Source organism: Jaculus jaculus, chromosome 12, assembly GCF_020740685.1.
Source record: "Jaculus jaculus isolate mJacJac1 chromosome 12, mJacJac1.mat.Y.cur, whole genome shotgun sequence".
Lineage (NCBI taxonomy): Eukaryota > Metazoa > Chordata > Mammalia > Rodentia > Dipodidae > Jaculus > Jaculus jaculus.
The window spans coordinates 21,595,811-21,667,560 of record NC_059113.1 but is presented as its reverse complement, the minus strand read 5'-3'; the positions used below and the strand labels follow the sequence as shown (position 1 = coordinate 21,667,560).

At 45.0% G+C, this 71,750-nt stretch overlaps 3 protein-coding genes, 1 non-coding gene and 1 pseudogene across 5 annotated transcripts in view; 2 read left to right on the top strand and 3 right to left on the bottom strand.

Annotated features, from left to right (window-relative positions):
* The window catches only part of LOC123453712 (cell surface glycoprotein 1-like), a 21,631-nt gene extending 17,756 nt beyond the window's left edge, over positions 1-3,875 (bottom strand). For both annotated transcript variants that reach the window (XM_045131397.1, XM_045131398.1), the window contains exon 1: positions 3,166-3,875. In XM_045131397.1, coding sequence (XP_044987332.1) covers positions 3,166-3,779 — 614 coding nt within the window. In that variant the 5' untranslated portion in view covers positions 3,780-3,875. The remainder of the gene's footprint in view (positions 1-3,165) is intronic.
* A 2,117-nt stretch (positions 3,876-5,992) lies between these two features.
* On the bottom strand, positions 5,993-24,224 carry LOC123453538 (dentin sialophosphoprotein-like). Its single transcript, XM_045130552.1, has 15 exons — positions 24,199-24,224; positions 23,850-23,964; positions 23,417-23,590; positions 20,105-20,211; positions 18,675-18,730; positions 15,650-15,686; positions 14,832-14,901; positions 13,227-13,548; positions 11,873-12,914; positions 11,294-11,439; positions 10,721-10,775; positions 9,069-9,245; positions 6,754-7,473; positions 6,098-6,321; positions 5,993-5,997 (listed from the first exon to the last, which is right to left on the bottom strand). Exons 1-15 carry the CDS (start codon positions 24,222-24,224, stop codon positions 5,993-5,995), a joined length of 3,276 nt encoding a protein of 1,091 aa, XP_044986487.1.
* A 10,319-nt stretch (positions 24,225-34,543) lies between these two features.
* On the top strand, positions 34,544-42,532 carry LOC123453537 (annotated as a pseudogene).
* A 4,788-nt stretch (positions 42,533-47,320) lies between these two features.
* On the bottom strand, positions 47,321-47,423 carry LOC123453862. The gene has a single exon (XR_006633039.1). It is a non-coding gene; the product is annotated as a U6 spliceosomal RNA (small nuclear RNA).
* Positions 47,424-47,716: 293 nt separating this feature from the next.
* Positions 47,717-51,687, top strand: LOC101605007 (beta-defensin 43-like). Its single transcript, XM_045130551.1, has 2 exons — positions 47,717-47,774; positions 51,515-51,687. The coding sequence occupies exons 1-2, from the start codon at positions 47,717-47,719 to the stop codon at positions 51,685-51,687; spliced, it is 231 nt and encodes a 76-aa protein (XP_044986486.1).
* The last annotated feature ends 20,063 nt before the right edge of the window (positions 51,688-71,750 follow it).

Below are 71,750 nucleotides of genomic sequence, written 5' to 3'. Positions count from 1 at the left end.
AGTAGACGGGAAGAAATAATAAAGATTAGGGCAGAAATTAATGAGATAGAAACAAAAAGAACAATCCAAAGAATTAATGAAACAAAGAGTTGGTTCTTTGAAAGGATAAACAAGATTGATAAACCCTTAGCAAATCTGACCAAAAGAAAGAGAGAAGAGACACAAATTAGTAAAATCAGAGATGAACAAGGTAACATCACAACAGATTCCAGAGAAATTCAAAAAATCATAGGGACATACTATAAAAGCATATACTCCACAAAGTATGAAAATCTGAAAGAAATGGATGATTTCCTTGATCTATATGACCTACCTAAATTAAATCAAAATGAGATTAATCACTTAAATAGACCTATAACAAACATGGAGATCCGAACATTTATCAATAATCTCCCAACTAAAAAAAGCCCAGGCCCGGATGGATTCACTGCTGAATTTTACCAGACTTTTAAGGAAGAGCTAACACCATTGCTTCTTAAGCTTTTCCAGGACATAGAAAAAGAAGGAATTCTACCAAACTCCTTCTATGAGGCCAGCATCACCCTGATACCAAAACCAGGCAAAGATAGAACAAAAAAAGAAAATTACAGACCAATCTCCCTCATGAACATACATGCAAAAATTCTCAACAAAATATTGGCAAACAGAATACAAGAGTATATCAAAAAGATCATTCACCCTGACCAAGTAGGCTTTATCCCAGAGATGCAGGGATGGTTCAACATACGCAAATCTATAAATGTAATACATTACATAAACGGGTTGAAGGACAAAAATCACATGATCATCTCATTAGACGCAGAGAAAGCATTTGACAAAATCCAACATCCCTTCATGATAAAAGTCCTACAGAGACTGGGAATAGAAGGAACATATCTCAATATAATAAAGGCTATTTATGACAAGCCTACAGCCAACATATTACTAAATGGGGAAAAACTGGAAGCTTTTCCACTAAAATCAGGAACAAGACAAGGGTGTCCACTGTCCCCACTTCTATTTAATATACTTTTGGAAGTCTTGGCTATAGCAATAAGGCAAGAGACACACATAAAAGGGATACAAATTGGAAAGGAAGAAATCAAGTTATCATTATTTGCAGATGACATGATTCTATACATAAAGGACCCTAAAGAGTCTACTAGCAAGCTGTTAGAGCTGATCAAAACCTACAGCAATGTAGCAGGATACAAAATAAATACACAGAAATCAGTAGCCTTCATATATGCTAACAACAAACACACAGAGGATGAAATCAGAGAATCACTCCCATTCACAATTGCATCAAAAAAAATAAAATACCTTGGAATAAACCTAACCAAGGAAGTAAAGAATCTATACAATGAGAACTTTAAAACACTCAAGCGAGAAATTGCAGAAGACACTAGAAAGTGGAGAAACAACCCTTGTTCCTGGATTGGAAGAATCAATATCGTGAAAATGGCAATCTTACCTAAAGCAATCTACACATTTAATGCAATCCCCATCAAAATTCCAAAGGCTTTCTTCATGGAAATAGAAAAAACAATCCAAAACTTCATTTGGAATCACAAAAAACCTCGAATATCTAAAATAATACTGAGCAACAAAAAAGAGGCTGGTGGTATCACCATACCTGATTTTAACCTATACTACAGAGCCATAGTAACAAAAACAGCATGGTACTGGCACAAAAACAGACATGTAGATCAGTGGAACAGAATAGAGGACCCAGATGTAAGCCCAAGTAGCTATAGCCACCTGATATTCGATAAAAATGCCAAAAATACTCATTGGAGAAGAGACAGCCTCTTCAGCAAATGGTGTTTTGAAAACTGGATAAATATCTGCAGAAGGATGAAAATCGATTCTTCTCTCTCGCCATGCACAAGAATTAAGTCCAAATGGATTAAAGACCTTAACATCAGACCGGAAACTTTGAAACTGCTAGAGGAAAAAGTAGGGGAAACCCTTCAACATATTGGTCTTGGCAAAGACTTTCTGAATACAACCCCAATTGCTCAGGCAATAAAACCACAGATTAACCACTGGGACCTAATGAAATTACAAAGATTTTGCACCGCAAAGGACACAGTGAAAAAAGCAAAGAGGCAACCTACAGAATGGGAAAAAATCTTCGCCAGCTATATATCTGATAGAGGATTAATATCTAGGATATACAAAGAACTCAAAAAGTTAAATAATAAGGAATCAAACAAGCCAATCAAAAAATGGGCTATGGAGCTAAATAGAGAGTTCTCAAAGGAAGAAATACGAATGGCATATAAGCATCTTAAAAAATGTTCTACGTCACTAGTCATCAGGGAAATGCAGATTAAAACTACATTGAGATTCCATCTCACTCCTGTCAGAATGGCCACCATCATGAAAACAAATGATCATAAATGTTGGCGGGGATGTGGAAAAAAAGGAACCCTTCTGCACTGCTGGTGGGAATGCAATCTGGTCCAGCCATTGTGGAAAACAGTGTGGAGGTTCCTAAAGCAGCTAGAGATTGATCTACCATATGACCCAGCTATAGCGCTCCTAGGCATATATCCAAAGGACTCATCTCATTTCCTTAGAAGTACATGCTCAACCATGTTTATTGCTGCTCAATTTATAATAGCTGGGAAATGGAACCAGCCTAGATGTCCCTCAACAGATGAGTGGATAATGAAGATGTGGTACATTTATACAGTGGAGTTCTACTCAGCGGTAAAGAAAAATGAAGTTATGAAATTTGCAGAAAAATGGATGGACCTGGAAAGTATTATACTAAGTCAGGTAACCCAGGCCCAGAAAGCCAAGCGCCACATGTTCTCTCTCATATGTGGATCCTAGCTACAGATGACTGGGCTTCTGCGTGAAAATGAAAATACTTAGTAGCAGAGGCCAGTAAGTTGAAAAGGAGACATAAAGGGTGGAGAAAGGAAGGGAGGAGGCTACTTAATAGGTTGATATTGTATATATGTAATTACAATGATTGTAATGGGGAGGTAATATGATGGAGAATGGAATTTCAAACGGGAAAGTGTGGGGGTGGGGAGGGAGGGAATTACCATGGGATATATTTTATAATCATGGAAAATGTTAATAAAAATTAAAAAAAAATGAGCCCAAATTAGACGGAAACTTTCTTGGCAAAGAATAATTATCTAGCCTAAATTATTGCGATCATCTTACTTATCATTTTTCTCCTTAGCGGGAACGACTTTAGCAACTTGTAGAGCATGTTCTTCATCATCATAGTCAGCAGCATTAGGAGATGGGGGACCATCAGCAGGAACAGAAAGAGGGGCAGGAACCTCAGCTTCCTCAGAAATAGCACGATCCAGAAGGGCAGCAAGAGGAGCAGGAGATTCAGGACCATCCTGAGCATTGGGACCATGAGAAACACGGGGACTCTCAGAAGTACTGCAACCATCAGAAGTTATGGGACCAACAGGAGTACTGGGCCCCTCAGAAGTATCAGGAACATCAGAGGGATCAGGATCATCAGAAGTGCCCAGACTGTAAGGAGTGTCTGGACCATCGGGAGTGTCCGGATCATGAGGATTATCTGAACCAACAGGAATATCCGCACCATCAGGAGTGTCTGGACCATCAGGAATGTCTGGACCATCAGGATTATGTGGACCATCAGAAGTGTCTGTACCATCAGGGCTGTCCGGACTATCAGCATTATCTGAAACAGTGGTCGTATCTGGACCATCACAAGTGTCCAGACCATCATGGGTGTCCAGACCCTCAAGAGGATCTGGACCACCAGAAGAGTCAGGACCGTAAGGAGAGTCCATTTCTGAAGTGGATGTCTCACGTGTTGGTATTCTCACCAATTCTCTCAATTGACTTTTTGTAATTGCACTTTTATTTTCTTTCTCCAAAGGATAGGCTCTTTCATTTCTGCAAGTAAATCATAGAAAACAATGTTTTGTAATAAGTCTACTCATCAAGGTTGCAAAACAATTAGGGAAAATTACACACATTTACCCTGTTTATACATTTTTCAAATTTAACACTTTCATTATTATTTATTGGTGGGGGAGGGGTCAGATAAGAAGACCACTAGACAGAGAACAGACAATCTCAGCCGCTGGGAACCAATACCAGATGCACCCTTGGTCTTGTGGGCATGCGCAACAGTGCATGCTTAACTCACTGCATCTGCATGTGAGACCCGGAGGGGAACAGGTTTTCTTAGGCTTCAAAGGCAAACACTTGACCGCTAAGCCATGTCTTCATTTAAAGTTATTGCTACTCATAACAAAAAGCACAAAGAATTACACATTTGTCTCTAGTGTTGTCTGAATGTTGTTAATTAAATAATTGAAGGCTAAACCTCCATTCCTGATACTTTCATGTCAGCACATCATTTGCATGTTGAATTCCATTAAGATACTGCTTTTGCATACTACTCCAGAATGCTCAGTCACCTGCAATTCCAGTCCGAATTAACTGACTAAACATGATCAGATACAGGGAGATGAATTAGATTTCAATGTGTTTTGCAAACTAGGTATGTTTTTGTTATATCAACCCTCTGTTCAACCCCATACTCATTTGTACCATTGTTTCTTTCCTCACCATGGCCTGCTTTCTATTTTCATGGATTTTTTATTTTGTTTTCTTTTGTTTGGCAAGGTTGGATCTCGCTCTCAGCTCTGGTTGACCTGTGATTCACTACGTACACTCTGGTTGTTCTCAAACTCACAGAGATCCTCCTAGGTCCCACTCCCATTTGCAGGAATCAAAGGCGTCCTGCACAACACCTAGGTAGCCAAATGGATTCTGTTGAGAACTTTTATCAACACCTCCAGATTCCATCTCATGGTCTTCAATCCACTCTGATAAAAACTAAAGGGTAATATCTCCTGAGACTCTATCTACTGATGATAGGAAAAAAATATGGTATAGGCACACACACACACACACAGAAAAGGTTGGATTTGTGGCATACTCCTTTAATCCCAGCAGTTTGGAGGTAGAGCTAGGAGGATGACTGTGAGTTTCAGGCCACCCTGAGACACCACATGGTGCATTCCAAGTCAGCCTCGGCTATAGAGAAACCTTACTTTGAAAAGCCACAACCAAACAGAAACAAACAAAAAATAACATGAACTCAGTACAGGGAGTGTACCCTTTCATTTCTGCAGTAAGAACAAGTAGGCATTTAAAAGTAGGAGAATTTGAGGTGCACAGATGGCTTAGCAGTTAAGCACTTGCATGCAAAGCCAAGGAATCCACAGGTTCAATTCCTCAGGACCCATGTAAGTCTGATTCACAAGGGGGACGCATGCATGTGGAAATCGTTGGCAGAGGCTGGAGGCCCTAGATCCCCCAATCTCAACATCTCTATGCACGTGTCTCTCTCTCTCTTTCTTTCTCTCCCTCTCTCCCTCTATATACATATATATACATATATATATATGACTCTTTCAATCTGTTTCAAACAAATAAACCAATCAATGAATAGAAAACGGTAGGATACTGTAATTATACCTTTTAATTATTCCTAGTTGTGGATTTATTTGTAACAAAATTTTAGGTTTCGCCACTTCTAGAATTACGTTCGTAGCTACATCATTCTGATTAATTTTAACTTACCTCTGGCATTTGTATGAAAAAGCTTGATCATTACGTTCCAATCTGACAGTGGACTCTGTATCATGGAGAAAAGGAGAAGTCAATAATATATGAGTCATTTTTATGTGTGTGTAATATGCATTTTTAGCTTCCCTCATTCATATTCTGAGGAAATGTCTACTGATGATGTTTGTATAATGTGTAACATACATATACAGATAATTTGATTTTTACGTAGGGTCTCACTCTAGCCCAGGATAACCTGCAATTCACTGTTTTCTCAGGGTGGCCTTGAACTCAAAATGATCCTCCTACCTCTGCATGCCAAGTGTGGGGACTAAAGGTGTGCAGCATGGTGCCTAGCTGTGTGTAATGCATTTTTAAAGCTCAGATAATTGAATAGATCACATCTTGGCTCTCATTGATCTTAGTCTAACAGAGAATGTTAGGCAGAAAATGGTTATAAATTCAGGTAGATGCAGTAAGAAACAGATCGTTACAGATTTGGGAGGTGTTTCAGAAGCTAAAGTACCTTGTTCACAAAGCGTGCCATCTTGGCTTGATTCCCTAGCTCCATCATTAAGCCTGCTCCCTGTGTGCTGGACTTCACCTGACAAGCGATGAACATTCACTTCCATCAATGTGTCCATTTCTGCAGTAGATGTCTTAGGTGTTGATGTTCTCACCAATTCGTTCAATGGACTTTTTGTAATATCATGTTTGTTTACTTTCTCTAAAGGACAGGCACTTTCATTTCTGCAAGGTAGTCATACAGAATAATGTTGTCTATTAATTCTACACCTCAAGCTTACAAAACAATATGACAAAATTCCAAAAATGCCCCTTTTCACATTTCTTAAAATTTTAACAGTTTTGCAATTTATAATTTGACAGAGATGGAGAAAGGGACAGACAGAGAGAATAGGCAGACCAGTTTCTTGAGCCACTGTGACCATGTATCAAATGCCTGTGCCCCCTTGTGTGCATGTGTGATATTGCATGTTTGCACCATTGCTCCTGGCAACATGGGATGTCAAGATCTGAGCAGGATTTCTGATGCTTCACAGGCAAGTGCCTTAACCGCAAAGCCATCTACATGGTTATTAATTAGTCATCATAAAAATGAGCCCATATTAGAATGAATTTTCTTGGCAAAGTATAATTATTAAATTATTGCCATCATCTTACTTATCATTTTTCTCCTTAGTGAGAACGACTTCTACAACTTGTAGAGCATGTTCTTCATCATCATAGTCAGCAGCATTAGGAGATGCGGGAACATCAGCAGGAACAGAAAGAGGGGCAGGAACCTCAGCTTCCTCAGAAATAGCACGATCCAGAAGGGCAGCAAGAGGAGCAGGAGATTCTGGACCATCCTGAGCATTGGGACCATGAGAAACTCGGGGATTCTCAGAAGTACTGCAACCATCAGAATTTATGGGACCAACAGGAGTAATGGGACCCTCAGAGGTATCAGGAACATCAGAGGTGTCAGTATCATCAGAAGTGCCCAGACTGAAAGGAATGTCTGGACCATCGGGAGTGTCCGGATCATGAGGATTATCTGAACCAACAGGAATATCCGCACCATCAGGAGTGTCCGGACCCTCAGGAATGTCTGGACCATCAGGATTATGTGGACCATAAGAAGTGTCTGTACCATCAGAGGTGTACGGACCATCAGGATGATCTGAAAGAGTGGTAGTATCTGGACCATCACAAGTGTCCAGACCATTGTGGGTGTCCGGACCATCAAGAGTATCTGGGACACCAGAAGTGTCAGGACTGTAAGGAGAGTCCATTTCTGAAGTGGATGTCTCACGTGTTGGTATTCTCACCAATTCTCTCAATTGACTTTTTGTAATTGCACTTTTATTTCCTTTCTCCAAAGGATAGGCTCTTTCATTTCTGCAAGTTAATCGTAGAAAACAATGTTTTGTAATAAGTCTACTCATCAAGGTTGCAAAACAATTAGGGAAAATTACACACATGTACCCTGTATATATATTTTTCAAATTCAACACTTTCATTATTATTTATTTTTGGGGGGGTCAGATAAAAAGACCACTATACAGAAAACAGACAATCCAGGGCTCTCAGCCCCTGGGAACCAATGCCAGATGCACCCTTCACCTTGTGTGCATGCGCAACAGTGTATGCTTGACTCACTGCATCTGCATGTGAGGCCTGGAGGTGAACAGGTTTTCTTAGGTATCAAAGGCAAACACTTAACATCTAAGCCATGTCTTCATTTAAAGTTATTGCTACTCATTACAAAAAGCACAATAAATGACACATTTGTCTCTAGTGTCTGAATGTTAATTACATAATTTATTCCTGATACTTTCATGTCAACACATCAATTGCATGTTGAATTCCATTAAGATCCTGCTTTTGTAAACTACTCCACAATTATCAGTGACCTGCAATTTCAGTCGGAATTGACTGACTAAACATGATCAGATACAGTGAAATGTAGATTTTGATGTGTTTTTCGAACTAGATATGTTTTTGTTACCTCCACCCTCTGTTCAACCCCACACTCATTTCCACGAATGTGTCTTTGCTCCACCATGGCCTGCTTTCTACTTTCATGGATGTTATGTTTTGTTTTGCAAGGTTGCGTCTTGCTGTGAGCCCAGGTTGACCTGTGATTCACTATGTACTCTGTGGCTGTACTCAAAATCACAGCGATCCTCCTAACTCCCACTCCCCTGACGGCGTGCTCTACAACACCCAGCTAGGCAAAAGGATTCTTTGGAGAACGTTTATCAACACCTCCAGATTCCATCTTATGGTCTCCAATCTACTTGAACAAAGACTAAAGGGTAAAATCTCCTTAGACATCCATCTACTGATGATAGGACAGAAATTGAGTATACACACACATATGGAATTTTATCCAACTCTAAAGACAATGAAATTATTAATTATATAGGAAATGGGTGGATAGAAGTGGAAAATATTATACTAACGGAGTACCCCAGGGTCACAAAAAGAAAACTGCATGATTTTCCTAACATGTTGATCCTGCCTTTCATGTGTGTACAGATACAGTAAGGAATTATGTCCATAGGCATGCACATGAAACTGGCTGGATCTAGATTTCTAACACTTGGAAATAAAATGTCAGTTCAATTAGAACACAAATTTCTTTCTCTACTGCATCATGTCCAAAGATTGCAATCATTTCTCAAAAGGATGATGTAAAAAGAAATCTCTCCGTTGTCCAGTGCCCTTCACTTCTAAGTAGTTCTTGAATCCGTTGATGGGGAAACATTGTCAAAGGTGTTAGGTGTCAATATCCACTACAGCCAAACTTCCATCATCACCAATCCTGCTCGTCAGTGTGCCTGGGGTCCATCTTCCTGCACCGCTCAGCAATGGGATGGAGCTGAGCACCCTCCTACTTTGAATGAAGAGGACATGAATCTGCACAATTTCCAGAGAAACTGAGCAGTTTACAATTCCTGTTGAGGGAAAGGAATAATCGGTGGTCTTACCTTCTCCCAGTTCGGTGTAGATCACCGGACACGTGACTACCGTCAACTTGCGGTTCGGGCACAGTCCCCATTTCAAAAGGAGACCCCGCGCTGGTTGATGCAGACACGGATTCGCTTGTAGTGAATTTGCTATTTTCACTTTTCTTTTCTTCTGCCAGAGGGCAGGGGGCTCCATTCCTTTAAGAGATTCATGAAAGTCAATGTTTTCTACTGTTTCTTCTAAGAAGATTACAAAACAATAGGGGAAAATTCCACTCCTCCACTGATTGTTTTTTCAACCGTTTTCATTTGTTCTAGAGAGACAGAGCATGTGGCAGGTATGAGAGACGGGGTGAGGCGCGCACTCCAACCACTGCGAATGACCTCCAGATGCAAATGCCACCTTCTGCCGCAGGCTCACATGGCTCCTGGGAATTGTGCCTGTGCCATTTGGATTTGAAGGCAAGCGCCTTATTGGCTTAGTCATCTCTCCTAGACCTACTTATCTTTAAATGAATTTTTAACATGAGAATTACCAGGAAATGGCAAGGAAAAATATATTCTCTGATCATAAAATGGACACAGGTACAATTGATACTATGTGGTACACGAGGCTTATGCGAGAAGTTGTAACTGAGCTCAAGGACGTCTTTACATGGACAACAATGTAAACAAGGGGATGAACAATGAGGGGCATCAACCATGGAGATAAGAGACACCAGACACATGGTGCCTATGATGTCTAGATACTTCAATGGAAAAGAAAACAGATGAATGCAAACAGAGACGATGTCATATTACTTGTGAATGCTACCCTCACAGGATCGACCTCACTGAATATAACAAATGACGCAGTGACGGGAGTGATGCATTAGCGATTTACACCATATTTTGGTTTTCTTTTCAAATGTAACAATGTTCAATATAAATGATGTGAAATGTAGCATGGAGTTGGGTTTTGTGGCACACTCCTTTAATCCCAGCAGTTGGGAGGCAGAGATAGGATAATTACTGTGAGTTTCAGGGCACCCTGAGACCTCAAATGATGCATTCCAGGTCAGCCTGGGCTATCGAGAAACCTTACTTTGAAAAGCCAAAACCAACCAGAAACAAACGAAAAAACACCATCAACTCAGACTGGGAGTGTACCCTTTCATTTCTGCAGTAAGAACAACTTAGGGATTTAAAAGTAGTATAACGCGAAGTGCACAGATGGCTGAGCAGTTAAGGCACCTGCATGCAAAGCCAAACAATCCACAGGTTCTATTCCTCAGGACCCATGTAAGGCTGATTCACAAGGGGACATATGCATCTGGAAATCAGCTTCAGTGGCTGGAGGCCCTAGCACCCCTAATCATACTTTCTCTCTGTCCCTCTCTCTGTGTATGTACATATACATATGTACATATGTACATATGTGTGTGTGTGTGTGTGTGTGTATATATAAATATATATATATATATATATATATATATATATATATATATATATAATCTGACTCTTTCACTCTTGTTCAAATAAATAAAACAAATCAAGAAATAAATAACAGTAGGATACTGTAATTATACCTTTTAATTATTCCTACTTTTGGATTTCTTTGTAACAATACTTTAGGTTTTGCCATTTCTAGAATTACTTTTGTAACTACATCATTGTCCTTAATTTTAACTTACATTAGGCATTTGTATGAAAATGCTTGATTATTACGTTCCATTCTGATGGTGGAATCTGCATCATGGAGAAAAGGAGAAGGAAATAATATATGAGTCATTTTTATGTGTGTGTAATATGCATTTTTAGCTTCCCTCATTCATATTCTGAGGAAATGTCTACTGATGATGTTTGTATAATGTGTAATATATGCAGGTTTTTTTTTTGAAGTAGGGTCTCACTCTAGCCCAGGCTGACCTGAATTCACTATATTCTCAGGGAGGCCTTGACCTCAAAGTGATCCTCCTACATCTGCCTCCCAAGTTCAGGGACTAAAGGTGTGCAGCATGGTTCCCGGCTGTGTGTAACATATTTTTAAAGCAATCCTAAGTGAATAGATGACACCATTTATCTTACTTTAACAGAGAATCCTAGGTAAATAATGATTATAAAATCAGGTAGATACAGTAAGAAACAGATTGCGACAGGTTTGGGAGATGTGACAGAAGCTAAAGAAGCTTGCTCAGAAAGCCTACCCTCCTGGCTGGATTCCCTAGCTCCCTCGTTAAGCCTGCTCCCTGTGTGCTGGACTTCACCTGACACGAGATGACCGCTCACTCCCTTCGGTGTGTCCATTTCTGCACTAGATGTCTTAGGTGTTGGTATTCTCACCAATTCTTTCAATGGACTTTTTGTAATTTCATGTTTGTTTCCTTTCTCCAAAGGACAAGCACTTTCATTTCTGCAAGGTAGTCAAACAGAATAATGTTGTCTATTAATTCTACACCTCAAGCTTACAAAACAGTTTGACAAAATTCCAAAAATTCCCCTTTTCACATTTCTTAAAATTTTAACAGTTTTGTAATTTATAATTTGAGAGAGATTGAGAAAGGGACAGACAGAGAGAACGGGCAGACCAGTTTCTTGAGCCACTGTGACCATGCATCAAATGCCTGTGCCCCCTTGTGTGCATGTGTGGCACTGCATGTTTGCACCATTGCTCCTGGCTACATGGGATGTGGAGATCTGAGCAGGATTTCTGATGCTTCACAGGCAAGTGCCTTAACCGCAAAGCCATCTACATGGTTATTAATTAGTCATCATAAAAATGAGCCCATATTACAATGAATTTTCTTGGCAAAGAATAATTATCTAAAGTATTGCCATCATCTTACTTATCATTTTTCTCCTTAGTTGGAACGTCTTTCACAGCTTTTAGAGCATGTTCTTCATCATCATAGTCAGCAGCCTTAGGAGATGCGGGACCATCGGCAGGAACAGAACGAGGGGCAGGAACATCAGCATCCACAGTAATAGCAGGATCAAGAAGGGCAGCAGGAGGTGCAGGTGAATCAGGACCATCCTGAGCATCGGGACCATCAGAAACACGGGGATTCTCAGATGTACTGGAACCATTAGAAATTTCAAAACCAACAGAAGTAGTGGAAGCCTCAGAAGTATCGGGAACAGCAGAAGTATCAGGATCATCACAAGTGTCCATACTGTGAGGAGTGTCTGGACCATCGCGAGTGTCTGGACCATCGGGATTATCTGGACCATCAGGCTTATCCAGACCATCAGAAGTGTCCGAAACATCAGGAGTGTCTGGACCAACAGGATTATCTAATACAACGGTATTATCTGGACCATCCAAAGTGTCCGGATCATCATGGTTATCCGGACCATCATGAGTAACTGGAACATCACAGGTGTTAGGACCATCGGGATCATCTGAACTATCAGGACTATCCTGTCCACCAGGAGTGTGTAGATCATCAGGAGTGTCTGGACCAGCAGGAGTGACCAGACCATGCGTATTGTCTGAATCATTAATAGTATCTGGACAATCACAAGCGTCCAGACCATCAGGAGTGACTGGAAGGTCAGGGTTGTCTGAAGCATTGGAAGTTACTGGACCATGATGAGTGACCAGACCATCAGGATATTCTGAAACATTGGTACTATCTGGAGCATCAGAAGTATATGGACCATTAGCTGTGTCTGGAACATCAGGATATTTTGAACCATCGGGAAATACTGGGCCATCAGAAGTGTCCAAGCCATCAGGAATGTACGGACCATCTGGAGTGTCTGGACCATCAGCATTAGCTGGACGATCAGAATTGTCTGGACCATTGGGACTATCATTACCATCAGTGATATTCGGACCATCAGTAGTGTTTGGATCATCAGGAGTGTCTGCACCATCAGGAGTATCTGGACCATCATAAGTGTCCGGACCATCAGCAGTGTCCGGTGCAGATGAGGCAAGGGGAGCATGAGGACGGTAAGGACAAAGCATCACTAGGAGCAGCAGGAACAACAGGGGCATGAGGAATGGCAGGGGCAGGTGGAAGAAGACAAGCAAGACGAGGAGGAAGAGCAGGTGCAGATATATAGGAGAAGAAAGGGGAGCATGATCAGCAGGAGCAGAAAGGTCAGTGGGAGTATCAGGATCATGCAGAGGATTGGGAACATCCAGAGAATCAGGACCATCTGGAGAATCAGGACCATGCAGAGTATCGGTACCATCAGGAATATGAGGTGCATCCGGAGCATCAGAACCATCCAGAGTATCACAAGCAGAAGGAGCAGGAGAATCGAATGGGTCAACATCAGGGATAGTAGTGGCAGGAGTAGAAGTTGGGGCAGGAGAAGCAGGAGGGGCAGGAGTAGCAGGAACAGGAGGATCAGTGCCATCAGCAGCAGCGGCAGAGGAGGCAGGAGCTGCGCTACCAGAACCAGGGGCAGCAGGGTCGGCAGCAGCAGAAACAGTAGCTGCGGCTCTACGATGTAACTTCTCTGAGCCTGTCAGTTCCTTAAGTAAGCATTTCTTCCTCACTCGTTCAACCTTTAATGAAAGTTGCAGTCGTGTTACTTTCCACTAAAAAGAAGTTTTATGGCTTTTCTATGTTTGTTTTTCTCTTTTCATTTTGTTATTGTGTTTTTCCAGGTAGGGTCCCCCTATACACCAGGCTGACCTGGAATTCACTATGTAGTCTAAGGGTGGCCTCAAACTCACGGGGATCCTCCTATCCCAACCTCAATAATACTAGCATTAAAGGTGTGCGCCATCACGCCCGCCTCCGTTCATTGCTTTTATCGCTTGTCACTTCCTTTCCGTGACTTAATTATAGTGAAGAAAGTGTTGGTTTTAATTTTTAGCTATTTGAGATGGACAGACAGCCATAGGCAGATATTCATAGAGTATGGGTGCACTAGGGTATCCAGACATTGCAAACAAACTCCACACGCATATGCCACCTTGTGCATCTGGTTTATGTGGGTCCTGGAGGAATGAACCTGAGTCCTTTGGCTTTGCAGAGAAATGCGATAACTGCTAAGCCATCTCTCCAACCCTACAACACATTTTTGTGCCTTACATTGATTTTATCATATTCAATCATTGATTTTTGAAATAAATTCTGCTTTCTTTCTTCTCAAGTGAAAGAACCAGAGTGTTCAGGGATCTCAACAAACGACAGGCTTCCTTCCGTGTCTCCTTCTGTTGTGCTCTACGTCACCTACCATGCTCAGTCTCTGTGTAGGGGGACAGGAGTAAAGGTATTCAAAAGACCAAATGCAACTTCTTCCACAATGAACTCAGGGAATTTCTAGAGTTGCATTCATTGATGATTGGATTTATTAAGGTTTAATGGGGAGAGAGGAGGGGAATGGCTCAGTGATTAAAAGTGTTTACACGGGTTGAATTTCTCAGTTCCTCCTCTAAAGTCAGCCAGATGATTTCAGCCTCAGAATCTGTGTCTTTCATTCGAGTGGTATAAGACACAGGCACGCTCATGTGTGTGGTTGAATAATTACTAGATGTATTTAGGCATGAGTCATGTCAGTAAAAAGCCCTGTAAAGTCCATTTGTCCGTGGGACAAGTATTCCTAACTCAATTTTCCTGTACCGTATGGACTTTCAAAAACATTTTCTACCTCATCCATTACTACTTCAATGATTGTACTAGTCATATTTAATTTTATCAAAGTGATGAATAATTAAATTGGTGTTAACTTCACAACTTTGCAAATAAACAATCCTGGGCAGAGAACTGCCGCATTTTAAAACTAATCACTACCAAAACAAAATTCACAACAAAACAATGAATTTCAGAACGTGCATTTTACCTGGGCATTGAAGTCATTGTCTTGCTCGTCTCTTTCAGTTTCAGAATCACGAGCACCTCTGTTGGTCGCCCTTCAGAATGACAGGGGATGATGAGTAACTTTAGTTATTAAAATAGTGTGGTACAAGGTCACTTTTCTACATAATCAATAAGAGGTCTTCATTTATGAAGTAAAAGTGGCCTTTTCAAAGCTGGTAGATATTTATGCCTTTACCAGTTCACTATGCGGGAAGTTCAACAGAGACCAACCAGGTCCATACGGGACACCTACAGGCTGCATATTGGCAGAGTCTGCGCTGTGTGTCTATATCATGTTCTTCTCTTGAAGGTATCCCAGAACACTCCCTACATGGACATGGCACATTTGTCATCGAAACGAGAGCAAATCCCTTACTGCAGCAAGGCAGAAAGATAAACTAGGCCCTCCCAGGTGTCTGTTCCTTGCTGAAGACTAAGTGTAGATCCACGTCTGTACATGGAGGCATGGGGCCCACACTACCATGAGCCTGTCTGCTGCAGACAACGCTCCTGGGAGTGTGGTTAACATGCTGCGGAGACCAGGAAGTTTCTCACTTGCTAAAACAAAATCATGAAGTTATCAACAGAGCAGCCAGGTTCCAGCACTCCCTTCAGAGCTACCCAGTTCTTGAAAAACAGGTCAGGAAGCACAGATGCTTTGTAAGCCTGTTGTGATGGTTACAAGTTGACACACATGAAGCACATAGCATGATGTGTGTCCGCAAGAAAACCCAATGATCAAGAGTGCCTCCTCTGTGTGTTGTCCATGACTCCACAATATTGAAGGTCAAGAAATCCTACCTGCGATAGAAGCTCGGAGAAGTACTGCGAGCTGCTTCTGAGGAGAAAGGAAAGTACATTTTACAACAGCAATACAAAATGCAACATAGTGAAATTACATGAAGGATGTAGTGGTAGGACATAATTAGACACAAATCTCGTGTCACCATTCATTATAATATTAATAGGCAGGTGAAAATGCCCTGAAGCCTTACTTCCATTTCATTGTGGAATGAAAAACGATAAGAAGAAGAAAGAAATGAATGAAGGACTAACACGTGGAAGTAAGCTGCTGTGGGCAACGACTGCCATTCTAGCTGAGCACTGTCACCCTGACATGAGGTGCTCCGCCAGCAGAATCCCCATCCCAAGGTGAGGGCGTCAAGCACATGACACGTTGCTCTCCTGGACTTGAAAGCTTGAGGAACACTTCATGTTCTGTGTTGGCCCCAGAAAGTTATCTCCAGCTCTTCCACTGAAATTGTTCAGTTCAGGGTGAAAGTCTCTCACAAGGAAGGAGAACTAACGTCACTGTGCAGCTCAGCATAAAAACAGGAAATAGACCAGGAACCAAGAGGTTTGAAATGAATCTCCAGTTGTCAGTGAGGCAAAACTCAAGGGAGGGCGGAGTGCTTACCCTCCCGACTCCTCCTCGGGAAAGACGCTAGTACAAGTGCATCGCTCTGGCTCTGCTCCTGTCTGATGTACGCTCATCTTCCACTTAATCTCCCTTGAAAGGAACCATTGAGGGCGATTTGGTTCAGTGCTGAAAGGTGCTCGTTTGGAAAGTCTGCCAGCCCTGCTTCCTTTCGGCAGTCACATAACGCAACATGGACATTCTCTTGCAGAGGCAAGAGTCACTGTTGGCTTCCCTTCATTGTGCACGCGTGCAAGTAAAAACATAAATCAATGAAAAGAACTCCGGGAGGGGTCGCTGCCTTTGGAGTGAAGACCGCTGAGCGGTGATCTCACAGCGAGACATGGTGAGGGAGGCACTGGGGACAGAGCGACAAGCCTACAGAGAACCGCCTGACAGCAAGCGCACGGATCCACGCACGCGCTCGTCCCAGGCCAGCAGCTGGCTCTCACTAAAAGAGAAAATAACGCATTCTCTCTTCATTTGAAGGACACAAACACCCAGTGAGACCTTCCTGGTATTTCCAATGACGAGAGTCGAGGGTTGTCCAAAAAATAGTCGAGGCTGAGGTTGCTCGTGGTGGAGCACTTCCTTAGCCAGCAGCCAGTACTGATCACCACACATAGTGAAGAAAGTGTTATTTACAAAATGGTTCCTGAGAAAATGAGCCCTCTCATCACAACAGTGAATCTCTGCATACTCATCATGAATGGCACAGGATTATTATGATTTATCTACACCATTAATTTCCTGGTCTTATTTCCAGAGGATACATAGGTAGGAAAGATGTTTTAGACAGTTTTCTATTTTTTATTTTATTTTATTTTTTTCTTTTTCAAGGTAGGGTCTCCCTCTGGTCAGGCTGACCTGGAACTATGTAGTCTCAGTTTGGCCAGGAACTCATGCTGATCCTCCTACCTGTGCCTCCCAAGTCCTGGGATTAATGGCGTGCACCACCACGCCCGCCTCTTTAGACAGTTTTTAAAAGTGCAAGTTACCGAAAGCGTTTCATTACCACTAACACTTTTCGGGACAGACTTGGCAGAATGTGGTGTGTTCCTGCATGATGTGATCTTTTTCAGCTCACATGACGGGGCAGATCTCCCTGAAAAGTATACTTTCGGCATGTTAAATAAGAGGCACCATATTCCAATTTAGTCCACAAGAAGGCAAGGTCAAAAAGGAGCTGGAGGTACAGCTCAGGAGGGGCACAGTGCCTAGACTGCTCAGAAGTCTCTATGCTGAATTTGTTGAAAAGACCAAAAAAAAAAAAAAAAGAGGAGGAGTGATCTAAAAGACATATTCAGTGAGCCTGTTAAAATGTATCACAGCCGGGCATGGTGGCGCACGCCTTTAATCCCAGCACTCAGGAGACAGAGGTAGGAGCATCGCCGTGAGTTCCAGGCCACCCTGAGCCTACATAGTGAATTCCAGGTCAGCCTGGGCTAGAGTAAAACCCTACCTCAAAAAATCAAAAAAAAATAATGTATTACAGGCAGGCATAGTCACCTCAATATGTGACCGAATGACCTCAGGAAAAGCATCTTGTATGGTTTGTGCAGACTGACAGGTATAAAGTTATAGCACACAATGGTAATTGTAGGAACGAGCAAGAAATTAATAAAGTGTTTCATGGTGTATCGTATGGTATGCCACAGATCCCATTTGAAGGTATTCATGGCTTCATTACATCATCAACTTGTATTTTACACATGCAATCATTGTAAACCACTACAAAGATAAATCATAACTGCACTGTAATAAACAATCATCAGATACATGATAAATGTATGTATTATACAAATGGATTTAAAATACATTTTTATACCCTTTTTTCTTTGTAGTAATGGCAAAAGAAATACAAAATGTTTAAAATCTTTCTCATATTTGTAAGTGATTGTATCTATGTGTCTAAGATTGTTTTCAGGAATTAAAAATCAACCAAAAACTGACTTTGCATTATCTAGGAAGAATTACTTAGCTCACTTTGAACTCCAGTCAGTTGATAAATAAATGAGCAAAATGTATAATGACAACGGTTTTTGTTTTCCCATGTAAATTCAGAGCAGCAGGCATAGCTGAAAGTCAGCATTTTTCCCCAGAGTTGGGGGTTTGGGTCAGTGAGGGATCAAGGGCCTCACATGGCTGAGGCCCTGCAACTACACCCAGTATGGGGAAAAAAACAAACAATCGGAGACTAGAAAGATGGCTTAGTGGTTAAGATGCTCGCCTGAGAAGCCTAAGAACTGAGATTCGATTCTCCAGGTCCCATACAAGCCAGATGCACATGGTACCTCATGCATCTGGAATTTGCTTGCAGTGGCTAGAGGCCCTGGCACGCACGTTCCTACTCTCTCTCTCCTCATTCTGTCTTAATTAAAACAAAACAAAACAAAAGAGCAGTCTCACCTCGACGTCGCACTGTATGCTTACACATCCTCCTGCGGTGCATTTTACGGTGTTTCCTAAAAATAAAGGATAGTTACTTGGATGCACTTATTAAAATCAATCGATCACGGGTTCTTCAGCAATTAGTAATGATTGATGATGGCTTTCCTTATTTCTCCTCTGAAGTCAAAGATAGGAATAGAATTTTCCCGTGGAAAAATCTTAAAACCACACCTCCGTATGATACCTGCATGCACAAGGACACACATAGGCAGACACACCCACACACACAGGACAGGGGTGATCTGAAGCGCGCTCACTCCCCGAGTCCACATTCTTGCTCTCAGCGTTCCTGGCTCCTTGACTCTCCATGGCCGTTCTTTGCGCTGCTGCAGGGACTGGGAGTTCCCTCCTTACAGCACACAGGTCCCTGTACCTCTCATTACTCAGAAGGAACGAAGGATCGCCCGAGGTTCCAGCAGAACCACACCATACCAGGGGCTCACCCTCGTAGGCATTTCTGGGAGTCTGAGCCTGCTTCCCCCACACTCGGTATGGGAGATGAGGAGATGCATTTCTACCTGTCAGCCTCACCTGCCACCACGCTCACATCACAGCACATTTTGGGCATTCTGAAGATGGTTCTTATCAGGAAATTGCAGAGTGGATGTTGAAACTACAACCTCACTGCGTCTCTGCTCAATCACCGTGACTCTGTCATGCTGAGTCCTTACAGCGCACACCCTTGCCACAACTCCCACGCGGGCTGCACGCCTCACGACTGCTCCCCTCTCCTGGCAAGAGCTGAGAGCTCCAGCTCTATGTGCCTAGGATCCACTTGGCGCTTCACCCCTGGGATGAACATTGAGAGGGCTGTGATCCTGCTCTGGAGAGCCACAACCAACGGGCCATCACTCATGGGGTCGCCAGCAAAGCTAAGAGCCCTGAGCACGGCTTCCTTTTGTCTCCAGCCCTCAGTCTTCTCAGAATCGACTGATCTCAACTCTGTGTGCTCAGTACTTTGTATTTCACACCCAAACAGTGAGGCCATGGGAAATACCCCCAGACGCGTTGAGGTTCGGGCACCTACAATTTGTATGCAGCTTGTACGTAGAAAAATAATGAAGGGCAAAGGGTCACAAGCAGAAGGAGCACACAGAAAGAGAGTTCCCTGGGATCTAAGGGAAGGTGACCTGCTCCCAGTCTCAGCTCCCTAACCAGCAAAGCAGAGCACAAAGACCCCGCGTCAGCAGGGTGAGAAGGGACAGGAACCTCCTATGCATGTCTTGTCGTTTCATCTGACCAGTGACTGTTCTTGCTAAGCCTTCCTTGCATTGCTTCCCCTGTATTCGTGAGAGATGAGTCAGTCTTCCTTCTGTCTACTCGCTGCTTCTGACTTCTGTGAGCGCCACCACTCAGGACAGCACAGAGCTGACAAGAGGGAACCATACCTATCCAGCAGCTCCTCCGCATGTATATCTGCGCCCATGTGTTCCAAAAATTCTGCTATAAAATCTTTGTTTTCCTGTAGAGCAAGGAGGTATGGCGTGAAGCCTTCCTACAAAAACAAGAAATCAATCAATCAATAGGCACACAAATAAAATAATTAAAATAAAATAATACAGATAATTTACAACTTACACAATTTATGCATTTCTCCACTGAACTGTAGAGATCATGAAAGAGGTCGTGAACACAAGGAGGAGTGTAGACAGTAACTCACAAGTCCCTCTCGTCCTCGTCCCGAGCTGCTCCTGCACACAGGCCGCTCCTGCGCTGGGACGTGCGCTGCCCCTGCTCACTATCAACACGTGCACTCCAGTTCGCTCAGGAACTCACCTCAACACCCACTGCCTCTAAGGAATTTCACTTTGACGGACTTGAATGATATTTTCCAAATAAAACAACAACTATGTGAACACAGTGTGCTACCTTTTATCTTGGATGCATCACTGTGCATCTGGCTACATGGGATCTTTTGTTACAAAAAACTTATTTATTTAGAAACAGAGAATGATAGAGAACAGAATTAGAATGGGCACACCAGGGCCTCTGGCCTCTGCATACTAACTCTAGAGGCATGTGCCTATTTTTGCATCTAGCTTCATCTGCTTTCTGGAGCAGGAAGCCTCTGTTGTGATGGTTTGCAAGCAAGTTCCTTAACCACTGAAACATCGATCCAGGCCTAATTTGTAAGCTTCACACCATGTTATTTTGGGGGGGGGGGTGGATTTAAGTAGGGTATTATTCCAACCCAGGCTGACCTGGAATTCATTACTGAATCTCAAGGTGGCCTCAACCACACAGCAATCCTCCACCTCTGCCTCCCAAGAGCTGGGAGTAAAGGTGTGCGCCACCATGCCTGGCTTCAATCCAAATTTTAATCTCTAACAGAACGTGTAGGCTCATGTACTGCTGTACATTGCTGTCAACCATGTATCTTTATAAATTAATATTAATCAAGTTGATAACCTTGCAATATTTCACAATCATCATGAACCACGATGTCAAATATCTGGAATGGAAAAGCAGGAGGCGTGAGGTAATATCCTGGCGTGTCCCTAGAAACCTGGAACTCACGTGGGCCCTCCATATAAGTAGTGTGTGTTACTAAGACACCAGAATGCCACATGGACTCACAGGAGACTGCATTCAATTATTGCCTATTCAAGGTAGGGGTCTCCTGCTAGCTCAGGCTAACCTGGAATTTGCTATGTAGTCTCAGGGTGTCCTTGAACTCACGAAGATCCTCCTACCTCTGCCTCCCGAGGGCTGGGATTAACGGTGAGCACCACTACGCCCGACTGCGTGCTATTTTTCATGGCAAGTTTCTTTACAAGTTTCCATCAGTTCAAATGTGGACTTCATGCACGCAGGCAAATCAGTGTATTTATGAGCAACGTTGAGCCCACAGCCCTTGAGATTTCCCTCTGCCCTGCTCATTTCCACATGCTTAAGGAAAAGCAAGTGTGTGACTGTGGACTCTTCCTTTTAGCAAAAAGTCAAGTGATAACAACCTAAGTGTAATGAAAACGGTGCCCAACACCCTCTACAAGAACTTCTTCAACACATTAACTTCCACTCCATTTGCACCGGTATCTCCCCAAGTTCTCAATCAATGCATTGTGAAGCCATCTTAGGGCTCTTCTTATTAACTGAATGTTTCTCCCACTGTAAAACTGCCAAGCTGCTGAGGGCAGGGTTTGAGAACCATCACAGACACACTGAGTGGATACCACACACCTTCAATTCAAAAACCTTTCCTAACTTGCTACAATCCTCAGCGAGAAAATCTGGCTCATGTTTGATATTTGTTAATGTGTTGAAATGAATGAGGACAATAGAGAAGACATCCTTGAAAGGAAAGCCTCTGATTATTCAAAGGCTACGAGTAGCAATTTCCTAAACGCTTTATTTTATTTTTCCTTTATTGATTGATTTCTTATATCGATTTTTATTTTGTTTTATACTGATATTTATTTTATTTTATTTTGGTGTTTCACTGTAGGGTTGCATTCTAGTGCAGGCTGACCTGTAATTCACTATATAATCTCAGGGTGGCCTGAAACTCATGGAGATCATCCTACATCTGCCACTCCCTACCGTGTGCTGGGATTAAAGGGTGTGCCACCACACCGAGCCTAAAGTTTGTTTTTTTGTTTGTTTGTTTGTTTTTCATCACTCCTTCTTACAGTTCAGCCTCATCTCAGAAATGATTCACTTTCAAAGATTTTTTTTTTTTAATTTTAAAAAGACAAGAGAGAACTGTCCAAAGGCATGAGCCACCACAATCGATCCCCAGAGGCTTGCGCCACCTCGTGGGCATCTGTGGCCCTGCCCTTGTCTCACGGTTGTACATCTGGCTTACACGGAATCTGGAGAGTCAAACATGGTGCCCAAACTTCCCGGGCAAGCACCTTTGACCTCCAAACCATCTCTCCCGCCCATCATTCACTTTTATATGATGATCCATGCTAACGAGGATTCCATTTGTCATAAATATTTATTTAGAGTTGTAAAACAAGGCCCAACTCTTAGATAATTTACTGTTCCGTGTTGTTTTACAGTAATTACAAAGTCCTTGGTGAAAAACATATTTAAACAAAGTTTTACCTTTAAAACATTCAATGTCTCTTCCATCATTTGCCACAAAAGCATTGAAATAATGCTGTAGCCACGAAAACGTCTTTAAGAAGTTCCAATGCCAGGCATGGTGGCACATGCCTTTAATCCCAGCACTAAGGAGGCAGAGGTAGAGGATCACCATGATTTTGAGGCCACCCTGTGACTATATACGGAATTCCACATAGACTGGAGTGGGGGGAGACCCTACCTCCAAAATAAAAAATAAAACTAAAAAGTTCCAATATTAAAAGAAAAATCTGGGGCTGGAGAGATGGCTTAGCGGTTAAGCGCTTGCCTGTGAAGCCTAAGGACCCCGGTTCGAGGCTCGGTTCCCCAGGTCCCACGTTAGCCAGATGCACAAGGGGGCGCACGCATCTGGAATTTGTTTGCAGAGGCTGGAAGCCCTGGCGCGCCCTTTCTCTCTCTCTCCCTCTATCTGTCTCTCTCTGTGTCTGTTGCTCTCAAATAAAAAACTAAAATATTAACAAAAAAAAATAGAAAAATCTGTCAAGAGTAAAATTTCAAACCATTTCACTTTGTTAACACTGGAGATTCCACATATGAACAATGGAGCAGCATGTGCCTTTGTTAAAACAAACCTATTTCAATGAGTGTGAAATAGAGTCGGGTCATCTTACCTTTGTTTTTGCCTCGATATTTGCATCGTAGGCAAGCAGTAGATCTGCCAGTTCTAAGTCATCATTCAGAGCTGCGTAATGCAGCGCGGTGTTCCCGTACATGTCTGCGTCGTTCGGATCAGCTCCATGTGTAAGCAGGGTATCGACACACAAATGAAACTCCCGCTGGCTGGCCTGTGGACCAAGAGTTCCCCGATTGAAAGACATCCAGATCAACATTCCACTAGCTTCACAATTACTTCCCTATAAATGAGAGACATTCATTTTTCCTCTCAGCTTGTTTTGTTCCCAAGTTGACATGAGGGCTCCTCATGTAGCTCAGGCTTCTCATCCCAGCTTCTCATGGGGAGGGATCACAGGGGGGCGCCCCTCCTTGATGTTCGAGCATTGCAATGACTAAGTTCTCACACTGAAGTTGCTGCATGTTACCTACCTTAATAAGTGGAGTGCACTGCTCGTTATCGAAGACACTGATGGTGCATTCGTAGTCGAGTAACAGATGGACCACTTCCGTGTGGCCATAGGCACACGCGTAATGCAGAGCAGTTCTATGCAAATGAGAGGGCATTTTAGGAAGTTATATAACACTACATCAAAACACATCCATTATAAAACTCAGGTAGGGTGCACTTAGTTTTCATCAGAAGAGAAGGTGTTAGAATTTTCTTATTTTTATTTACTCTTTGCTTGCAGGTGCTTGTATGGAGTGTGAGTGTTGTGTATTTGTGTGTGGGGGGAGGTGGATGGTTAAAAGTACATCTGATGCAAAGCCCTGTGCCAACCTCCTGTAGAGGCAGGAGGAGTTCATCGTGGGACCCCTCCATTTCTTGACTTTTCTTGCTGTAATGTATTTTTTCTTCCCGAGGTAGGATCTCACGGTAGCCCGAGCTGGCCTGGAATTCACTATGTTGTCTTGGGCTGGCCTTGAACTCACAGCAATCCTCCTACCTCTGTCTCATGAGTGCTGGGATTAAAGGCATGAAACACCTTGGCCAGCCTTGCGTGGCTACTTTTCTTGGACACTGAGCCTCCTTGGCTCAGGACCACGCAGTGTTCAGGAACCTCAGCAATTCTTTGGTTTCTGCCCCACACGAGACCGGCGTTAGAGGCCATCTGCCCACACCCAGCCTTCTATGTGGATGCCTGGGACTCACGCTGGAGCACCGTCAGGCTTCTCAGGCCCTCGTGCTTGTGTGAGACACTCTGAGCCACTGAGAGATCCCCACAGCCTGTCCACATACTGACTCAGGGTCCTGGGCCTACAGTACACGCCTCTACCAGTGCCGCGTCCGTGCACAGAGCAGCCTTTACACTGACCGAAGCTTGGATTCGAATCCTGCTGTACATCTTCGCTTCCCTAGGAGGTCTACTCATGTTTTTCATCCATAAAATGGGGACTGGAAATAGTAGTTACCTTAAAGAATGTTAGGGTGATGGTCTAAAGAGATCAACTCAAAGCCTGTAGACTTGTTTAAAATGCTTAATTGTTCAGTGTTTGTTAGATATGATACCTAATATCATTCACTACTATGAACAAAACTGACATCACAGAGCCCCGTGTGGAGGTAGATTCCTTTAATCCCAGCACTTGGGAGGCAAAGGTAGGAGAATTGTCATGAGTTCAAGGCTACCCTGAAACTACATAGTGAATTCCAGGTCAGCGTGGGCTAGAGCAAGACCCTACCTTGAAAAAACCAGCGAAGAAAAGTAACATTCCACTTATGTGAAATAGAATCATAGCTCAAATTTCAGATATAAGAATTGATGTATTCAAATAACCAAAATGGTTTTTTCTATTTTTTAAGAGAGTGAGCGAGAGGAACCGAGAGAGAATTGCTGTGCCAAGGCCTCAGCCACTGAAATTGAACCCTAGGCACTTAGGCCACCTAGTGGACATGTGTGAGCAAACTAGCACTTGCCTCACCTTTGTGTGACTAATGTGGGATCTCAAGGGTAGAACATGGGGCCTTAGGCTTTGCAGGCAAGCGCCTTAAGCACTAAGCCATCTGTCCAGCACTAAATAATCATAATTATAAATGTGAGAAAGTGTCTGCTTTCTTGTCCATCTCGGCCTTGATCTTGCAATCCATTACTTCAGCCTTTTAGTAGCTGGCATTGCAGGCCAGGGCCACCCTGCCAGGCATTCTCTGATGCTCTTCATCTCACATTTTGGCATCTCTGGCATTCAAATGCTACTTGTAACAGCCATGTTTCACGAGTGTGAGTGGCAGGGCTTTTTTCCTTTAAATTTATTACCATACAAAATAAAAGATAATCACACAAGACTCAATGAGATGTGCTCATGACCGCAAGGCAGCACAGACTGTGTGAGGGTCTTCGCCAGCAGCCACGTCCTCCTTCTCCACTCTTGTCCACCTCTATGGAAAGGATGGATAGGAAGGAATGACTAAGGTCCCACCCAGCCCACTGTTCCCGCTTAGGATGAGCTCCTTTCTCCTTTGCAGGGCCTTGGATTTAGGGCTGTCACCCGATTGCTCATCTGGCAGTCAAAGTGAGAAGACAGAATCTCTCAAATTTCTGGAAGTGTGTACTTGCAGCCAAAACGCTGGGGAAACCTCCATCCATCCCTCGACATTGTGCAGAGGAACCCAGCCACACAGGTGACACCACTCTCCCAGGATGACCAGTCCCCCGGGCAGTCCCTGGCCCCTCCGGGCCTTTTACCTGTTCTGTACGTCGGTGTCGTTGACGCTGAATAGTCCGCTCCTCAGCAGACACCTCACTGTCTCTACTGAGCCTTCGCTGGCGGCTTGGTGGAACTGCCCTACAGGCTCGTAGGCCTGGAGATATTTTGGCCTTTTGTGCCTCTTTCTCTTTAGGAATGTCCAGCAGAAGCAAGCCCCGCACAGGCTGGTGCAGGAGCTCTGGGGCTCAGGGCTCCATCGGGACCCTGACGCCCTCCTCATGATAGAGGTCAAGGGCCTCACGGGCCCCCTCCCCCCATCAGTCACAGCTTTTCGTGGCCTCACGGCCACATTCAGGGTAATTACTATTAAAGAAATACCAAATATGGCCAACACTTTGTAAGTACTGTGTTCAAGGAAGACCCCTGACTCACGAAATGAATGGTAGGAGCAGTTGGTTGCCAGGCAACGAGGGAAACAAAGTTATGTCACAATTGAACGTGACCAGGCAGCCTCAATTGAGGACATGGAGGGTCGGCCACGCACAAGCAAGTGCGAGGCAAGCCCGTCTGACACATGTCAGCTCTGCGCACAAGGCGCCCTGCAAAGGTGAGCTGCCAGGGGTGTGTGTGAAGTGTGCAGATCCTTTGCTGCCCAGCTCTGCCCACAAAGCCAAGTGGTTTCAGTGTGAGGAGCAGGTCCCGCTGTGCACTTGGGTAGCTTTTTTTTAACCTACGATGTCAGGCATTTAAGATTATTGGTGGCTTGATTTTGTTTTGTAGACTTTCCAGTTTCCTGTACATGAGTTCACCAAACCCAAAAACACCAACCTGCACGGAAGGAGAAAGACAGAGCCACAGGAAGGCGAGCGAAGGCTGCAGGTGAGCATGGTGCAGTCCCATCGCGAAGCTCAGAGGCATCTTCAGGATCGCCACCGCGCCCGCCAGCTCATCTGCTCTCGACAGGGTCCCCTGGGCTGCCAAAGCGGCTTCCTTGGCCTCTGCAGAAGTCCCTCTGTCCCTTGAAGTGATGCAACTCTGCCTTTCCTTTCCTCTTCCAAACCCAGTGTGTCCTGTGGGCCTGCCTTGCTCTGACTTCACTGCCTGGTAGGTATATTTGCCAGCGTTGCCTGGGACCCCAACAACCAGGTAGTCATCTGCACTGGCTTCACACTGACTCAGGAACTTGGTAGCTGACATCCAGTGAAGAGATGCGTCCTTGCGAGGCAGCCCCAGGCTCTTGGAGACAGCCCTGGGGACGAACATCGCCTGTCCAGTGCTGGGAGGTGCGAAGGGGTGCACGCATGTGTAGTTCTTTCCCAGTGGCTGTAGGCCCTGCTAGGCCATTCAATCTGTCTATCTCTGCTTGTAGAGAAATAAATAAAAATATTTAAAAAGTCTAACTGGCACCCTGACACCCGTGAATGAATCTTCTATTCATTCTTTTCTAGCTCAGCTCTATTTGTTGTACAACTAGGGAATTCACTCACGACTTCAGATGGAAGCACTGAAGGCAGAACTCTGGACAGCGAACTGGCAGTGGGCAGTGCTGTGGGCCTTGGCCAGTCACCCCCCAGAGGGATCCTGATCCTCTCCCTTCACTTTCACTGTCACCAGGTCTAGTAATGGACGTGGTCGTCAGGGAAAACCCTGATAAAGCTGTTGGGCCGGGTCTGGGAGAAGCCTGTTCTGTGCTGGAGTCCACACCACCCTCCGCCCCTCCTGCTGGGCAGCAGTGAGCAGTGCTGAGGTGCTGCAGGGCCTGCAGGAGGCCACAGAGGGCGCACACCCACCAAGGCAGAGCCTGGCCTTAGCTGGCCCTGCTGCCTGAGGAGAAGGACCAGGCGCAGCGCAGCTTTGGGGGCCCTGGACTCTGAGGCGCTGAGAAGATGCGCAGCCTGGGCGGATCCATCCTGAGAGACTGCTCCTGCCAAGCCCCACGTGCACAGCGACGCTGAGAAAAGGGTGTTGAGGGGGCTCTCCAGGGAATATAGGCACTTGGGGTCCACTAGCCAGGTCAGTCGCAGCAGGTATGTCCTCCATTCGGGTGAGGTCAATATCCACCTCTGTCAGCACTGGCCACTTGTGCACACATTTATAAAGTCGTCTGCGATGCCCAGTAAGGTCCCAGGCCCTTCACACTCCCTGGTACTATGATTGCCTGGAAGGACTCCCAAGCGATTTCTCAAGCCCATTTTTTTTTTTAATTCAATTTTTTTTTCCAAGTCAGGCTATCACTCTACCCAGGCTGAGCTGGACCTCACTCTGTAGTCTCAGGCTTGCCTCCAATTCACAGCAGGCCTACTTCTGCCTCCCACGTGCTGGGATGAAAGCTGTGCTCCATCATGCTGCCAACTTTTCTACTGGAGAGGAGGGGGAGCGAATGTGGGCATCCTAATCACCATCCCCTGATGCTACCCATTTCCCCGGTCCCAGACCCACGGTTTCTACAGGCACAGTTCGGATCCGGGTTTGGCCATGGGGCGGCGGGGGACGGAGGACTTTGCTCTGCAGTCGTCCCCCAAGTGGAAGCTGGTGGCCCTGCATCCCGCGGAGGCCCAGGGACCCAGGGCGGCCCCGCCGCTGCCCCACCGCGGACCGCCGGGGTCCCGCCAAGACCGCCCGTGGGAGTCTGGGGGTGGTCGCGGGACCCCCGATCTGATCGCAAGGAGTCCCGGGCGGGCGGGCGGGCTTACCTGGCCGGTGTCCCCAGGCTTCTCCTCCTCCTCCCGGGGGTCGTCCCAGGAGCGGCCACCCCGCAGGTCAGGGAGGGGCCCTAACGGCACCTCGGCGGGGGTCCGAGCCCAGGGTCTCCCGGCCCGCGGTGCGGGGACGCCGGCCTCGCCGCACGGAGCCCCGGGCAGCCGGCGGCCGCAGCATCCTCGCAGCGCCCCGTCCCGCGGCTCCCGGCCTCCTCCAGACCCGGGCTCCGCGCCGTGGGCCGAGCTGCAGCCCGGCCAGGCCAAGGCCGCCTGACCGCCGTCGCCGTCCACGAAGCCGCTCCCGCAGGAGGACGAGCTGGACTCTGCGCCTGGGGCACGTGCAGGTCAACCGCGCCCGCCCTCCGCCCGCGGGACCCCGGGGACCCCTCATTTGCCCACAGCCCTGCCCATCACGTGCCAGACCGCCCCTTGCCCGCCCGCCTGCCTGCAATGCTCAGGACCTCAGGCATGGTGGCCTGTGCCTGCAGTGCCAGCACTCAGGAGGCGAAGCAGGGGGATTGCTGTGAGGTCGAGGCCACCCTGAGACTACACAGTGAATTCCACACCAGCCTGGGCAGCAGCGAGGTCCTCCTTCTAAAAACGAAATATGAATACTAATGATTGAAAGACCCGGAAACTAGACTGGTGCCATGACACGCTTCAGGAAGGGGCTGCACCAGCTAGGCCGAAGTTTCACAAACACAATTGATTTTGCCTAGGTATACTGGCACATGTCTTTACTCCCAGCACTTGCGAGGCAGAGGTAGGAGGATCACTGTGACTTTAAGGCCACCCTAAGACTACATACTGAATGTCAGTCAGCCTGGGCTACACTCAGACCCTACCTCAAAACAACAACAAAATGCAGATGTGGTGGCTTACACCTGTCATCCCAGTACACAGGAAGATTCCAATTTTGTAGCCTTGCGAGTTCAAGTTACAGAGCAACATCCTGTCTCATACGTTAAAAAAAATGCCAGACCTAGTGGCTCACATCTGTAATCTCAGCACTCAGGAAGCTCTGAAGTAGGAGGATCACTGCAAAGTCAAATCCAGCCGGGTCTACATAGCTTGTACAAGGCCAGCCAGGGCTACATTGTGAGGTTTTGTCTCAAAATAAAAATAAAAAATAAAAAAATTAACTAAATAATTTTAAAGCTCAAAAGAATAAAATTTTTTAACATGTGACTTTTAAAAATTAATTAATAAATAATTCAATTAAAAAATAGTAATAAGAGCTGGGCATGGCGGCACATGCCTTGAATTCCAGCACTCAGGAGGCAGAATTAGGAGGATTGCCATGAGTTTGAGGCCACCCTGAGACTACATAGCAAATTCCAGGTCAGCTGGAGTGAGACTCTACCTTGAAAATAAAAAACAAAAACAAAATAATAATAATAGTAATAAGGGCTGGAGAGATGGCATAGCAGTTAAGGCATTTGCCTACAAAGCCAAAAGACCCTGGTTCAATTCCCCAGGACCCACATAAACCACATGCACAAGGGGCATATGCGTCTGGTGTTCATTTGCTGTGGCTAGAGACCCTAGCATGCCCATTCTCTGTCTCTCTTTCCTCTCTCTGTCTGTATCTCTCTCTGTCTGCTTACAAATAAAATATAAACTAAGTAAAAATAGTAATAAGCCGGGCATGGTGACACATGCCTTTAAAGGCAGAGATAGGAGGATCACCATGAGTTGAGGCTGCACTGAGATTACATAGTGAAATCCAGGTCAGTCTGGGCTAAATTGAAACCCTACCTCAAAAAACCAAACAGTAATAAGAACTATTCTTGATTAAGGAAATGGAACATCATGTCCATTTTACAGAGAAATCTACTGAGGCTAAAAATGAAAGAATTCGGACTGGAGAAATGGTTCAGTGGTTAAAGGCACTTGCTTGCAAAGCCCAATGGCCCAGGATCAATATCAACATAAAGCCAGATGCACAAAGTGGCACATGATTCTGGGGTTCATTTGCAGTGGAAAGAAGCCCTAACACACACATATTCATTCTTTCTGTCTGTTTCTCTCTGTATCTAGTTCTCTCTCATATTTGAGAATAAAAATAGCTAGATAGATTTAAAAAATGCACTTGGGAGTCATTGGTTTGTTGTGAGTTTGAGGCTGGCCTGGAACTACACTGAGCTTCAAGTCAGCCTGGGTTATATGGGACCCTCCCTTGGGGAAAGAAAAGAAACAATGAAGCTGCTATAAAGTGAGAAGCGGGGGCACAAGTCTGTAAGCCCAGCTACCCAGAAGGCTGAGCCAGGAGGGTGATTAGTTTGAACTACCCTCGGCCACACAGTAAGATTCAAACGCTACACAAGTACTTGTAACTATCGCTATTATCTATTAAATTCCTACATACACTGAGGTCCATTTCTGAAGTTTCTACTCTACTCCATCTACCTGCCCTATACTTATGTCAGATTTTTTGTTCCTTTCCAGTAAATCAAGTCCAACTTTATAATCTTTTGAAGCTCTTCTCAGGCACTTGCTTGCACAGTCTGCTGTCCCACGGTCAATTACCCATACGCATGGAAATGCAGATATTTCAAGTGGCACTGTGTCTGGAGGCCCTTGGCAATGGCAGAAGAGCCTAGCATGCACTATCATTCTTTCCCCCCCTCCTCCCTCTCTCTCTCAAATTAAATAAACAAAACAGGTTTCTAGAACCTTCACTATGGTAGTTGGGATGCAAAGCCCCCTCAGCCTCATGTGTTGTGATGAAGCCTCGTACTTGATCTCCAGCTGGTGAAGCCTTGGGGGAGGTGAAGCACACACACTCACACTCACACTCACATGGGCAGTATGAAGACAGGGAAACCTGCGGCTAAACCCTAAGGCCCACAGCAGTCTCAAGTCTGAGCCAGAATTTATAGACAAGCTATCTTCCCCAAACCTAAATTTAGTGAGCTGAACAGTGAACCCTGAAATCGTGTCACCCAAAACCTCACAACATTATCTGAGTGGGGTCTCTGCTGATGAACGAGGTGAGAACATCAACCTGGTGTTTGCATGGGTCCTAATTCCAAAGTCCTGTGTGTCTGAAGAGAACAGAGGGTGATGAGGACAGACACGCAGCTGGAGTGACGGCAGCAACAAGCGGGAAGTGCCAGGAGCCTCCAGAAGCTGGAGGACGTGGATTGGTTCTCCTATGGATGTTTTGATGCCTGCTGTTAGGCTTCAGGCCTCAGGAGCCATGCAAAAATACACAACTGTTACTGGAAACCAAGTCTGCGATAAGTCAAGGAGATTAACATGTTAAGCAAAGACTTGAGTGACACAATCAAGGCCAGATCACTTCAGCTGTGGTCACAGTTCCAAGATGATTACTGTGAGCCTGTCCTTTGTGCATGGGCCCAACGTGCCAGGAAGCAGCATTCCCATGATTAAGTCACTCTACCCGACACAAGTGAGCTTGCACTTCTAGGTGACAATTAGAAAGTTGGGAGTCATGTGGTAGGCGTGCCTGTAATCCCAGCACTCAGCAAGTGTAAATAGGGAGGTTAAGAGTTCAAGGTCATCGGGCTGGAGAGATGGCTTAGCGGTTAAGCGCTTGCCTGTGAAGGCTAAGGACCCCAGTTTGAGACTCAATTCCCCAGGACCCACGTTAGCCAGATGCACGAAGGGGCTCATGCATCTGGAGTTCGTTTGCAGTGGCTAGAAGTCCTGGTAAGCCCATCTCTCTCTCTCTCTCTCTCTCTCTCTCTCAAATTAAAAAAAAAAACAATTAAAATTATTTTTTAAAAAAGAATTCAATGTCACACGTGTGCATGCACATGCACACACAGTTTAAAAAAAGAAGTGAGGGCTGGAGAAATGGCTTAGCAGTTAAGGCGTTTGCCTGTGAAGCCTAAGGACCCCAGTTCAATTCCCCAGTACCCATTTAACCCAGATGAACAAGGGGGAACAGGTGTCTGGAGTTCCTTTGCAGTGGATAGAGGCCCTGGTGTGCCCATTCTCTCTTTCCATCTGACTATTTCTCTCTCTCTTTCTCTCTCTCTCTCTCTTTCTGTGTGTGTGTGTGTGTGTGTGTGTGTGTAAAATAAATAAATAAATAAGATAAAAAGAACTGAAAGTAGTTCCTGACCAGCAACAACAGGCAGGACTGGGTCCTAGAGTCACAGGCGCTGTGGTCTTCCTAACCACGGAAGCTAAGCCTCCAGGAGAGAACTCCAGCTGACGCCTTGAGTGTAGCTTTGTGGGACCCACAGCAAAGAAGCCAGTCAACCAAGGCCCAGAACTGGGCACTTATAAACGGCCATTATTTAAGTCCCCAAGTGTGTTACACTAACATGCTTGCCTGCTCTGACAGACTGGACAGACAGACTTCCCCTTCTTGGAGATGTGAATGCTAAGTCTTGGTCACAGGTGGCAGAGCCAGGCTGTACTATATGGTGTTTTGGGTGACTTCCAATTAATCTGCTCTACTGACTGTGTCAGCCACATGCTGACCCAGAGCAGATGTTATGGAGGTAATAAGTGGTAACTGTTTCTCAATGGCTAGTTGCTAAACCCAGTAACTTTTCTAGCTTAAAAAAATAATAATAAAATAATTTTAAAAAATAATAATTTATTTTTAAGAGAAGGGCTGGACATGGTGGTGCATGCCTTTAATCCCAGCACTCAGGAGGCAGAAGTAGGAAGATCACAGTGAGCTCGAGGCCACCCTGAGACTACAGAGTGAATTCCAGGTCAGCCTGAGCTACAGCGAGACTCTACCTGGAAAAATCAAAATAAATAAATAAGAGAGAGTGAGAGAAGCCATTAGAAAGAGACAAAATGGACACGCCAGGGCCTCAAGCCACTGCAAACTCCAGGCGCATGCACCAGCTTGTGATTTTATATAATATAATCACTCCGTCAAATAAATAAATAATTGTTTGTGCTAGGGCCTTATTTATTTGAGAGAGGGAGGGGAGAATGGGCATACCAGGGATTCTAGCCACTGCAAACAAACTCCAGATGCATGCACCACTTTGTGCATCTGGCTTACATGGGTACTGGGGAATCATACCTTGAACTGGGGTACTTAGGCTTCACAGGCAATTGCATTACCGCTAAGCCATCTCTCCAGCCCAAATGAATAATTTTTTTTTATTAACATTTTCCATGATTATAAAATATATCCCATGATAATTCCCTCCCTCCCCACCCCCACACTTTCCCATTTGAAATTCCATTCAAATGAATAATTTTTAAAAATCCTGTGGACTCAGCTGGCCGTGGTGGCACACACCTATAATCCTAGTACTTGGGAGGCAGAGGTAGGAGGATCACCATGAATTCGAGGCCACCCTGAAACTATATAGTGACTACTGATGCCATGAATGACATCACCTTTCCTTGTATTCAGTAAGTCCATATGCCCCAGGAGTCACAGGTTGACAGCAAGCATGGAGAGACAACTGGAAAATCTAAGAGGCCAAAGCCTAAGGATTCATGTGGACCAGTATTTCTTATATTATAAAGGAGGAAAATCAACCCAACACTATTGAATCAAAACTGTTTCTGATTTTTTTTATTTTAAATATACACCATCAGGCAGTAGAGGTGGCTTAGCAGTTCAGAAGCTTGCCTGCAAAGTCAAAGAGCCCAGGGTCGATTCCCCAGGACTCACATAAGCCAGATGCACAAGGTGGTGTGTGTATTTTGAGTTCGTTTGCAGGAGTCTATGGACCGGTAGCACCAATTCTCTCCTCCTCTCTTCCTATTTCCTCCTTCCTCTCTCCTCCTTGCTTGCTCTCTCTCTCTCTCTCCCTCTCTCTCTCTCTCTGCATGGAGATGGAGCAGATGATGCAAGCACACCAGCAGAAGGAGCCTGCCATGTTCCCTGGGCAGATGGCTGGCAGTGAGGGGCTGGCTGGCACTCCTATGGACATGGAGTTTGATGGAGGCTGGGGCCTCCTGAGCTCACCCATGGGGCAGTCTGGGTTAAGAGAAGTGGACCCACGGATGGGGCCAGACAACCTCAACCTGAACATGAACCTGAACATGAACTTGAACCTGAACGTGCAGATGACACCACAGCAGCAGATGCTGATGTCACAGAAGATGCGGGGTCCTGGTGACATGATAGGGTCCCAGGGCCTCAGTCCTGAGAAATGGCTTGGGTTCGGGCCTAGAACAATAGTGGTATGATGGGTGGTTCACAGAAGATACTCATACCTTCGCAGTTTCCCAACCAGGGCCAGCAGGGATTCTCTGGGAGCCAGGGACCCTATCAAGCCATGCCCCAGGACATAGGCAACACCCAAGACATGTTCAGCCCCGACCAGAGTTCAATACCCATGGGCACTGTGGGCACCACCGGGCTCAGACACATGCCTCTGCCCTCTGCAGCTAAACCTCCTCCTGGGTCTGGGGGCTGGGCAGACGGCCTTCCGACCTCACCATCAGTATTAATCTGATGGGCTCACCAGGCATGGGGCACCTGAAATCACCTATGCTTATCCAGGTACACTCACCCCTGGTCACCTCGCCCTCCGCCAACCTCAAATTGCCCCAAACTCCCTCACAGATGGTACCCTTACCTGCTGCTGACCCTTCAGGACCACTCAAGTCACCACAGGTCCTCAGCTCCTGCCTCAGTGTCCGGCGGCCCACTGGCTCCCCAGCAGGCTCAAGTCTCCCTCCATGGCGGTGCCTTCTCCAGGCTGGGTCTCCTCACTCAAGCCAGCCATGCCCAGCCCTGGGGTCTCCCAGAACAAGCTGCTGCCTCTCAACATGAACTCTTCGTCCACCCTGGGAAACCTGGAGCAGAGTGCCCTCCCGCCTAGTGGCCCCCGGAGCAGCTCCTCAGCGCCTCCTGCCAACCCTCCCAGCGGCCTCATGAACCCCAGCTTACCATTCACTTCTTCCCCAGACCCCACGCCTTCCAGAACCCCTTGTCACGGATGATGTCCCAGATGTCCAAGTATGCCATGCCCAGCTCCACCCCACTCTACCACAATGCCACCAAGACCATCGCCACCTCAGACGACGAGCTGCCGCCTGACCGGCCCCTGCTACCCCCACCCCACCACCGCAGGGCTCGGGGCCCGGCGTCAGCAACAACCCGCCCAATCAGATGCGCCTGAGCTCCGCAGCCGCCCTGAGTCCCATGGGCATGAACATGCCAGGCCAGCAGCCCCTGTCCCATGAGCCACCGCCCACTATGTTGCCCTCCCCCACCCCTTGGGGTCCAACATTCCACTGCACCCCAATGCACAGGGGACAGGAGGGCCCCCTCAAAACTCAATGATGATGGCCCCAGGAGGCCCAGACTCCCTGAATGCCCCCTGTGGCCCTGTGCCCAGCTCCTCCCAGATGATGCCCTTTCCCCCTAGGCTGCAGCAGCCCCGTGGTGCCATGGCCCCCCTGGGGGTGGTGGGGAGGGGGCCTGGCCTGCAGCAGCATTACCCTTCAGGCATGCCCCTGTCCCCTGAGGACCTTCCCAGCCAGCCACCTGGCCCCTTACCCCTCCCCCCCAGCAGCACCTGATGGGCAAAGGCATGGCTGGGTGCATGAGCGACGCACACCCACCCAGGGTTCTTCCTGGGGTGGCATCAGTGAACTACCCAGAGCTGAGTGAGGTGATCCGGACCACCCCTACGGGGATCCCTGAGTTGGACTTATCCAGGGTCATCCCCTCTGAGAAGCCAAGCAGCACCCTCGAATACTTCCCCAAGAGCAAGAACCAACCCCCCAAGGCCCAGCCTCCCAATCTGCCTCTCATGAACCTGCAGAATATGATGGCGGAGCAGACTCCTAGACCCCCTAGTCTTCCAGGCCAGCAGGGGGTTCAGCGGGGGGCTCGGCATGTCCATGTGCCACCCTGGACAGATGTCCCTAATGGGCAGGACAGGTGTGCCCCCACAGCAGGGCATGGTGCCCCACGGCCTGCACCAGGGGGTCATGTCCCCACCACAAGGCCTCATGACCCAGCAGAATTTCATGCTGATGAAGCAACGGGGTGTGGGGGTGAAGTCTACAGCCAGCCCCCCCACATGCTCTCCCCACAGGGCTCCCTCATGGGTCCCCCACCCCAGCAGGACCTCATGGTGTCCCACCCCCTGCAGAAGCGCAGTGTGTTTCTGGACGGCCAGATGCGCTACCTCCCTGCCCCGGGCAGCATGGCCAACCTGCCCTTCAAGCAGGCCTCACTTGGGGCTGGAGCTAGGGGTAATGCGAATATGCTAACCTTAAGTTTCTTCCCTCCAGTGTTGGTATGAATGGCCTGGGTTCATGGGCGGGAGGTGGCTGGTGTGGGGAGTGGCATTTGTGGAAACCAGGTGTGTGGCAGCTTCAGGGGAAGTGGCAGAATGGGGTCGGGGTGGGATTGGGGTTTGTTCCATTAGGGCCTACAGGACTGCCCCTTGCCCTCCTGATTTCTACGGAGCCTCAGTTTCCCCTTTATGTCTGCACCTCTCCCTCGTTCAGGTATGCTTTGGGTCCTTAGGGGAGAAAAAGGATCTTCTACGCTGTCCTTGTGTGCGTATTTCACCTTGTTAGGTGCTCTTGGGCTCCACGTTCTCCCTCTGGGTTTTCCTCCTGTCTTTCCCGGTCTCATTTCCTCTCCCTGCTGAGAGGGTTACCTCCTCTGCCTCCTTCGATTCCCCTCCTCTCCCACGGCCCCTGCAGGCTGCTGGCCAGGTGGGCAGGTGCCAGCAGAGCTGTAAATAGAGCCATGCACTTTTGTGCCAGTTTGTGTGTGTGCTGTATTACTGTGTCTTGATAGAAGTCACACACAAAAAAGAAAAGGTTAAAAAGAGACCCTTCCTCCTGCTTCAGATGATTGCCTCTTCCATTTCCCTGGACCCAGAGTCATGCAGGCCTATGCACCCTTCCACTGAAAGAGTACCATTTCTGTCCTCTCCACATGGTAGGATGACATAGGCGCCTCACACTTCAGTTGATGTCAGACCACATAGGGTGCCACCTGGTGAGCCCTAGCAGGACTGAGACACCCGCCCCCGTGGTGGGCGCCTATCTGCTGCTGAGTGATATCCGGGGAGCAGATGTGCACATGTGCACGTGTTTGCCCTCACTGGTGACACCGTCCCAGCTTCCCTTTGGATGTCTGGGTTCCCCTGCTGCTACATCTTAGCTGGAACTTGAAGCTCTTTGCAGCCATGGGGACATGAAGGAAAGGGGATGGAGGGAGTGTCTGTGTGGCCCCCTTGAATGGAGCTATGGCTACAGTAGCCCTGACCAGGTAACCTCTGGGTCCTGATTTATAAAAGTCATCACTTGCTTCTCACCAAGGAAAGAAGGAACAGGGTTCGGCTGAATCAGTCGGTTTCCCTTCCAGCCTCCACCCCTAGCATGGAATGACGGGAGTGCTGGGGAGGGAAATGAGGGGCCTTCTGTTGCCTTCTCTGTCTACCCACTCTGGTAAGATCCCTCTGTCCAGGGCTCTGGGCTGTGTACCAGATCTGTCTCTGCCCACCCACGCGTAGCCACTGCCTCCCTCCCAGTCCCCTGGTCCTTCCTAGATGAGCTCCCCACTTGCCACTGGTCAGAGCAGAAGCCATACACAACTGGGTGTTTTGGCCCCAGGAGTACAAACTTCTTTTCTCACTTCCTTTCCTGCCTTGTAAGACCACAGGGTAGTTCCTTGGCTGAGGCTTCTCCTGCCCTATCTCCAGGAACAAGGGCCATTCTAGACAGGGCGTCTTCTACCAAGGCCCTGTCCTCAACCTTCCTGATCTGCAGGGCCTGGTTTCGCGTTGGCAGCTGTTAATACAAAGGGAATATGTGACCATTTCTCCGAGTCTGGTGCTGTCATCTTGGTCCACCGCCAGCCAGGTCAAGCACCACTTTACCATCCAGGGCTGGTTATAGTAGGCTCCTGGCTCCCTCTCGTCCCCCTTTGCCCAGGGGCTATGACCAGGGCCTCTGTTGGGGGTGGAGGCATGTAGAAATCCATTCTTCCTACCAGGCCTGCTGCTCTCCTTGCTCCCATCTGGGCCTTGGGCCCTCATGCACCTACCTAAGACTGCCCAAACTGTCCTACTCTGCTTCCTGCCCTGAGGAGAGGGCTCAGGCTGCAGAAGGCTCCATCCCTCTTCAGGTGCCTTCTTCTCCCACCTCCACACCAGCTTTCCAAGGTGAGCTCCACAGGCTAGCCTTTCAACCTCCATCCATGGCCATACCCCAGCCATTTTGTATCATTATATAAATAAATACACACACACACACACACACACACGATAAATTAAAAAGAGGCTCCAAGAAATTGAAAGCATTCAGAAAGAGCTCAGTAGATATCTAAATGAAACGGAAGAGAACCAAAAGCTAAAAGAGCTTATAGGTCAATGGAATAAGGACAATAAGGACATGACCAAATGTAGAAATGAGATTCAAGAGACATTAAGAAGGTCAAATTAAGAAATGAAATCAGAACTCAAACAAGAGATGAAGACACTGGAGAAAATCATAAAACAAAATATAATAAAAATTAAGTTGCTTTATTAAAAGGATCCCAAGAATGCCTCACCAACAGATTAGACCATGTGGAGAACAGAATATTGGAATTTAAGGACAGGAGAGAGAACTTAGATCAGGAGCTCAAAAGCTATGCCAAGTTCAAAAAAAAAAAATGTTCAAACAAAACATGAGGGCACTATGAGACACCTTAAAAAGAACTAATATTTGAATCATAGATGTTCATTAAGGGGAAGAAATACAGAACAAGGGCATAGAAATTTTTTTTTCAACAACATTATTGAAGAAAATTTTCGCAAACTTAAGAAAGAGAGACCAATCCAAGTACAGAAGACACACAGAACACCAAAAGAGAAAACTAAAGAAGAGATTACCCATGTCACATTATAATTAAAAAACTAAAGAGAAAAGAAAAAAAACAACATTAAAGGCTGTAAGAGAAAAAGAGCTCATTGCATGAAAGATCAGCCCATCAGAATAACCTTGGAACCTCTAAAAGTAGAAGAGCTTGGAACAGTTTTTCAACACATAAAAGACCTTAGCTGCCAACCCAAAATATCATATCCAGCAAAATTATCCCACATAATAAAAGTAAAAGTAAGACTTTTCATGACATAAGCCAGCTTTATGATTACATAAGCACTAAGCCAGCCCTACAGAGAATAACACATGGAATACTCAACACTCAAGAGATGAACCAACATCCATGAAGAGAAAAGAAAAAGATAAAACAAACTTGAATGCATTAAATCATATAAAGACCGAGTAAACACAAAACCTTCAACATGACAGGGATTAACTCACATTATAACTCGAAACATTAATGGACTCAACTCCCCAAACAAAAGACACAGGTTGCCAGGTGTGTTGGTGCATGCCTTTAATCCTATCATTTGGGAGGTAGAGGTAGGAGAATTTCTGTGAGTTCAAGGCCACCCTGGGACTACATAGTGAAATCCAGGTCAGCCTGGGCTAGAGTGAAACCCTACCTCAAAAAAAACAAAACAAAACAAAAAATTCAACCTTGCTGCCTGGCCCTGGAAAACCAACCAAGAATCAAGGGCACTACACCCAGGAAGAACTGAAGCCTTCTGTTTGTGTGGATGTTTTATGTTCTCTTTCCTCCTTTCTTCTCTCTCTTCCCTTCCCCTCTCTCCTCCTCTTTTCCCTCCTTCTCTCTCTCATTTTCTCCTTTCATCAATAAATGAAGTAAAACCAGCTCTATTTTTTCAATTTGTGTTACAAATTTTCCTTGGTTGATCTTTAGTATCAGTACATTTTGTCCTTCTACCTGGTGTAGATGAGTTTCTAGTCATACACAACGTGGGTGGGTGAGAGATTGTTATCACATCCATTGCTTTCATCCATTATCTTACCATGGGCCCTTCACTCTCTGCCTGAGTCCTCCCTGCTCCCACCTAGAAAATGCACTGCTTCCTTCTGAGCAAACTAGCAGGATCTCCCCCTCTGACAAAGGAGCAAGGCACACAATCATATTTCCCCCAAACGGTCAAATATCACCAGAACTCTAAATCCTTCACAAAATAGCACTCAGATTAAATGCTTGTTTCTGCACCTTACTGCTATGGTCTGTCCTCCTATTTGTGGCTGAGAGCCATGGAATTTCTTATTTCCCAACTTTTACTGAGTTCGTCATTCAACATTTTCTCCCATCTTATAAATCACTGATTGGTTCCCTATGGCTGTTGTCACATTTCACCATAAACTTAGTGGCTTTAGTCAGCACAGATTTATTATTGGCCAGTTCTGTGGGATAGAAATTTGGCATGGATTCATTGGCTCACATCAAGGTAATTCGTGGGGCTGAGCTCCATTCTGGGAGTTCCATTGTTCCTTCTTCCATCTTAGCCCACCAATGCTAGAATTTGAATCCTGGTAATTTTCCAAGTTCAAAAACCAGCAATCGTGAGTTGAGCCCTTTCATAACCAGCACTTTGAGCTTGTTTGCATCAATCATTTCTCCTTTAGGACTCTTATTACTACACCGGGTCCACCAGCATAAGCCAAGGTAATATAGATGTTAAGTAAAGCTATTAGTAGCCTGATTTCTGCTCACTGTCATATAAAGTGACATGATCACAGGTTTCAGGGATTAGAATACAGACAGCTTTGGTGGAAGTGAGAAAGTATTCTACTTCCCATAGCCACAGGGTGGCTTTCCTACACACCAGCATTTTGTAAAAAATAAATACCACTTTTAGTTGCTTTTGTAAATAGAATCTCATTGGTAAAGTTTTCTTGGGTGTGTGGCATGAGGGAGGCCTCCTCTTAGTCACTGAAAGAGTATTAAAATGATATGTTTAAAGCAGATGGAAAAATGTACAATGTATGCATATGTGGAAATACCACAGCAAGCCCCAGTGACTTGTGCAATGAATACATATGAATATTAAATAAATACTATTTAAATGTACTTTTACTGTATTTTATTCGCCACCATGTCAAATTTTGCAAAGAGGAAATTTTAACTGTGGAAGGGTAGGAGATACCATCCTTCCCCTCTCAAAGCAGACGTTTACATAGCTACCTGAGAATGAAAATACCTTAGGAAAATGAAATTTTAAATGTAGATCTTTCAGTAACATAGTAGATCTTTTTTAAAGGAAAGATAACTGCAGAGAAAGGATTGCCGGGGAAATGGGAGCAGCTAACATACCAAGAGGTGGCTAGGAACAGAGAACTGCTGCCATAAGCTAGAGGGTGGGGTCCACCATAGCTGCATGGCTGCTCCAAGGCCCTGAAGAGAGAGAAATTGTGCCCACCCCTCCCAAAAGAGCCAGTGGGGTGCTGCCCTAAGACTTAGATCGTGCCCCCTCCGTCCCCGCACAAACCCTGAACTCCACAGCAACGGCCACACTGCGCGCACTCGCGCTCCCGATTTCTGCAGGCACGGGACACTCGTGCTTGCTCTATGGCTCCTGCTGCCGCTATTCCATACGTTCCAGATGCCAAACCCACGGGGGCCTCCCAGGTAAGACGCACCAGATGAGGAGTACTGCCGTCACCTGAGCAAGAACGTGACCTGGAGCCACTGCTGGGAGGACACCCCCTCCATGGAACGGTCCCCCATAAACACCAGAGATCAGGAAGGCTGCAGCAGCCTTCACCAGCAAAGGCACTAACCGCACTTCCACTGCAGGTGCCCACGGCTATGGCTGCCTGGCCACTCACGTCATTTCCAGCAGTGAACGGAGCAGACAGGACAACACGGAGACTATTGAAGGTCACCCTCCCCAGAGCTCGAACACCCTCCACCCAGCTAGCACCGTCACAGCCATCTGTGGGAGAAACTCTTTCCCTACAAAAATGAGCGTGTGACGTTTGGAATAGCTGACTGCACCATCATATGTAGAGAATCAGCACAAAAACAAACACGAGAAATGAAAAAGTCATAACATTATCAACATAATCATGTTCTAGTAGCAGCCCCCAAGAATGGAAGTCTGTGCACTGATTGACAACAGATCCACAATAATTGTTTTAAAGGAGCTCAGCAAGTGACAAAAGAACACAGAGAGATGTCAATGAATTCAGAAAATAGTACATAAATAAAAGTTCAAGCCGGCTGTGGTGACGCACGCCTTTAATCCTAGTAGTCGGGAGGCAGAGGTCGGAGGGTTGCCGTGAGTTCGAGGCCACCCTGAGACTCCATAGTGAATTCCAAGTCAGCCTGGGTGAGAGTGAGACCCTACCTCAAAAAACCAAAAAGAAAATAATAATAATAATAATAATAATAATAATAATAATAATAAATAAAAAGAAATTTTTAAAAAAAGACTATGCTTTGAAGCCTTAAGTCATGATGAATGGCTGCCATCTTTTCTTTCAGGATAAGACTAACCACAGAAAATATTTGCACATTCATTTTTTACCTGGCATTGTTCCTTTTGAAATTCTTCTATGATTCAGTTTACACCAATAAAGGGATTCCCCATTAAGTTTGTACAACTTCCATTCTATGCTTCTTATCTTGTTTTGGGCACATGGAAAGCCATTCCTTATGATCCCCTGAAATAATGTCATGGATGAAGAGTGACAACCTTTCAGACATCTAGGACAAAGGTGTCACTCACTTTATGTCAAGTGTACCTGCAACTCCAAGAATCACGTATACAGAAACTTAGCCACAAATTTATGTATGAATAACAAAGAAAGCCCTCAGGGCAACTTTATAGTAAAAGGATAAGCACAGAATTATACTAACAAGAATTGCATATGTTATGAAATACCCATGACATCCACTACGTAGCAATTCAAATTGCTACTTTTACACTATTCTGAAGGGACTATGATCAAAGTATGACACTTACATGTATGGAAATGTCACAATGAAGCACGTTAATGTGTAACATTAACAGATATTCATAATTTCAAAGTACTATGCAGAAAAAGAATGGTGTCCAAAAATAAATGGAGCAAAGTAATGCACACAAAATCCTTCTAAGAGAAAGTAACTTGATGGAAAATAAATCAACTAAAATCGCAATTATCTTTTAAGTTGTAGAATAATACATTGCATTTAGTATTATGCTGACAATCTTGTTTTTAATATTTTTATTTATTTATTTGACAGCAAAAGAAAGAGAAAGTGCCAGGGCCTCTTGCCACTGCAAACCAACTCCAGACGCATATGCCACTGTGTTCATCTAGCTTAACATGTATAATGGGGAGCTGAACCTGGGTTGGCAGGCTTTTCAAGCCAGTACCTTTAACCATTGAGCCATCTATCCAGCCCAGTTTTTCTGGTTTTTAAATAAGATACATTATTTAGTAATAAGATTGAAAAAAACATTAAATAAACAAACAGTATCTAGGTTCATTGTCATACATCTGTGTCTGTTTGGTTTATACAGATAAAAGTCAATTAGTGACTTAACATAAGACAAAGAAATAAGGAAAAACCTGTGAGGTAACAAAAAGATAATAAAAGATAAAGGTATAGAACCTATGTGGGACTGGAGAGACGGTTCAGCCTTTAAAGGTGCTTGTTTCCAAAGCCAGCCCAGTGGCTTGTGTTCGGGTCTCCAGTACCCACATAAAGCCAAATGCACAAAGTGGCACATGCATCTGGAGTTTGTTTGCAGTGGCAAGAGGTCCTTGGGCACCCATTCTCTCCTCTCTCCTCTCTCTTTCTCTCTCTCCCTCCCACTTGCAAATAAATAAAATACTTTTTAAAAACACATAGAGCCTACAAACATTTATATTCCTGAAAGAAGGGAAAATTTGAGGCCATGGTTAAAAACAAACTGAATTATGCCCTCTAAATATTTATGCCCATGCCCATAGATTAATATAACTCTCACTTTTGATCAAAGAAACTTCTCTTTCAAGGTGGCGGTAACCACTGAGGAGACTCAAAAACATCAACGTGTTGAGATGTTACAGTGGAATGGTCAAACCAGACATCTCTATCATACCCTCCAAGGGTCCATTCAGGGACCATTGCAGAAGGATCATAGAAAGAATGTAAAAGTTAAAGGAAGAGGAGGAGTGCTTTGGAATGCAGTCTTCCAGACACAAAATGGCTGTATCATTCATTATCTCACAGCGGCCGATGCTACCTACATAGTATCAGGACAAAACAAAATTAATATCATCAATATATAATAGAGACTAGGAAGAGAAGAAGAGGCCTTTGGAGGGGGGATATGAGGAGGAGCACAAGAGAATGATGGGAGGGGATTATGATCAGGGCACATTGTGTATAGGTATGGAGGTTGTCAATAAAAAGTTTTTTAAACAAACTGAATAAGAGGAAAGTAATTTTGTGTTTTGTTTTTGAAATATGGGGATGGAAGCTATATATAGTCATAAGAAATAAATAATTTAGAAAGGTCACAATGACAATAAAATAATTAATCGCCAAAGTTCTTAGCCTGCTAACTAGAGCAAATGAAGGGAAATGATAAATAATTGATTATGAGTTATTCATTGACCATCAAGCACCTTTCTGGCAAGTCATATTCAGTGCGATCCATAATTTGTAGACCTCGTGCACTATTGGATAGTAAGTTAATTCTTTGTTCCCTTTGCTTCAACAGCTTGGACTTGCTGAGTGATGGCTCTCTGACTTTCTCTGTGTTCTTTAGAGATAGGCATGGGTTGATGCAGCACACGTCATATGTTCTGTCCAGAGGCCCTGTGCATTCTGGTGAGAAGTACTTTTCAACCTTCTCATCTGGTATTCAGCCCACCCCCAGAAAGCAATGAACCTTCTTGCAGCCTGTCCTTTGATAGCAGCCCATGGATCACACTGTGTTCCTTGACCTGCTGGCAACATGCCACTGGCCCCCAAGGTTAAGGCTGCTTAGGCTAGGAGACAAGTGTTTACCGAAAATGTCAAAAAGTAACTGAAAATTTAGTCCTCTGTGCTCCATAAAAACTTCAATTATTTCTTCTCATAAATTGTATTGTCTTGTCATGTAAACTGTGCTTCTAAACTTTCTATTATGTACCAGAAGCCAAGAATTTACTGGTCCAAGTGAAAACTCAGTAAATTCTAGATTCTTGATCCAACAGGGTAAAGATGTCAGGCCAGTATGCTCTTAGTGAATGCTACACTCATCAACAAAGACCTGAAAGTCACCCTTTTAGTTTCTAGTGTGCTGGAGAGTTATGGGCCCAGGGTTCACTGTCCCAGCAAATTGAGTGGAGGAAGGACATGAAGCTAGGCTTAGAGACAGACATCATCAACGTTTTCCTTCCCTTCATTTGCCCCCTAAGATTTGTGAAGGTCTCCTCTTTCAGGATCACCAATAAAGTACCCACAGTCTCTGTTAGTATGTCATCCCTGATTGAGTTCCCAGTGGTGTTTCCAAAGTCTCAATAATCAGGGAGTTCCTGCATAAATAATATAACTACATATTCCATGCACCGAATGAAGCACCCAGGAGACAGACGCCTTTATGGGAAGAGAGCTTCTTCCTTGGTACTGAAAAGTTTCCTAACCTGGAATAAACTCCTCTAGAAAGTAATGGATATGAAGATCAAGGACATGAAGTTTCTTCACATTTCTGTGTGTTGAGAGGGGAAGGTTGTGCCTGTGTATGTTTTATGGGTATGGGTGTAAATGCATATGTGTGCATGTGCATGTGGAAACCAGAGATTGTCGTTCTCAGAAACACTTTCCACCTCTTTGAGACAAGGTCTCTCACTGACCTGGAGCTCACTGATTAGTCTAGACTGGATAACAAACCATCTACAGGGATCTTTGTGTCTCCACCTTCCCAAGTGGGTTCACAGGTGTATGCCATCGGGCCCAACTTTATTTGAGTATTGGAGATAGAGCTCATCAGCAAGGGAAGCACTTTACTGACAACTCTCTCCCCAGTCCTGTTATTGACAGTTTCTGAAGTAGGCATTCATATGCCTTCTTTGAGCCTTCCTGGGGTCTCCAAAAAAAACTCTGTGCACTTCATTATACTCCAAAAGGTAACTTGTGCCACATTGCCAGAAATAGGCTTATGCTTAAATGCCAATTTCTTTTTGTTGTGATTTTGCCTTCTTAAGTACTTCATAGGTTTTCTAAGGCTCTCACTTCTTTCCCTAATTCCTCCCATGCTACACTCTGACTGGGATGTCTGAGCAGTTTATGCTTAGTAAGTCTTTAGATAAAAGTTAGTTGGTGTCATTCAGTTGCTTGGATGGAGATAACCAGAGTTTTCACATTTCATTAGCCCATGTATGATTTCAAACATGTTTTCATTGCTTAAGTATGCTAATGTAGAGTCACTAAAACACTAACGAGTTGGTATAATGTTACATCTGGTGCTTCTCCCTCGATCATCAGGGAAATAAGGTAAGTATTTTTATTCTGTAGTTGTTGCTTTAACTTTCATAGCTCCTCCAGAACCCAAAAGACAATAATGATTTTAAAAATCATATATATATATAATTTTATTTGAGAAATAGAGAGGCAGAGAGAGAAAGACAGAATGGGCATACCAGGGCCTCTAGCTGCTGCAAATGAACTCCAGATGTATGCACCACCCTGTGCATCTGGGTTATGCAGGTCCTGGGGAATTGAACCTGGGTTCTTTGGCTTTGCAGGCAAGCACCTTAACCACTAAGCCATCTCTCCAGCCCCAATGTTGAATTTTTATTTTTTTTATTTATTTACGCTTCACGAACTTGCATGTCATCCTTGCACAGGGGCCTTGCTAATCTTCTTTGTGTCATTCCAATTTTAGTATGCATGCTGCCAAAGCAAACAATGTCGACTTTTTAAACAGAATTTCTTTCCTGCCTTCTCTGGGACCGTTCTATCCTTGCATGTTGTGAGTTTTACCATCTTAGCCTGTACCTTGCCAACATTTGACAAACGTGCTTTATCTGACCGACAGTCATGTCCTTGCATGCTAGCTCATGGTACAGTGCCTCAGGACAACTCAGAAATGTTCTTGCCACTGAAAGGTTCAATAATTTTGCATCATCTTGAGGGCTAAATAAACAGGTACATTTTCCTCATCCCAGAGCTGATTCTGCTTTAACCTCTGCTCAGCTATGAGGGCCGTGCTTTCCATCCTTGGACTGCTCATCTTGTTGTCCATAGTTCCTCGGGGTAAGACAACAACCTTTCATTCCAGAGTTACGAAAATAGAGGTGGAAGAGAATACAGGATTCTCCATGTATTTGAAAACAATGCAAGCAGGTTTTACTCTCCCATGAAGACTGTTTGGAAGGATGGAGAGCTGATGATAAGTACAAAATCTGAAAGATACTTCTTTTTTATAATTTAACCTGTAAACTCTAACTTGAAGGTTCTGTTTGATGGAAAGAGAGTTGGAAGATGTCTAAAGCATGCAAGACCTTTGAGGAATTGAGAAAATGGAAAGTGAGTAATTAGAAAAAAGGCAGGAATGGGCTGGAGAGATGGATCAGCAGTTAAGGTGCTTGCCTGCAAAGCGTAAGGACCCAGGTTTGATTCTCTAGTAACCACATAAAGCCAGATGCACAAGGTAGCACATGTATCTGGAACTCGTTTGCAGTGGCTGGAGGACCTGGCATGCCCAATCTCCCTCTCTCTCTCTCTCTCTCTCTCTCTCTCTCTCTCTCTCTCTTTCTCTCTCTCTAAAAATAAGTAAATAAATAAAATATTTTTTAAAAGAAAAAAGTAGGGGAAGGAGAGAAGAGGTACATTCTCTGTCATAGTCCTTGACTCAGAAAATGTTGTCATCACTGGTCTAACCAAGTGTCTAGTTGGTTTGTTGCTTTAATGTTGGCCAAAACCTATATGATTGTGACTACTCTATATGAGGATTAAGTATGATAGGACTCAATATCCACCTTAGTGCTGAACCAAATGCTAAGTGCTAAGTAAGCAATCTACTCTTCCCAAATTAAATGTTACAATATTTTTAATGTTTTTTTTTTAAATTTTGTTTATTTATTTCAGAGAGCGTGATAGAAAGAGAGAAAGAATGGGCATGCCAAGGCCTCCAACCACTGCTAACAAACTCCAGACTCATGCACCACCTCGGGCATTTGGCTTACATGGGTCCTGGAAAGTTGAGCCATGATCCTTTGGCTTTGCAGGCAAACACCTTAACTGCTAAGCCATCTCTCCAGCCCAAATTTTACAATATTTTTATGTATTTATTTGAGAGAAAGAAAGAAAGAGTGTGCCAAAGCCTCTTACTACTTCAAACCAACTCCAGACACATGTGCCACCCTGTGAGTCTGGCTTTGCATAAATACTGTGGAATTGAACCTGGGCCATCAGGCTTTACAAGTAAACACTTTAAACCACAGGGCAATCTCCCCAGCTTAATTATTCAACAAATACATACACCCAGCTGAATATTATTAGCTAATGATTTATTTATCTTTCCTAATGCACACACTTTCCTGGAGTACAATTCAAAATTTCCCTTTGACTTTTTAAGATATTTCCATGGAGATAGAATTAACCATAAAATGTTTAAATATATTCAACCATTGGTGTAAATTTTAAGTATTTTTAAATATATCATTCAGGGATTTTCAGTATATTCGTAGTTCTTTAACTATCACCACTATCTCATTCCACAATGTTTTCATAGACCAAATAGAAATTTCATATTCATTCTCCTCCCTCTGGACCTTGGAAGTCACTAATCTTACTGTTATCCTCCAAGGTAATACTTCTTCTGTACATTTACTATAAGTAGAACCACATTTTACCTTTTGGTATGGCTCTTCTCACTTAGTGAAATGTTTTCAAGGTCATCCATCATATAGAAATAATTCTTGTTGCTGAGATCTTTCCGGTGTTGTGATGTATGGACAGAGATATTGACTTTCCTCTTAGGACTGCTTTCATTGCACACCATAGATTTTGGTAGGTTTTACTTTCATTCTCATTCAGTTATAGGAACTTTTTATTTCCTTTTTCACATCTTTAATGACCAATTCATTATTCAACAGTGTGTTATTTTCAGCTTCAAGTGTTGGGCATTTTCAGTAGTTTTTCTTGTTAATTTCTATCTTTATTGTCTTGTGGTCAGATAAAATACATGGAATATTTTCTGAAATGTGTGCCCTAATATGTGATCTACATCATAGTAAGTCCCATGGGCTACTGAGAAGAATGTAAATTCTGTAGGTTTGGTTGGAATTTTCTATAATCATCTTTTGGGGCTATTTGCTCTACAGTGTCATTCAGCTCCATTGTGTCTGGGTCTTGTGTAGGTAGTGTCAGGCACTGTGAGGTCATGGATATCCAGGCCATTTTATGTCTGGAGGGAGCAAATTGTAAGGAGTCCTACCCTTCCTTTGGCTCTTACATTCTTTCCGCCACCTCTTCCACAATTGACCCTGAGCTTGTTAAAATATGTTTTATCCTAAGAAGTTTCTTTCCTATTGTGTTTGAGTTGTGGAATATTTCAAACATTAAAAATAACAAGAAAGGGCTGGGGAGATCACTCAATTGGTAAAGGGCTTACCTTACAAGCATGAGGACCTGAGGTCAATCCCTAGTACCCATGTCAAAATGCTGAGCATCTCAAATATTTATGTTGCTCTCGCCCTTTCGTCAGAGGAGTTTCTTTGTGCAATGGTGGTCGCTATGGGGAAGACTGAAACCTCACCAAGGTACTGAAGATAGGAGGCTGGGGAGTGGTCTGCATTGAATGAGTTATCTCCTTCACAGCCTCCAAGGCTCAGGAAACATGGTGGAAGTGGGGACAGAGAGAACGTAAGAGCCAGAGTATGTGGAGGTGCACTTTGGAACATTGTCTCTGGCCATGAAATGGCCATTGCAATCATGACTTCAAACTGGCTGTGCTCACCAGCATAAGACCTGCACAGCATTGTGCTCATTAACATGCCTTCATGTGTGACAGAAAGTGGAGGGAAAAAAGATATCAAAGTAAGAGGGATTCATTGGAAACAAAAAGGGATTCAATGGAAGGAAGACAGGGGAGGAATAAAGAAAGTAATAGGAGGGTGCTATAATCAAAATATACATATTATACAAATTATACACATGTCTAAAAAAGTAAACAAGAAACCTATCTAATCAGCTGAGTCCACAGTGCATCAAAGAGTGAACCTGCTTCACACTCAACATAGAGAAGCTTCTCTTTTCTGATGGCAGTGACCACTGCTGAGAAGTGACAACAGAGCGTTCAGCCCTGATACCTCTCTGCTACACCCTCTGAGGCTCGGGGACCATCACAAAGGAGGTGGCAGAAAGAATGTAAGAGTCAAAGGAAGGGGGAAAGTGTGTACAATACTGTCTTCCAGAAACATAGTGACCTTGATGTTCATCACCTAACACTGGCTGACACTACTTACACAAGACCTGCATAATAGGGAAAATATGATGACAGCAAAATAAAAGAGAGACTACTTGGAAGGAAGGGATTTCATGGAAGGGGGCTTGGGGGGAGGGGAAGGAAGAGTGGTGGGAGGGGATTATGGTCATGGTGTATGTTTATATTCATGGGAGTTGCCAAAAAGTTTTTTTTTAAAGTGAAAAAAAAAAAAAAAAGCTGGGTGTGGTAATGCATGTCTTTAATCCCAGCACTCTGGACGCAGTGGTAGGAGGATCGCCGTGAGTTCGAGGCCACCCTGAGACTAATTCTAGGTCAGCCTGGGCCACAGTGAGACCTACCTCGAACCCCCCCCCACAAAAAAAAAGTGAAAAAAATGTTTCTAAGAGAACAATACCCAAGGTTTTCCCCTGACCTTCACACGGCCACATGTACATGAACACACACAAATGAAAGTACACAAATACACACATGAATAAATATTAACGAAGTATCAATAGTAACACATCACGTTGTACAATACATCATTATCGTTCTTTTTCCAAAGCCAGAGGTGCTCTTCACATTAGTGAATGTCTTGGGCTGTACCACACCTGCAGACTGAAGTGCAGCAGTGACGAGAGCTCAGCCAGGTACTGCGAGGACTGGACCATCTGCTGCAGGCTGAAGAAATCCAAGAGAGAGGAATACAGGATCAGAGGGAACGCATTAACTTCATGATCATGGCATGCTGAGCTGGTCACATTAAAATAGACACAACTCGGGCTGGAGAGATGGCTTAGCAGTTAAGCACTTGCCTGTGAAGCCTAAGGACCCTCGTTGGAGGCTCGATTCCCCAGGACCCACATAAACCAGATGCACAAGGGGGCACATTTGTTTGCAGTGCCTGGAGGCCCTGGTGCACCCATTCTCTCTCTCTCTCTCTCACTCACTCACTCTTTCTCTCCCTGACATTCTCAAATAATTAAATGAATAAGCAAATAAAAGAATGTTTAAAATAGACACAAGCCTTATGAACTCTGTTTTCATGGGTGTGATTTTCTTATCATGACCCTGCATATAGTGCTATATCTCAGCCGCGCCACGTAAAACAAAAACAACTGTTGCCCTTTGGCAAGTTACTGATCCACCATTTCAGTTTCCTTGTCTATCAAGTACATAGCAGTAGTTTTTGCACTGTGATGTTGTGGTAATTTGTAAACTAGTATGCTCTAAGGTTTTAAAGAGGATTTGAGGATAGGGACCACCTCAGTAGCTAGTAGGAGAGAATGGCACAGGCAAGAGGGCCTGAAAGACAGAAACTGCATGAATCCAGGTCCCCAGGACACACATAAACAGCGGGGCATGACCACACCCATCTTTTCCCAAGTCCTTCAAGGAGCAGAACCCAAGAGGCACTGGAGGTCACAGAAACCACTGCTCTGCATCCAGAGAGAGACTTTGTCTCAAGGAAATACACAGACAAGCAATAGAGGAAGGGTACCTAACATTCTCTCCTGATCTCCACACACCTGAAAGCACATCACACATATATGTGCACACACTACAAACACACACACAATGCACATAACTACACATGCAAAAACATCTAAAACAAAAATAAAATGAGTTTTTGAGCCTATGGTAACAACTATGTACGTAGTAGCTATAATTTCATGAGACCAGAGACTTTCATCCATTCTATTGCTTTCCAGAATTCATTGAATTGTTCTATAGGCCTCCAAAATAGTTCATATGGTTTTGAAAATAATTTATTTTTATGTTTATCAGATATGGATTTTTATATATGTACAATCTTATTTTTTTAGATGAAGTCTCACTATGTCACCTAGGGTGCCCTCAAACTTGAGATCCCTGTGTGCCTAGTTCACAAGTGCTGGGACTGTAAGCATGTGCCACTATGCTTGGCTCTTAGACACAATCTGTTAACTTCACTGTATTCTGCTTCAATAATCTACAGCTGGAATACTGCTAGTGTGGATCAAAAAAAAATCAAAAAGATACACAGGATGAGGATCTGAGAACATCACTCAGTGGGTAAAGCACTGACCACATATGCATGAGGACATGAGTTCAAATCCCCAGCACTCAAGTACCTGCAGGGTGGGCATGGCCGCCCACTTGTAATCCCATTACTTGAGAGATGGAAACAAGAAATCCCTGAAACAAGCAGCTTATGCAACTAAACTAGCTAAGTTGGTGAACCATAGGTTCACATGAGAGATCCTGACTCAGGAAAAGGGGAGAGTGATGGAGAAATATACCCATTGTCAACCTCTGGCCTCCATATGCACGAACATGCACACACACATGCACACATACACACACACAAACATTCATATACACATGCATTCATGCCACACACATATATACACACCAAAAATGATATACAAAAGGAACTTCAGAAGCAGAGATGATAGGATTTCTGGGCCTATGCTGTCATGAAAACGCCTGAATGATTATTATATTCCAGAGGTGACATGGATATTGATGGCATACATGTATATTACATATTTTGATCATAATCCCCTCCCCTTACCCCATTCCCTTCCCACTGAACCCCTTCTTCCCAGCTAGTCCCTCTTCTACTTTGATGCCTTTTTTTTTTCATATGTGAGTTTGTGCGACTTGCTGAATTTAATCTCTGGCTCTTACATTCTTTCTTCTTCCTCTTCCACAATATTCCCTGAGCTTTGGAATGGGTGATACAGATGTCACATTAAAAGGTGAACACTCTAGTCACTTATTCTCAGCACTTTGATAAGTTTTGAGTCTGTCCAGTACTTACTGCAGTCTACACAAAGAAGTTTCTCTGACTCCAGGTGAGAGCCGTACTAATCTATGGTTATAAACATAAATATTTAAAGAGCAATTTGATTGGCACAACATATCCATTGAGACAATGTCACACTATATAAATCAGGCTAGCCACAAACTCACAATTCTATTACCTCAGCCATCTGAATACTGGAATGATAGGTATGTACCACCATGCTAGGCTCATGCTTTGAGATTTGTAAAATACAAAAGAGTCAGATGAAATATTTTACAAAGTATTTTATAAAGTAATAGGTTTCATTAAGACATTTCCATACATTCATTTAATGTACTTTGATCATCTTTACTCCCTCTGTTAACACTTTTGTGGGGTGTTTTTGGGAAGGGTATTGTTACCAGTTTTTTCAAGATATGGTTTCACTCTAGGACAGGATCACTGGAATGCAGAGTGTAGTCCCAGGCTGGCCTCACAGTGATCTTCCTATCTCAACCTCCCAAATGATGGGACTAAATGTGTGAGCCGCCACCCACCACACACAGCTCTTTTACCCTTGTTATCCTCTCTCCCTCTTCCCCCTTGACCACAACTCATACAAGGTTCATGGAATATCACAGAAGAGGGAATGGAAAGAATGCAAAAGCTAGAGGAAAGGAAGAAGTGGTGAGTAGCTAAATCCTCCAGATTGAAACACACTCTCCTAGACAGAAAAGGGATGCACATAAGACCCAGGAAGCTAAGGAAACTGAAACCCCACTAACCCCACTGAGGAGGGGCCCCGTGAAATGGGGGTAGGGATGAAGGAAAAGTGGGTACCATGGCTGGAGAGATGGCTTAGCAGTTAAGCGCTTGCCTGTGAAGCCTGAGGACCCCAGTTCGAGGCTTGATTCTACAGAACCAATGTTAGCCAGATGTACAAGGGGGCGCACGCATCTGGAGTTCCGTTTGCAGTGTCTGGAGGCCCGGGCACGCCCATTCTCTCTCTCTCTCTCTCTCTCTGTTGCTCTCAAATAAGTAAAAATAAACAAAAAAAATTTTAAAAAAGAAAAGTGGGTACCAACACTTGATGTATACATATGAAATATATTGTTGTTGACAATAATAATAAAATTTAAAAAGAAATTAAAAACTTTTAATTAATTAAATGGTTCTTTGAAAAACTAAACAAGATTGATAAACCACTGACCAAACTGATCAAAAAGGAAAAAAGAGAATAGGGCTGGAAGGATGGCTTAGCAGTTAAGGCATTTGCCTGCAAAGCCAAAGGACCCAGGTTCAATTCCCCAGGACCTATGTCAGCCAGATGCAGAAGGGGGCACATGTGTCTGGAGTTTGCTTGCAATGGCTGGAGGCCCTGGAGCTCCCATTCTCTCCCTCTCTCTCTTTCTCTCTCTCTCCCCCTCTTTCTCTGTCAAATAGATAAATAAATAAAATATTAAAAAAGAGTGAATACTCAAGTCAACAACATTAGAAATGAAAATGAAGATGTCACAACTGATAGCAATAAAGTTGGAATCAAATCAGTTCAAATCAAATCAGGGTATATATCAAAAACCTGTATTCCACAAAATTGGAAAACCAAAAAAAAAAAAAAAAAAGAATTCCTTGCTCATATCACCTTCTAGAACAGATACACTACCAGAGCAAACCTTTTGCTTCTAACAAAATTGAGAAAGTAATTAAAAATCTCCCAACAACAACAACAAAAAATCTAGGCCCAGAATCATTACTGAGTTCTACCAAACCTTCATTCAAGCACTAAGACCACTTCTCCTGAAATTATTTAATTATTTCACACCATTGAGATAGGGGGAATGCTCCCAAACTGTTTTTATGAAGCCAGCATGGCTCTAATACCTAAACCAGACAGAGACAAAACAAGAGTAGAAAATCATAGACCAATATCCCTAATGAATTTAGACACAAAAATTCTCCACAAAATCCTTGCAAACCAAATCCAAAAACACATAGAAAACATTTTCTACGGAATTTCAGATGTCAGAATGGTTCAACATACACAAACTGATAAATGTAATTCACTATACAAATAAATTTATACACAAAAATCACATGACTATTTCAATAGATGCAGAAAAGGTATTTAACAAAGTACAATGCCCCCTCCTTCATGTTTAAAACATTGGAAAGCTAGGGATGGAGAGACTATGCCTCACCATAATATAGGCTATTTATAACACACCTAAGGCTCAGATCACACTGGCTGGAGAAAAACTTGAGGCATTCCCTTTATGGTCTAGAGCAAGACAGAGGTGCCAACTCTCAACATTGCTTTTAAACCAGGTTGAAGTCTTAGCTCAAGCAAAGAGAAGATAAACAAAAAAGAAATACAAATTGATAACTTAGAACTCAACCTAGGCCTATTTGCAGATAATATGATTTTATATAAAACTGACCAAAAGACTCCATCAAAACAGTTCTAGGGCCAGGCGTGGTGGCACGTCTTTAATCCCAGCACTCAGGAGGCAGAGGTAGGAGGATCACCATGAGTTCAAGGCCACCCTGAGACTACATAGTGAATTCCAGGCCAGCCTGGGCTAGAGCAAGACCCTACCAAACAAACAAACAAACAAGCAAACAATAAACAGTTGTAGGGCTGGAGAAGTGGCTTAGTAGTTAAGGAGCTTGCTTGCGAAGCCTAAGCACCCATGTTTAACTCTCCAGATCCCACATAAGCCAGACACACAACAGTGAGGCAAGCTCAAGGTGGCACGTGTCCACTAGGTGGCACAAGCATCTGGAGTTCAATTGCAGTGGTTGAGGCCCTAGAGTGCCAATTCTCTCTCTCTCTCTCTCTCTCTCTCTTGCTCTCTCTAAAAAAAAATTTTTTTTTAATTTTATAAAGGGAATTTATTGGATTAGCTTACAGTAGTCCAATAGCAGTTGCAGGCCCGAGAATCACCGAACCTGGTAGCTGCTCATTCCACGTGGCCAGATGCCTCAGCAGTCCCGACCCGGCACTGCAGATGGTGCTGGAAAGCCTGGAGGCTTCCTGAGGAGCCGCTGGGTTTCGATCCACGTGCGTCTTCAGTTGATGTTGGTCTTTAGTCCGTACTGGTCTTCAATCCATGCTAGAAGGTAGGGAGCAGCTCCGGCAGCCAAGTGGAAGGAAGGAAGGAAAAGGGACTTATAAAAAAATTTTTAAGTTCTAAAGGTGATAAATTCTTTCAGTAAATTAGCAGGATACAAAATCAATACACAAAAGTCATTAGCCAACTAACACACCAAAGATAAGCATATAAGAAAGAGATAAGTGATGCTATCCCATTTTAATAGCCACAAAAAAATTAAATACCTTAGAATAGCAATAAACAAGGAAAATGAAAGACCCATACAATGAAAATATAGAAGCACTGAAGAAAGAAATTGAGGAGGACATGAGAAGATGGAAAGATCTCCCATTCTCATGGACTGGAAGAATTAATATTGTGGGCTGGAGAGATAGCTTAGTGGTTAAGGTGCTTGCCTGTGAAACCTAAGGACCTAAGTTTGATTCCCCAGAACCCATATACACCAGACGCACAAGGTGGTGCACGCATTCAGAGCAGTGTTCTTAACAGAAATAGAAACATAATCTCAAAGTTTGTATGGGAGCTGGAGAGATGGCTAAGTGGTTAAGGCACTTGCCTGTGAAGCCTAAGGATCAAGGTTCAATTCCCTAGAACTCACAAAAGCCAGATGCACATGGTGCATGTCATTGTCACCCAACTGTGTCCAGCGTGTGAACTCAGTGGGTTCCAACAATGACTGAAAGATAGATCTATTGAAAACTGGCTTCAAGCCACAAGCTTGGGCCTCGGGCCAAAACCGAGTCTCTGAAGGTGGAGTCAGGGTGTCCTATAGGGACAGTGGATGTGAAATGGCTTGAAATAGCTGGCACATAACTAAATGTCTTGCTGGTAATGCTATGACCCAGTGGCCTCAGGAAGCCAGAAGTGGGGGAGAGCTAGCAGCAGGGCATTTTAGGAGGATGACAGTGACACTGGTCCCCATCCCCTAAGTGCTATCCCTCTCTCTCAGTTTCCCTCATGGAACCATAGCTTGGTCCTTTGTGGCATAAACATAATCAATGTGAGATACGCAAAGGCCACATTTGCAAGAAAATCTGCATGCTGTGTGTTCCCTAGTCTGGAGGCACCTCTCTGGGGACAAAGGAGTCAGGTGGAGACACAAGGCACAGTGTTCAGAAGCCCTGCTGCACAGAGGAGTGAATGTGATCCTCGCCTACGTCTATCGTTCAAATGGTTCATACTTGGCCCATAATTGATGCCTTTTGAACAGGAAGATTTGAGGCAGGGGGTAGAAGTTTTCTGAACACCACCACCACCACCACCACCACCCCCGAAAAAAAAAGACAAAACAATTTTGAGAACCTTCACTTTGGAAGCAAGTGGACTCTTCTCAACATTATCAAGTTACCCATTTCTGCCCAGAGAAAGGAAATTTCTGGCTGCTCACACTCATGTTCTTGGGGGTCCCGCTGCGCTATAAGTTAATGCCTGTGAACAATCGCCTCTGTTTATAGATTCTGCTCAGCATAGTATATGTATTGGCTTGTGAGTAAGAGATTGCATGGGTATCTGAGGCAGAAGGGTACATGCAAAGGGTTCCAAAGAACAGCAACCTTCCCACCCTAAGTCTAGCTATCCTCTGAAAGTCCCAATATGTCACCCTGCCCTGTTTCTATCAATATCAGCCCAACCTCACCCACAAACTTCATAGATGTTCCATTCCAAAATCCAGAATCACTTTCTTCTCTGAAGAGAGCCTTTTCCTCTTACATATCCTTAGCATCTTCTCTTCGTCCCCTGCAGCAGCACAGAGCGCCCATCTCTGCTCTTGTTCCTCCCTGTTTGGACTTCAATCCTGCTTTTGCCTCACTGTTGTAGTGCCTCACACCCACAGAGGAAGGGGTCCATTTTACCTGGTGGAGCATGGGAGAGCAAGGCGTGGACCCCAGGGATCAACAGCAATTTCCTCATGGCCAAACTAAGGAGCAAAGAGGCAGCTGAGAGAAAGGGCTCTGCACTGTTAGCGAACCTTCAGGAACACGAACATCTGCTTGCTCCACTGAGCAGTCCATTGAACGCAGGGTCTGGTTCTGACTGTATCAACTCATCACTAAGGCATACTTGTCAGGGTCACCAGGGTTCACAGTGTGTCAATAGCCCATTCTAGTGTCCACTAGGATGCTGTGTAGATGTCTTTATATCTTCATTACATACTTATCTCACAAATGCCTGGTGCATTTACAGAGCTGCTTCATATCGTTGGTGGTAATGAGAGTTGTTCTCAATATTACACATGCAAAACTAACATGGGTATTATTCTCACCATCTTTTTGGGAAAAAAAAAAGACATTTTCATTGACAACTGCCATACATATACACCCTGCATCCCAATCAATTCCCCTCATTATCCATCCTCTCCTATCTGCCCTCCGGTGAGCCTTTTCTTTTCCAGCCATTCCTTCCCTCTTCTATTTTGATGGCACCTTATTGGCCCACATATTATACAGGTCTTGGGTTTATAGTGTCAGCCGCTGTGAGGTCATGAATGCAACAGTAACTTTGTGTCTGGAAGACAGTATTCCAAAGTATTCCTCTCATCCTTTAGCTCTTAGATTCTTTTTACCACCTCTTCCGCAATGGTCCTTAAGCCTTGTAGGGTCTGGCAGAGATGTCGCTGAGTGTTAAGCATTCCATTTTCACTTCTTCTCAGCACTTTGATGAGTTTTGAGCCTCTCCTGCTGCCATCTGAAAAAAAAAAAAAAAGCAGCTTCTCTACACAAAAGTGAGAGTAACATTAACTTATGAGCATAAACCGAAACATTTTGAGAGCAATCTGGTGGGCGTAATATATCCATTTATCCCCAGTACAGTAGTAGTTTCTCCCACCCAGGATTTATGACCTCCCTAACCATGGGCTTTTGATTAGGCTTTAAGTGCCAGGCAGGAATTTCCTCCTGTGGTGTAGACCTCAAATCCAATCAGAGAGGAACTGGTTTTCCCCATAAAGGACATGCTGTCACTGCACCAGATGTCACCTTTTGTCTGCCTCGCCAGCCATGTAGGCTCAAGATCCTGTTGATGACTTTCATCCCCCAGCAGGCTGTATGGCACTTTCCAGTACTGTAACAGCCAGTCAACAGGAAGGAGGCTTCGAGCTTGATTTCTCAGTGGCCTGCAGGTAAAGCATGTGGTGTCTTCAGCGTGGGCAACCAACAGCCTCGGTAATAGACTATATGCTTTTGATCTTCCCATCTTTAAAAACAAGTAATATGAGGGCTGGAGAGATGGTTCAGTGGTTAAGGTGCTTGTCCACAGAGTCTAGAGACCCAGGTTCAGTTCCCCAGCACCCAGTTAAAGCTGGATGCACAGAGTAGCACATGCATCTGGAGTTCGTTTGCAGTGGCCGGATGCCCTGGCGCACCCATTCTCTCACTGTCTGTCTCTCTTCTCTGTCTATCTCTGCTTGCAAAGAAATAAAACATTATTTTAAAAGACAAGTAATATAAGTCATCTTTGGAACAAATGGCTCTCCCAAGTTCACATCAGTCATAAATGGCAGTAGCACAATTTACATGTGGGTTTTCCTGATTCCTCTATATGCGAAAGTTGAAGTCTGAACTGACCTTACTTGAGTGTGGCTACAAACTCTTGAGGAAAGTATGAACTGCCCAAATAGCCTGGACAAATGCCAATAGCCCCGCCAACATGAGTGCAGAGAATACACGGATCCTGTGACCTCCTGATGAGCCTGACCGTGTGGAAGGCATATACTGGATAATGTGAGGGACGCACAGAATCCCTATTATATTATATTATATCATATTATATTATATCATATCATATATCATATCATATCATATCATATTATATTATATTATATGCCCCCCACGCATATAATGGCTGTTCTTCTAGTTCCAGGGAAGCATTTTTTCCCCTTCAGGGGATTATATATTTAGGAATGATGGTATAGACGTTCGAACTTGCACCGCAATATAAGGTCTTTGTTTCTTCAGCTGCAGGGCGGGGTGGGAATGGATTGCATTCTATAATAATATCTTGTCCTGTTGTAAAAAGCAAAAATGTTTTTTGCCTCTCCAAGTCCATGGGATATGACCCTTGCTGCATGAGTCCAATTAAATCCAATGAAAAGGACACGTGAATGGCTTAAAGAAGTAACTGTCCAATTTGTCTATAATGTCCACGAGCTTGTTAACCAACTACGGTAGCAGACGCTGCCCAACTCTGGCCAATTTATAAGATTCACTGGCAGAATTGCAGAAGTGTTTTGTGAAGAAGGCTCTGCAGTCCCATCCTTCTTTCTACTTGCTTATCCCAAGCCACAGATTCCCATTACTAATTCAAGTAAAACTGATTAATACGAGAGCTCAAGCTCAAGGGTATGACATGTTCTGAGCACAAAAATAACAGCTGTCTTTGAAGGGTTTTGCTTCTATAGAATCCTCAAAGTAAAATCTATGACTTCTCCCTGTTGGGAAAGAAAAGCCATCAATGGTCTTAACCAGAAGTGGACCCTGTAAGTTTTATAGCTGGATAGCAAGGCCAAATATACCAACTGGTACAATGGTGACCTGCTCCCTGATTGGACTTGAGGCCCACTCCTTGAGAGTAAATTCCTGCCTGGTACTGAAAACCTAATCAAAAGACTATGGCTGAGGAAGTCATAAGCCAGCGAGGAGAAACTACTACTGTTGTCTGGCTAAATTGGCAATATTATGTCAATAAACTACCCTCTAAATACTTGTTTATACCCATATATTAATGCTACTCTTATTTTTTAGACAAGCATCTCTTTTCAGATGGCAGTGAGCACTGGGGTGACTCAAAACTCACCAAAGTCCTGAGAAGAAGTGACAGTAGAGTATTCAGCACTATGTGAGACATCTCTATCACACCCTCCAAGACTCAGGAACCATGGAGAAGAGGTGTCAGAAAGAATGTAATGGCCCAAGGACGGAGAGGGGTGCTTACAATACTGTCTTCCAGACACAAAGTGGCCTTGGTATTCATGATCTCACAGTGTCTAACACTACCTACACAAGTACTGCATAATAGGAGGAAAATAATGATGAGGTCAAAATAGAAGAGAGACTAGCTGAAAAGAAGAAAGGATTCAGTGTAGGATGGATTGGGAGAGAGAAATGGACAATGATGGGAGGGCTCATATTGCATGTTGTTCAAAGTGTCAATAAAAAGTTCTAAAAATCAAGCTAATGTAAATCATCTTTTATAGGTATTTTCTTTTTCTACTATAAGCACTGAGGATGGAGAGAAGGCTTAGTGGTTAAGGCATTCGCCTGCAAAGCCTAAGGACTCAAGTTGGATTCCCCAGCGCCCACATGAGCCAGATGCACAAGGTGGTGCATGCATCTGGAGTTCATTTGCAGTGGCTGGAGGCCCTGGCATGCCCATTCTCTTTGTTCCTCTTTTTCTCTCTCTAATAAATAAAGTAAGAAATTATATATATAATATATACATAATATAATATATGTTATATAAATAAATAAATAACTATTGCCTACTAAATACTGAGTTTCCAAGTAGGTTCCATTAACTTAACCCCCAGCCACAGGTGAGGGGACCAAGTCTCCCATCCTCACATGCACACCAACCCTGTACATTTTCACCATTCTGCTGGTTATTTCAAAGTGTGTTTCCCTAGTAACCTCATGCTTGGGATCCTTCCATGGGTTACTGCCCACCAGACTGCCTCCATTATGGATACCTATTCCTCATGTGTTGCCAATCTGAGAGAGTAATATTTTTCTTTTTTTGGAGGGGGGAGAGTTCTTTAAGGTAAGATCTCGCTCTCTGACCTGGAATTCACTATGTAGTTTCACAGTGACCTCAAACCCAAGGTGATCCTCCTGCCTCCGCCTCCTGAGCACTGGGATTAAAGGCATGCACCACCATGCCTGGCCACTTTGTCTTTTTATTGTTGATCTTTAGGACTTCCATTCACTGCCTCCCAATTGACAAGAACATTCACAGAATGAATTTCCCTTCATCTGTTTAATGATGGTGGGTCTCCTCTGTTCAGATGAGAACTCAGCTGGGTCTCCTGCCTTCCCCACCACTGCTCAGGCAGTCACCCGTGACAGCTGTAGTATTGGAGGAAAACGAGTGCCCCGAAATGCTCTTAAATTCTTTGTGGGTTTTTTTTTTTTTTTTTGAGGTAGGGTTTCAGTCTAGTCCAGGCTGACCTGAAATTAACTATGCACTCCCAGGATGGCCTCGAATTCACGGTGATCCTCCTACCTCTGCCTCCCGAGTGCTGGGATTAAAGGCATGCGCCACCACTCCCAGCTCTGTATGTTGTTTTTTTAAAAAAAAAAAAAACTTTATTTAAAATTTTTTATTTATTTATTTGAGAGCGACAGACACAGAGAGAAAGACAGATAGAGGGAGAGAGAGGGAATGGGCGCGCCAGGGCTTCCAGCCTCTGCAAACGAACTCCAGATGCGTGCGCCCCCTTGTGCATCTGGCTAACGTGGGACCTGGGGAACCGAGCCTCAAACCGGGGTCCTTAGGCTTCACAGGCAAGCACTTAACCGCTAAGCCAACTCTCCAGCCCTGTATGTTTTTAAGGTAGGAAACAACTGAGCTGTTGCCTTGTTTCAAGCCCTGAAGGAAGCACATTCCAGCCTGGTAGTTTCCCTGAAATATTGAATGCATGATCATGACCAGTAAAGTACCCAGTCTAGACGATTATAAGGCATACAATCCACAGGAATTTAACAAGCAGTTTCCACCTGACCAGCAAGTCCTGCCATCCCATGAGCCTGGCTCTAAGAGCCAAGGCTTCTCTTTCCTGGTTTAGTGTTTGGGTGTTCCCATGGGTGCAGGATGCAGTGCCCTTTATGGACTATGAGTCTTAACTGCCACCAGGTGGCAGCATTTGCCCATTCTGCAACCTCACAACCTTCACACAACAGTTTAGGGTCCAGGGCAAATGCCAGTTGGTGAAAGCCCTGACTTTCTAAAGTCTCCCCTGACCAGCACTAGTGTTGGATAAGAAACCAGCATTCAGTAACAGATAGACAGATAAGGTTCTAATTCACTTAAAGGAATCAGAGGGGCTGGAGAGATGGCTCGGTGGCTGAAGGCACTTGCTTGCAAAGCCTAAAGGTCCAGGTTCAATTCCCTAGTACCCACATAAAGCCAGATGCGCAAAGTGGTTCGTGCACCTGGAGTTTGTTTGCATTGGCAAGAGTCCCTGATACAAACCCATATCCTCTCTCTAATAAATAAATATGTTGGGGGTTTTGTTGCTGCTGTTTGTTTTTTGGTTTTGGTCTTCTTTGCTTTTCAAGGTAGGGTCATGCTCTAGCTCAGGCTGACCTGGAATTCAGCGTGGCCTTGAACTCACTGAAATCCTCCTACCTCTGCCTCCTGAATGCTGGGAATAAAGGCAAGCACCACCACACTCAGCAATTTCTTTTTTAAAGAAATCAGAAGCTAGGCATGGTAATAAAGGCTAAGGTAGGAAAATTGCTGTAAGTTCAAGACCAGCCTCAGCTATAAAGTGACTTCTAGATCAGCCTGGGTTTGAGTAAGACCCTACCTTAAAGAGAGAGAGAGAGAGAGAGAGAGAGAGAGAGAGAGAGAGAGAGAGAGGGAGGGAGAGAGAGAGAAGAAAAGAAAGGACTCAGAATAGCAAATTTTATGGAAGTTTTTGAGGGGAGGTTTATTTATTTATTTATTTATTTGTTTTTGATGACCTGTTAAATTGATGTTTTGAATTAACTATATAAAATTACTGTATAGACATACCTCCTGTTGGTCATATTTACATCAGCTTATACTCATATCCATTCTCCCCTGTCACCATCCCTCTGAGGGCTCTCCTCAGCAAGGTTATTAGTATTCACTGTGGGGATCATGAATAAATCAGTGTCAGGAGGCACTGTCTCAGCATTCTGCTTTCCCACCCTTGGCTCTTACAATCTTTCCACCCCCTCTTCCACAATGTCCTCCAAGCCTTGCTGGGTGTATTACAAATCCCCTTCACTGTTATGCTCTCTGCATCCTCTGAATTTCTGCTTTGATGAGTGCAGTGTGTCCTCAGTGTCCACCAACATCTCCCTGGAGCAGGTTGTCAGGCTAGCAATGAGAGTAGCACATATGTTGCAAACTCCACAACCTCTGTGGTGTCTCCTAGACCCTGGCAGATGCAATACAGATGTCTTGTTCTAAGCAGTAGGCTATCCATTCTTGGTCTGGAAATCATGAGCTTCCTACCTCAGCCTCCCAACATCCTGGGTTTACAGGAGTGCACCATCTCAACCATTTTTTTTATCTTATATTTGCATCATAATTAAAAGGAAAAAAGTGTAAGCCAGGCGTGGTGGTGCACGCCTTTAATGCCAACACTTGGGGGCAGAGGTAGGAAGATTGCCATGAGTTCGAGGCTACCCTGAGACTACATAGTTAATTTCAGGTCAGCCTGAGCTACAGTGAGACCCTACCTCAAAAAAAAAAAAAAGAGTCAAGTCTTTTTCTCAACCCAAATCCTACCCAAAGTAACTACCAGCATTCCTCTGCCTCCTTGGCAATCATTTCTGCCAATAATAATAGCCATAATAAATGGTAAGGGCCACATCTGTCTGCCCTACAGTTACTCCAAAAGACTGTCTATCTTCAGACTGCTGCATGACCTGGATGTCTAGAACAAGGCAGTTCACAGCAATGAGCAAGAGGAAGCCAGGGCCTGCATGGAATTCAAACCAAGGCCTCCCTGTTTAGGGTGTTAATCATGGAACAAGGAATATACCCAACCTAATGCTGTCTTGAAAACCAAAAAAAAGGAAGGAAGGAAGGAAAAAAGGGGAAGGGGAAAAGAAAGGCTGCCTTGGACAGTGGCATCTACCAGAAGTTCAGCAGAGCAGAAGCAATGCTCAGAGTTTCAAGGGTCACACAGTTCTTCCACATGCTGTAGGATACTCAGTGGTCTACCTGAGCCATGCAGACCCCTGACAGCACCACAGAAGCACCCCCAGAACGCTGGAGCCAGAGATCTGACCTTCCAGCCGAGCCCACTTTCTCCCTCCCTTTACCAAAATGCGTGGCCACTCCTTGCTTTCAAGGGTCTCAGTTCCCTCCCTGCCGTCCCCAGCACTGCCAAAGTCCAGACAAGACCCAGGCTGTCCACTCCATGGCGCCAGTGAAGGACAGCAGACAGCATGGCCCCTGTTCCCACCGCCTCCCCTTCCCTGGCACCAAAACAGATGACCTCATCTGAGGGACAGCTCCTATCAGCCACCAGCTCTGCCCGGGCGCAGCTGAGAAAGCTCCAGGGGGAGTGGCAGGGACACGCTGGGCTCTGGTTACTTTGGCACAGGCCAGGCTTCTGTGGAGTGTCAGCAGCAGTCTTCAAATCAGGGCAGCTTGGCTCTGTTCTAGAATCTGCTCTGCCACTGCATGTGGGCATCTCTCCTAGCCTGCCCACCATCTTCCTTTGCACTGGTCTTGTATAAAGCAGTTGCTGCATAGATAGGCACAAAAGGACAAGCCAGGCGTGGTGGCGCATGCCTTTAATCCCAGCACTCAGGAGGCAGAGGTAGGAGGATTGCTGTGAGTTCGAGGCTAGCCTGAGACTGCATAGTGAACTCCAGGTCAGCCTTGGCTGGAGCAAGACTGTACCTTGAAAGACCAGAATTTTTTTTTTAAAGGACAAAAGGATGCTCCCCTTTAATAGTCTCTGTTCCCAGGGCAGACCACTGATCCTTTATTCACTCCTCCTTAATTTTATAACTTTCATTTATGCATGCATGCTTGCATGTATGTGTTGGGGGCACACCTGGATCTCTTGCCACTGCAAATGAACAGCAGATACCACTTTGCATCCAGCATGTCCAGCTTTATGTGGGTGTCTGGGGATTAAACCCAAGTTACCAGGCACCTTTATTTACCAAGTGCTTTTAACTGCTGAGCCATCTCGGTAGCCCCTGAATTCTATTCACTTTGACCTCATTCATTCATTTTTCTGTGTGTGTGTGTGTGTGTGTGTGTGTGTGTGTGTGTGTGTGTGTGTTTGCCATGCACACACATGTGGAGTCCAGAGAACAATCTCAGTGTTGGTCCTAAGATGCCATCCACCTCTTTTTGTGACAGAGTTTCTTACTAAACCTGTGGCTCCCCAATTAGGCTAGACTGGCTAGTCAGCAAGTTCCAGGTATCTTCTTGTCTCTGCCTCCCCGGCGCTGGGATCACAGGTATAGACCATCACATCCAGCAATCCCAGCTTCTTAAACTGTGAGCCACCTCCCTTGAACATGGGTTACAAAAAATTTGGCAACAGTGGAACGTTTCTGGGGCTGGGGAGATTGCTGAATGTTTGATTTTAAATATTGATGTTTGGGCTGGAGAGATGGCTTAGTGGTTAGGGCACTTGCCTGCAAAGCCTAAGGACCCAGGTGTGATTCTCCAGTACCCATGTCAGCCAGATGCACAAAGTGATGCAAGCACACAAGGGGGCACATGCACACAAGGTGGCGCACGTACACAAGGTGGCACACGCACCTGGAGTTCAATTGTAGCAGCTGGAGTCCCTGGAGTGCCAACTCTCTTTCTCTCTCTTGCTGTCACTCTCTCACATGGAAAAAAAAAATGCCAGTCTGCTGGGCTTGCCTCAAAAAAATTGATGTTTAAGTTGCTGACTTGAATCATAAAAATAATTTTTTTAACTTTTTAATTGTTTTTTTAACTTTTGGAGTGTGTGTGTGTGTGTGTGTGTGTGTGTGTGCGCGTGTGTGTCCGTGCACGCGCATGTGGACTCCGGAGGAAGAGGCAGAGCATCTGCTGTCACCCTTTCCTCTTACTTCCCTGAGACAGTCTCCTACTAACCCTGGAGCCCCTAGTCTCAGTTAGCTTGGCACAGCAGGGCCCCGCAGGCCTCCTGCCTCCACCCCTCTCAGTGTGGGCATGCATGGCCATGCCCAGCTTTCTGCAAGGGTACCAGGAATTGACTTTGTGCTTGTGTAACAAGGGCTCTTACCAAATAGGGCATCTCTCCAGCCCCCAAAGAGAATTTTGATTTCAAATTAGTACAGAATTTCCACCCTGAGACTACATAGTGGATTCCAGGTCAGCGTGAGCTAGAGTGAATGAGACCCTGCCTCAAAACAAAGCCAAAAAAACATTGAAAATGTCCTACAGTATCAAATATTCAACCAACCAAAATTTCATTCTTTTTTGTTTTTTGTTGTTGTTGTTGTTGTTCTTCGAGGTAGGGTCTCACTCCAGCACTGGGACGCCGCAGATCAAAGCACTTGACAAGCACGTCCCTGGTGCCCCAGGCTCTCCCACTTGACCCTCCTCAGTCACCCCAAACCTCTCTACCTGCTCGAACTTTGCAACCGAGTCCGCATGCCTGGCTGCCCGGCTCCGTACTTCCGTTTTACTCTGGCTAAAGGCTCTATTCGCTGAGTGTAGTTTTCCTGACATTTAACCCAAAATTCTTTGACAAGCTTTTAGCTGGTCTCACCTCCCCACTCCATCGTGGTCCAGGCAGGCAAGGACGCTCCCAAGCCCCCCCTGCCTGAGCCACAGCAGAGACCGAGCTGGCCAGGGTGAGAATCCATTTTCAGTAAGAAAGTAAAACTCACTGAAAAGCAAAAGTCTCAGACTGTTTCTAGAAGGGGGGAAAAAAGTCAGTAACTGGATCTAGTGGTGCACACAACATTTAGCTTCCAGACAGATACCCCATCCACAAATCCCCTTGCAGGTGGGCTGCCCACTTTTTCTTTCCTGTGGGTGTGCGCGCATGCGCAGATGCGTACCCGCCCCCGTGCACACAGTGAAGGAGCTTGAGGTGGACGTCCAGTGTCATCACTCTTCCTCCTTGAGACAGGGTCTCGGAACCTGGAATTTCCAGTTTTTCAGTTATACTGCATAGCCACGTAGCCCCAGCAATCCTGTCTCCACTCTCCTCAGTACTGGGGTTACACGCATGCGTGGCCTTGCCTGCATCTTTGAATGGGTGCTGTGGACCAAAGTCAGGTCCTCATGCTTCCACAGCAAACACCCTCACCCGCTGAGCCATCTCTCCGGCCCCTGCCGCGAGGTTTCTCCTCCAATCCCGCCTGCAGCTCACCTCAGTGGAAAAATGCAGGTTGCTTCACGGGGCAGAAATGTGACTTTCTCTGCCCACCCTCGCTAAGGGTGTACACCAAGGTCTGAGTGCCGTGGCACCCTCCCAGAGCACCTGGCCTTGCCCGCCCAGCACGCTGCCATGGGTTGCAGAATTACCAAGTTCCCAAGAACGCGGACTTGGCCAAGACATCAGCTTTCATGTCAAGGCACTTAAGTGTTTCCTTCCCATCTATGCAACCTTGAGAGAGGCATGTACCCTGACTCCTTCCTGTGTACAGCAGACATGTGGTGCCTGCTCCATCTCCCTCTATACCGAGAGGCTCAAATGAGTTCATTGTCATGGGCAACTCTCCCACTGCAAAATGCAGCAAAGTCCCCAAGCTTCCACGCAGACTGTCCCTGGACTCCAACCTTTCCTGCAGTCCTGGCTACAAGGACAAGAAGCGGGCTTCTCCCCAGACCTCAGGTCACAGTGCAGTTGGCCACCTTGAGAAAGCAGGGCCACCGCTGCCACTTCTGGTCTCCACTGCACCTTGCCACACCTTCACCTGGCACACAGACGGGATGGCGTAAGGTGATCAAGAGGATTCTGGCTCCGTGGGAATCAAGTTCACATGGGAGTCAAGCTCACGATACCAGACACACACACACAAAAAAACAAACACCAAAGGGAGACACGATGTCTACTTGTATTATTAGAGGGAGCCTGGGCGCTTGCGTAGCACAAGGTCACGAAGGCCTGGAGTTGCTATTCTCCATGTCCTCTGGATCCTGGAAAGAACAGAGTGCCGAGCTGTAGGGTGCAGGAAGGAGGGAGCCAGGGAGATAGAAAAGCTTAGGTTTTCAGGAACCTTCCTTCATATTCCTTTTGGGAAAAGGACAGATTCACATCCCACCCCCCCACCCAGCTCAGCCACTTTGCCATCATTTGTCCCTAGCAGGGTGCCTTGGGCCCTTCATGGTCACTCTAGTGACACTAATTTCTAGTTGTCCCCACATGACAAGGTGGGAGTGCAGTGTGTCTCAGCAGAAACAGGACTGTGAGTTCAGCATCTCCACCTAGGCTGTCGCTATCTACCCCTCTGGCCTGCCCCAAACTGTGTCCCAGCTCCTGGGCCCCACCCAGCACTGCTCTGATCTTCAGGCCCTGGTGGGGGTGGGGGGGGGAGGCTGCTGAGAGGCTGTCCGGCTGGGTGTTATCATCCAGACCTCAGAGGCCACTTATCTGGGCTGCCCACATGGGAAAATGAGATAATCCTGTAGCACTTTCCCCATTAATATTCTTATCTGGGCTGCAAAGGATGCTGTGTGAGTGAACTGGCATGTGGGTGTGATCTCCCAGACTCCTGGGTATCTCTTTGAGAGTTTTCGTTCCATGACTCTGGCCATATGAACATACACTGGGCCATTGCATGACTTGGGTCCAACACACAGAGATGCGCATGCTGAGGGGCTTGTATTTGTGCGGCAAAGTGCTCTAACCACTGAGCCGTCCCCATCTCCCTAGGCCCTGCTGTTCTAACCTACAGATGCCACGGGGATATCACAAACTTAGAGCCCCCTTTTTGTTCCTGTTGTGGTAAGATATATATAACGTGAAATTAACTTTTAGCCATGTGTAAATGGCAATCCAGATTGAAAGTCCATGTAGCCATCTTTTTTTCCATACATCTTAAGTAGGATCTTGTGCACTCAGGCTGACCTGGAATTCACTATGTAGTCTCAGGCCGGCCTTGAACTCACACCAATCCTACCTCTGCCTCCTGAGGTAGTTGAAGGCGTGCACCACCATGCCCAGCCCGTGCAGTCATCTTTAATCCATTAAACACATTTCATTGCTGTTCACCATCGCCACCAGCCATCTCCACGACTTTCTCCTTCTCCCAGACTGAAATTTCATCCACTGCTCAAGAACTCTGGATTCCACTCTGCCAAGCCTCTGTAGCCACTCTCCTGATTTCTGCCCCTGGAACTTTGACTACTGCACTGTCCCATGCAAGTGCGACCCAGCCATGTTTGTCTTTTTCTGACTGGTTTGTTCCACTTAGCCCAAGGCCCTCGGTCCTTGCTGTATCATGTCAGATTCCCTTTCTTTCTTGAAGCAGAATATTTCACAATAGCATGCGGGCGCGCGCGCGTGCGCGCGCACACACACACACACACACACACATACTTATGTCATGGCTGGTCTAGTCAGTCATCTCTGGATGGGCATCAGTTGCTTGAGACCTAAGTTTAAGTGAGTGCCTCAGCTGGACTTTTGGTTAACCATGTGGGAGACATCTGCCCACCTAGAGCCCCAGACCAACACGGCCTACCTCGCTGGCAGGCAGCTTTTTTGGGGTCACCCCATTCACTGAGCACACAGCACATCAGGTTCCAATTCCCACTCCTTACAGGCCTCAGGCCTCATCCCCTCCAATCCCTGGAACAGAGGCAAAGTCCAGGCGTCTGGACACCAGGCCTGCTTCCTCGTCGAGTCTTCCTAGTTTTCACAGTTGAGGGTACCCACCCCACCCAGATTCCAGCTCCACAGCACCAGTGTTCGGTTCTCTTTCCATCCCTGGCATCTCAGAATAGCCTGGCTTGCTTTGAAGTGGTGTTCACACGCAGTTTATAGTCAAGTCAGTTGGAAACACTTTTCAGAATTCCATGACATGGGCTAGAGGGACGACTCAGCAGTTACAGGCTTTTACTTGCAAAGCCTGTGGGCCCGGGGTTTAATTTCCCACTGCCCTCATAGAGCCAGATGCACAAAGTGGTGCATGTGTCTGGAGTTTGTTTGCAGTAGCAGGAGGCCCTGGTGTGCCCATTTTCTCTCACTTCCTCCTTCTCCTCTCTCTCTCTCTCTTAAATAACTAAATAGT

Bases quoted from the DNA above. Each gene is read 5' to 3' on its own strand.
- LOC123453538 (XM_045130552.1), bottom strand. From the start codon at position 24,224: ATGAACTCCTCCTGCCTCTACAGGAG. The intron at 23,965-24,198 runs GTTGGCACAGGG...TCATTTGCATAG, and splicing joins TCCTCCTGCCTCTACAGGAG to AACTGCTCTGCATTACGCGT. The intron at 15,687-18,674 runs GTGAGACTGCTC...CTTTCTCCTCAG, and splicing joins GCATACAGTGCGACGTCGAG to AAGCAGCTCGCAGTACTTCT.
- LOC101605007 (XM_045130551.1), top strand. From the start codon at position 47,717: ATGAGGGCCGTGCTTTCCATCCTTGGACTGCTCATCTTGTTGTCCATA. The intron at 47,775-51,514 runs GTAAGACAACAA...CTTTTTCCAAAG, and splicing joins GTTGTCCATAGTTCCTCGGG to CCAGAGGTGCTCTTCACATT.